The sequence below is a fragment of the Balaenoptera musculus genome, chromosome 3, assembly GCF_009873245.2.
Source record: "Balaenoptera musculus isolate JJ_BM4_2016_0621 chromosome 3, mBalMus1.pri.v3, whole genome shotgun sequence".
Classification (NCBI taxonomy): Eukaryota; Metazoa; Chordata; class Mammalia; order Artiodactyla; family Balaenopteridae; genus Balaenoptera; species Balaenoptera musculus.
In genome coordinates this window covers 148,860,847-148,931,993 of record NC_045787.1, presented here as the reverse complement: position 1 = coordinate 148,931,993, position 71,147 = coordinate 148,860,847, and the positions used below count along the sequence as shown (strand labels likewise).

The 71,147-nt window shown below is 49.2% G+C and overlaps 1 protein-coding gene across 3 annotated transcripts; it reads right to left on the bottom strand.

Moving 5' to 3' along the window:
• Positions 1-17,392: 17,392 nt before the first annotated feature.
• Positions 17,393-64,952, bottom strand: HRH2 (histamine receptor H2). Of its 3 annotated transcripts, XR_005019167.1 has the most exons (4): positions 64,906-64,952; positions 38,935-40,520; positions 32,024-32,164; positions 26,140-26,253 (listed from the first exon to the last, which is right to left on the bottom strand). XR_005019167.1 is itself a non-coding variant. In XM_036845489.1 (3 exons), the coding sequence occupies exons 2-3, from the start codon at positions 40,008-40,010 to the stop codon at positions 19,967-19,969; spliced, it is 1,269 nt and encodes a 422-aa protein (XP_036701384.1). In that variant the 5' UTR covers positions 40,011-40,520; positions 64,906-64,952; the 3' UTR covers positions 17,393-19,966. The 3 variants fall into 3 exon arrangements, 2 of the variants coding, with proteins under 2 accessions (XP_036701384.1, XP_036701385.1); XM_036845489.1 differs by lacking the exons at positions 26,140-26,253; positions 32,024-32,164 and adding an exon at positions 17,393-20,159; XM_036845490.1 differs by lacking the exons at positions 26,140-26,253; positions 32,024-32,164; positions 64,906-64,952 and adding exons at positions 17,393-20,159; positions 64,846-64,874.
• Between the last annotated feature and the right edge of the window lie 6,195 nt (positions 64,953-71,147).

Here is a 71,147-nt window from a genome sequence, read left to right as displayed (position 1 = left end):
TCTGTGGCATGCGTCTGCAAGAAGAAGGCTGGACTCAGACGGTTGCAGGATTCCCAATAAGCCAGTTGCAAAGTCCAGAGAGAGACGAAAAGGGCTCTGTTCACCCCCAAATAAAAGGCCCTGGGCTTTTCCCACTGAAAACAAGAACCAGTTCCTGCGTAATCAAAGGCAAAGGCAAAAGTAAGAACTTGGAAATAAACGATTTGGAAAGTATCTTGTATTTGCTCAGTTCTACAATTAACAAAGTTCTCCCACATCTGTAATCTCATTTGATGCTTCCTCCAAACCTATAAGGAAGGTGTTATTCACATTTTTGAGATGAAGAAACTGAAGCTTCTACAGACATAGAAAATAAAATTATGGTTACCAAAGTGGGGAAGGGGGGAGGGATAAATTAGGAGTTTGGGATTAATAGATACATACTACTATATATAAAATAAATAAACAACAAGGACCTACTAGATAGCACAGGGAATCAATATCTTATAATAACACAATGGAAAAGAATCTGAAAAAGAAAAAAATATATATATATATATATATGTGTGACTGAATCACTTTGCTGTACACCTGAAACTAACACACTGTAAATCAACTATACTGCAATAAAAAAAAAGGAAGCTTAAAGATTAGTGACAGCTAATGAGCAAGGGGGCCAACTCAAGGCCAGCTTCCCATCTCTAGGAGTTTGCTGTTTAATGATTGAGATGTGGAAGGGCTTCTATTTCACTGGGGCCGGTTGAGTGTGCGAGTGTGTGTGAGTGGAGGTGGTAAATGACACTGGAATCCTGGCATCTCTGTAGGCCTTAGCGACCCCATGAATCAGGATTCTGCTGGACAGAGGGGCCATGGCAGGCCGATCTGCTTGCCCAGAAAGATCTTTACCGATGATACCACTGAGGCCCAGAGAAGCCAACGGCCTGTGTGAGGTTGCACAGCACATGGCAGGCAAGCTGCGATGAACACCCTGGACTGTCTGCACCGAGGGCCTCTCTCTCTCTTTCTGCCCTGTCCTCCGTGGGCCTCGCCCCCTCAGCCGGCTCTCAGACACTTGGAGGGGGGAATCTTGCCTGCTCCCCCAGCACCCCAACTTTCCCTGTTCCACACTGCAGGGCTGGGCCCAGGGACAGGAGAGGGAGTTTGGGATTGTGGCGGACTCAGGGGGGCAGACGGGTGGACTTGCCCCTCCTGAGCTCTGTGTGGGGTTGTTCTGGGGCTGCCCAGCAAGATGCATGTGTTCTCCAGGCCAGGCCAGGCCAGGGAGAGGGCATTACTCCAGGGGGTTTGACACACCGGGAGAGACCACCAGAGGTCATTCATCTCGGTGGTGGCAGCCTGGCCGACAGTAGATGAGTTCTCTCCATCTGGGGCCCCCAGAGCTGCTCCGGCATTTGCTCATCTCCATCCTCCAGAGTTCCCTTCATTTTTGTGAGCTGACATCCTCCCAATAGATTCAGTTCCCTCAAGTCAGGGTTTAGGGCTTGCAGCCAAGCACTCCTGATGATGCAGACAGAAACCCTAACGGACAGTGGGAGAGAAAGTATTTCCCAAAGCCTTACCCAGAGCAATGCAGTGCACACTGACTGAGCGCTGACTGTGTGCTAGCTCCTGTGCTGAGCGCTGACTGTGTGCTAGCTCCTGTGCTGAGCACTGGGGGTCTCCTTCTCCTTCGCAGCCCCGAGAGCTCACAGTCCGTGGGCAGGGGAAGAAGACAGTGGAGGGACAGGGCCAGTGTCAGTGCTCTGCGGTGCCTGCCATCTCCAGGGTAATAAACTCCCAACTGTTAATTCAATTGGCACCCCGAAGGGTTTGCTTCTGTTTCCTCTCATTTCCCTTTAAAAAAAATCAATAAACTGTTCATGATGTCCATAATGGAGACTAAATCGGAGCTTTTTATAACCTTGTTATGGGTTGGCATTTTCAACGTTTTGTCCATAAAGCTAAAGTCCGGTTCATGTGCCATCATTTGGGAATCAGACAGTGGACTGAGACTCCTGGTGAATGATGAATTAACCAATCATCAATCTGTGTTTGGCGGTTTACCGTTTCCGGGGACTCCCAAGGACATAGCAACAACCCCGAAGTTTAGAAGACGGAGGCTCAGAGAAGGGAAGGAACTTGCCTGAATTCACACAGCCAGGATGAAAATGGTAGTGCTTGGGTTTGATCCTAGGTCTGCCTGACTCTGCTTTTTTTGTTAAACAGTGCAGATGAGTAGCTGAAACTCAGAGCTGCAGGACGACGGCGCTGGGCGGAAATGCTTTCTTCAGGGAGAAAGAAGCCTTAGGGAACGGCACTCGCAGGTGCTGCTGGATGAACATCTATGTTCCCGCACTGCCCCCTCGTGGCCTCCCCATGCCTGGCCTCCGGGATCTGGGAGTATTGAGCTTGGGAATTTCAGGCTGGTTGCAGCTGTGGGTGGGTTCCAGGAGACCTTCCTGGTGGAGCAGCCCCTGCTTTTGGACAGCTGAATGTATAAGTCTTCTAGAACAGATTAGAGATGTTCATGTATTTACGTATTTGTGGGAAAAGTTTTCATCCATTAAATCATTCAACAGGTCTCCAGAGACACCTGGCTTCCCCAAGCCAAGATGCTGATGGACTTGGCCCAGTCCTTGCCTTCAGGGAGCCCCCAGCCTCGTGGGAGGGTAGAACCCTCTGAGAGACACCCACGATGCAGGGAGATGTGGGCACTGTGAAGTCACACCCAAGAGCATCCTGGGAGCCCTAAACTGGGCAGGAATGGGGAGTGGAGGGAGGGGCCAGGGAAAGGCTGGTCGAAGAAGGTAGCAGGTGGGGTGAGTGTCAGAGGGGAGCTGGGGTCAGACGGGTCCAGAAGAGACAGACAAGTCAGCTGTGATGCAATGGCCCAAAGCTTCAGCGGTCCTCCCTTTCCAGGGAATTCATGTTGCATTCATCATTTTGTGTTCTTTACTTTTAGGAGACCCCTGTCCCCCCAGATTGAGTAAGCTTCAGGAGCTCCACCCAACCTGGAGGAGCCAAGGCGGCAGTGGGGGCAGCAGCAGAGGATAAAGAGGATAAAGTGACAGAGGCAGAGAGCCGCAGGTTGGCCAGCCGGGAAGTGTGGATTCTGTCCTAAGGGCAATGGGGTCCCATTAAAAGGCTGGAACAGGAGAGTGGTCAGGCCACTCCTGAGCCTGAAAGTTTCCTGCAGAACAAGGAGCTCTCCCAGTGCAACCCCCAGACCCAGGCAAGAGGAACCCCTGCCGTGGTCCCCATGCTTTGAAAGACCCTGTCCTGGCCCTCCAGCTGGGCCGCTCCCCATGGGCGAGGAGTCCATGGGCCCTGGAGGATGTGCCACCTGGAGCTCACTGCCAACCCCTCTTCCAGATCGCATCCTGGGGACCTGGGACCTGATTCCAGGATCTGTGCAGGCCTTGCCCCAGCTCCAGCCTCCCAAGGGTGGACCATACCGATGGTATGTGCATGGCTAGGCCCAAGGGTGGCTATTTTGGGGGTGTGGAGGGGTAGTTGGAGGGGGCCTAACGTAGAGCAGCAGGCAGCTGGAGCTGCTGTCAGGTAGGGGAGGCCACCTCTGTGACCTCTCTTCATTGACCTTCATCCTCTCCACAGTGATCTGTGAGCTCCTGCACTGTGCCCTATGCTGGGCTCACCCAGGGCCGGGCCAGGCTGGGCTTCCCCGGTGGGATGTGCTCTGCAGGTCTGGGTGCTGCTGGCAGGAAGTGCTAAGAATGGGTCCTGCAGGTGGGTTGTGGAAGCCAGAGGCCGGGGACTGCACACAAGCAGGAGGGGTATTCCAAGAGGAGCCAAGCTGGGCACAGACTCTAGGCCAGACAGGGGAGACAGAGCCCCAGGGCTGACTGTGCCTAGGGTACAGACCCACGGGGAGGGAAGGGCAAGGGAGAGGGCCAAGACCCAGATGCCAGCACAGAGAACCCTCTGCTCAGATTTGGTGCTTGTGTGTAGCACAGGAGTAGGTCAAGTGGCTTAAGAGCCCAGGGCTGGGGCAGAAACCCATGGGGAGAGGCCACTCTCGGCTGCGGAGCCTTATCTGGGGGTAGCCTATCTCTGGCCATCTGGTCTCTGGGACACAGGCCAGAGCTCCCGCTTCTCCAGGAATGGGATTTCCACGGTGTCTGTAGCCCCCAAGAGGCAGCAGGCATCTCCCCAAAGGTGGGGAGGAGGTGCTTCTCTGGCCCAGCCTGGTAATTAGATCCTTCAATTGCAATTACTTTTGCAATTAGCTCAGCTGGTAATTGGAACTGGAGGTGATAATTTCTGCCCTTCATGGAAGCTCCCTCTGAATTGGGCTTTGCTTATCTGTCCAGGGTACAGGGTGGTGCTCTGGGAGCCCTGGGCTCTGTGGCGGGAGCCATACACACTCAGCCCAGGGCTTTTGGGTTCTGCTGGAGCCCCTGGGGTGGGACATTTTGGGCACAGCAAGGGGGTGCTTTGTTTTCTCCCCTTGAGTGCAGGAGAACACTCTGGCTTAGTGACTTGCTTCTAACCAACAGACTATGACAAAGGTGATGGGTGCCACTTCCATAATAGTTTACAAAACTATCCATGATGGTTTCATGGCTTGCTAGCAGACTCTCTTTCTTGCCTCTGGCTTGCACGCTTTGATGAAGTCAGCTGCCATGTGGGGGAGGCCCACGTGGCAAGGAACTGATCCAAGGTCTGTGAGGAACAGAATGCTATCCACAACCACTGAGTGAACCTAGTCAGGCCTTCAGATGAGACCATAGCCCCTGGGCCGACACACCTTAGTTGCAGCCTCCTGAGACTGTGAAGCAGAAAAGTCAACTCAGCAGGTCCCAGATTCCTGATGTTAGACACTGTGAGAGAATAAATGTGTGCTGTTTTAAGTTGCTAAGTTTGGGGGTAATTTGTTATACAGCAATAGGTAACCAGTACACAGACAAACTATTAAAATTACATACGTTCTATCCTTTGACCTTGACAAAGTATACTTTAAAAACTACCTGGAAGGTCAGGTTCAAATCTAGAATCTTTAGACTCCTTGGAGATCTGTACCAGAACATGGTGGGAGAGACATTGGCATGAGGCCACCCCTCCTCTCTTCCACCTTGGCTCCATCCCCTATATCCCAGGTCTTGTAACATACTCAAGGGTTAAAACCCCCTGCGTCTCACTCTGTAAATAGCCCCCCAGGGCCCAGCCATGCATATAGTGCCTAGTCTGCCCTCTTGAGGTTAGATCTGGCGCAAGGGCTGCACAGGACCTAGAACTGGGCTTTAGCACCATGTGGCTGAGGAAATCCAGGGATCTAATTCCTCCAAGTGTGCTTTACAAGGGAGGAGTGGGTTCCTGTGAACACATCCTCTTGGCCCGACAGACTCATGACCCCGGGAGGTGCAGCTGGAGGGCCAAAGAAGGATTTTCCAAAGCACAGGAACCACAGTGGGGGCCCTCTTGCCTGGCATCCATGGATGATCTTGGGAGAGACCCTCATTCCTACATTCTCAGATGGGTGAGGTACCCCCAGGGATACACCTGAGCAAAAGCCACCCCAGAGAGACAGGAATGAAAGGTAGGATAGAGGTCATGAAAAAATACCAGCCCAGGGTCAGAGCTGGTGCCACACATCTGCTCCCTCCTCCCTGATTCAATATTCATCAGGATCCACTCTGTGCCAAGCTCTTGCCAGGCCCAGGCAACCAAGGATTTGAAGGGCACAGCCCCTGCCTTCTCAGTGAACCAGGGAAGACATAACTCGAAGCAGATACAGTCCTTCTCCCCCAAGCATGCATGCGGGTTCTTGAAAAGCTGTGCCCAGCAGAGGTTTTGGTTCGACAGACCCTCATTCAGTGAGAATTCACTGAGTACCTATTACATGCCGGGAGCTGGGTATTAGGCAGGAAAAGATTTATCAGCACAGGGGTTATTAGAAAACTCACAAATTTGTGGCAGAACTGGCTGGCTGGAGCTGTGACTGCGTCCCGCCCACCAGCTTGATGCACTGCTGCCTGAACCCACCACTTTTTGCACGGAGCTTCTTTTTATTTTATTTTAATTAATTAATTAATTTATTTTAACATCTTTATTGGAGTATAATTGCTTTACAATGGTGTGTTAGTTTCTGCTGTATAACAAAGTGAATCAGCTATATGTATACATATATCCCCATATCCCCTCCCTCTTGAGCCTCCCTCCCACCCTCCCTATCCCACCCCTCTAGGTGGTCACAAAGCACCGAGCTGATCTCCCTGTGCTATGCGGCTGCTTCCCACTAGCTATCTATTTTACATTTGGTAGTGTATATATGTCCATGCCACTCTCTCACTTCGTCCCAGCTTACCCTTCCCCCTCCCCGTATCCTCAAGTCCATTCTCTAGTAGGTCTGTGTCTTTATTCCCGACAGAGCTTCTTTTTAAATCAAAGACTCTTACTGCCTTTGATTGGGAAATTCTAAGTCACATGTCTGCATCCAAGGCAAAGGCAGATGTTTGCATTCTCCATTGGGCAGGAGAAATTCACAACAGAGGATACTACAAAAAAAGGAAGGGGGTGCTCACAGGTTTGGGCAGCCATGATTGATAGCTGCCTGCCAGGGCAAGAAATAGACTAAATAGACGGAAGAACAAGTTTAGCAGGAGCGAACCCAGCAGCCTTAACTCAGCAATGTGCAAAAGTGAAACATTACATTTTCTCCTAATAGCATGTCACTTTTGTTTTTGGAGACCACTGGTTGGAAGGAGGAGGATTGATCTGATCTTGCCAAATAAAGGATTTCAATCCTTTCCAATTCTTTGCAAGTCACATTCTATTTCAGCGTTGGTTAAATATTTAAACAACTCCATGAGTGCTCCTACGGCAGTTGCTGCAGTTTATAACCTTCAGCTCAGCGCTTCCTGCCCTTCTCACTTGTTCGTCACCCTCCCCCGTGTAGCTTCTGCCTCATATTATTCCAGAATATAAAAATAAGACTGCAAAATCAAAACTAATCAATGTTTATATTTAAACATATTCTGCAAGCAGTAATATTATGCCAGCTGGTGAACTGCAATTGAATTCAACACTAATAGAGTCATTTAAGATGGGATCTGAAAACATCTTCATATGTTGATAAGATGTGGAGTAAGTCTCCCAGGTTAGTATATCTTCATCACTCATCAAACTACAGAATTATTTTAAACCTAGAAACCTTTACTACCTTCAGTTGGTGACATGTGAAATAGTTATTTACTTTAAAATTGTGGGACTTATAAAGCAAATATTTACTAGGTACCAAATAGGTGCTGGGTACTGTGTAGACATTGTCTCATTCAATCATGACCTGATCCTTACACTAATGGCCACTCCCATTTTACAGATGGGGAAACTGAGGTACAAATGAGTAAGTGACAAGCCCCAAAGTTTCCTTAGGACTTGAACTGGAGCAGGAATTCAGATCTTAAGGTTTTGAGGCTGAGAGAGGAGTGGGGTTCTTCTTAGTAAAAACCTTGAAACCCAGGGCTTGCGTATTTGCTTTCTCCTCCTATCTTGGGTCAAAATAGAATTTGGCTTTGTCGACAGTGATATGGTGGGCCAGACCACAATTTCAGAACAGTGAGAATGGGAGCCTTAACCTCCACTCCATGGCTGTTAAGAATGATTTTGGTGTGGTTCTTGTGCTTGAAACAGATGGTAATGCTATTTTATAATGTTACTTTCTGTCCATGGCAGATCAAAATCGATACTTCTAGATTATCAAACAATGAAATGAGGATCTTTAAAAAGTTAGTTGATGACCCGACCTTGTGGACGTGAGGACATGAAATCCCTGTTGAGACCTCTTCTTTGCCCCTAAGGGTTACCATGGTTACCAGTGGTGAATGGATTACCCAGAAGACAGCTCAAAACCAGAATATTCTTAGTATTTCTTAGTGCCAGGTCCTCACGGCCTGCAGCAAAGATTCTATGAAACCAAATCAGTTGGCTGGCTGTTGTCACCAGGTAGTAGAAGGAGCCTCCTATTAGAATGCTTTCCCATGAAGTTTGGTGGGTTATGCAGAGGGGGAGTTGGGTTTTGTTGCCAGGATGGACAGCTGACGTGCATCATGACCCCAGCCTAACCCAGAGGCCCTGAAGCATGGCAACTGACAGAGAGAGATGACATAGTGGCCTGGAGATGTAGGAAGTCACAGGAGGGCATAAATTGTGCCCACCCTCTCCCACCAGATCCTGGGGAATCCCAGGTGGGTTTGGCATGAGGACCTGGGTTTCTGTAGCCTAGAATCAATCTCATCTTAGAAATAAGGCAGGTGGGACCAGCTGTCCCTCTAAGAGATTGTCTCCAAGTATATAGCTATTTTTATTTCCATTTTACAGTTGGTGAAACCAGCACGCAGAATATGCCTTCCTCTTTTGTCTTGAGGGATTCCCGACAACAGAAGTTGTGACCACGGACAATATCCCATATTAAAAATAATTTCTATATAATCATGAGTTGAGGTGATCTATGATGATAAGCTATACTTTATATAGATATTTAAAATATTGTATTTTGTAGATTTTTAACTAAGCATTTATTGATTCTTTAATTTACATTTTTCTTTTCATATTTTGGAGGCTCTGAATTTTTTTCAGGTCCCAAATATCTTTGTACATCTTGGAAGTGCTTGTGCTCAGGGTGTCCAGTGGATAGAATGACACTTCCAGCAGCATTAATTCTCACTGGCTTTGGTTAGAAACCTAACATTTTGTTAAAGTATAATTTTTGGAAGATTAAAAACATGACATACAAATGTATAGTCAACATGTGACAGATTAATTTAACCCATTAATGAGGGAACAAGAAGGAAGGTAGAACCAGCTCAAAGAAGTATCTGAGAAGCAGCTATATATCCAGAAAAGAAGAATCTTGAAATTGCTAAATCAGACGCAAAACTGGCTGGTGTCCCACAGAACAATAAACCATAACCTTTGGCCTTATCTTTTCTACTGTACAGAAATCCTTTGCATTTCTCCTGGTCCAAAAGAAAATTATTTGCAACTTAGCACTCTTAAACAAGTTATGTAACTTTGCAGAGTCCGGTCCCTAATCAACAGTAAATAGTAAATCAAACAAAGGGATGTTCCCCTAGAGAATCAAGTAATCCCGGTCAGGCCTGCTATGTACACTCCCATATGACATTCAAAGGACATGTTGTCACCCTTTAGCTTTATTCCCAAGTTTTGAATGAATTTTCTTAACAGTAGAAAAGGGGTTTCCTGAGCAAGTCTTTGCCACAGTCAGGGCTGGACCTAGATGAGGGGGTACCCAGGCAGGTCAATAGTTTGGCACCCCTTCAAATCTATGCCTTTCAATCTCTGTTCCACGTTTATGCAGATGGGTCAGGGGAAAACTGATTTTCCTGTTAGTAAACACTACATACAGAAAGAAAGTCATTTACTCCTTCCTGTTCATCATCCCAGCAAAGTCAGTTCTGAAAGTATTCAGCTAAACATTTCCTTTTTTTTTTTTGTGATCATGGTTCCTTCCTCAGGTTCCTTTGGGGAGTATCTAAATCAAATAACTTAGTGGGAGGTAGAGCAAAGAGTTTTAATTTTAGGTAATACATTTTTTTTTTTATTGGTAAGTAGTGTGATTTTTATTGGTAAGCAGCAGAAATGACTGAGCTTCTAAATTTCAGCAGATATCACTGTGGGCACCAAGTGCTCTCCAACTGCACGTGTATACTGCAAAATGTCCAAAATAGGCGAATCCATAGAGAACAGAAAGGAGATGAGTGCTTGTCAGAACTGGGAGAGTGACTGCCAGTGGGCATGGGATTTCTTTTGGGCTGATGAAAATGTTCTGGAATTAGACAGAGGTGATGGTTGCACAACTTTGTGAATATACTAAAAAGGACTGAATTGTATATTTTAAAAGGGTGGATTTTATAGTATGTGAATTATATCTCAATTAAAAAAATTGAAAACCCAGAGAAGGATCAGCACAGCAAGAGATTTTTTTTTTTTAATTCCAAAAGAGGGTGACATTTACTTTGTTGCAAGTGTAGGGGTCAATGCACATTTTGCCATCTAAGAGAAAAGAATGGTCTGGATTTCAGAGTGAACATATTTGAGGCTTATTTCCATGGTGTTTCAGAGCTCCCTACCCTGCCTGCCTGGCTCAAACCATAGTTCAGCTTGGGCTGAGACTGTCTTTAGTGACCTGTTTCAGTGGAGACAGGCTCCAAGGACTAAGAGGACCCTCTCATCTCCTCTTCCCACGTGTAATATGAGTCTAAACTTTTTCAGACCATTTGAAACACCTGCTTAGATCCACCTGGTGCTTTAGCATTTTATGCTTGTGAGGCCTGCTCTTCAAATTAGAAATTTCATCATGTTGTGTCTAGCATTATGAGGCAGCCATTTTTTGGAGGGTGTAACCATGAAAAAATCCACTTCAGATCATTGTCTCAGTGTATCCATCAATGGTTTTTTTCATCATATCTCTTAAACCTACAAGGTAGATTTTATGAACACTGTGTAACCAAAATGACATCTGAGACCTCCCGATCCCTTGAGATCTGGACAAGGTTGGTTTGATCCCACTCATTCACTACCCTCTAAGAAGTCCACAGTCATCCCCAAGACTCTGGTGACTTCCCAAAGGGCTCAGGCTCTCAGATTCTTACAGTCTCCTCTGTCTCTGGGTACCTACCTCCTCTAGGGTCCCTTCTGTTATGTTCTACATGGATCCAGGTGTGAAACTCCACTCCCTTCCCAGATTCCCCCCAAAAGCCACTCATACGAAATATGCACAAGGACAGTGGACTCTTCTGGAGATCTTTTTGGAGGAGGAGATGTGGAGAAGGGTTTACATCACATTAATGCTCCCAAACATAACATGAACAGTAGGCATTCCCTTTTCCTTGAAGTGTCATTTTGGGAATGTGCATGATTCCCATCTTGGTGGCTCTTGTCTCTTTCCTCTTTTCCCATCCCTCCTCCTCACCATCTGCCACCCCAGACTGTGCCTCAGGAACTCCAAATTCTTCTCCCAAATAAATGTGTTTTCAGATTCATCCAGATGCTAAACAGAAAAAAGGGGACTCAGTTAACAATAAAGGGGCCTTCTCTTAAAAAGGCCATTTAGGTTAGAAACAGCATAAAGGAAAATGTATGCAGCACCACCATTTCACGGATGAGGAAATGAGGGTCAGAAAGGACTGCATCTGTCACTCTCATGGTCCTGTCTGGCTCAGCCCACTAGATCAGATGCACACTGGATCCCAGGGAGAAGGGCTTGAAGTAAACTCAGAATGATCTTCATCCCTAAATCTCTATGAGATATTGGGTACCCAGGGAAGCCCTGACTTGGTCTCACATCCTGGACTGAGCTCCAAGGGTGGTGGGGGATTTCCCCAACTTTGGGGAAGGGGTGGCTTGCCAGGTCTCAGCACTTGGAAGGCTCAGAACTGACAAAGCAAGAATGCACAGCCATTCAGGGTAGGGTGTGTACATCTCATGGCTGGAACCTACGTCCAGATGGGAGCACCAAGGGACAGCATGGCTAGATCAGTCAGTGTTGTGAATGCCAAGCCAAGTAGCCTGGTCTGTATCCACAGGTGATGAAAGCCACACAGGTGCTTAAGCACAAGAGTGCCGAGAATGATTTGCCTTTTAGCGGTAACAATGGTTGACGTTTACTGAGCATGTATTAATATCTAAGTTCTTTTATTGCATTTTTCTAAGCACCTTGCAAGCATGATCTCCAGCAACCCTGGTGTGCAAGGAGGTAAAGTAACTTGTTCACACAACCAGATTTCAAAGCCAGACTGAGACCATGATCTACTCACCCTTTGTGGGTGCAACAAGGTGGCCGGACATGTTAGAGGAGGAGAGAAGGGAGACTGCAAAGCTAGTTGGAACCCAAGAAAGCACAGCTAGGCCTGATCCAGGCTGCTGTTGATGGAGATAGGAGGAGAGAGCACATCGAAGACCCTTTTGGAGGACCGGGAGGCTCTTTGGATCTCTCAAGCACTGCAGAGAAACGTTTTTCAAGACAGAAGCAATTCACGTTCTCTCCATGATTTTTCTCCTCTGCTCTCTCCCCACCCTCACCACCTCACCCAGAGGGAGAAGGGAAGCAGGAAGGGCTGGGAGTGTGGGTGATGGGGACATCCTCAGTGATGTCTGCTCTGAGTGGGAAGCTACATGCCATATCCCTGCTCTTTCCTCCAAGGTTTCCTGCAGAGAAACAGGGCACTTCTCCTGTATCTGAGGCCAAGAACTGGGCCTTCTGGTCAAATGTAGCCTGTGAAAAGTCTTGGTTTTGCCTGTACAGTGTTTTTAAAAATTTTTGCCATCTTTTCAAAGATCTCTCTAAGATCTATCTCAAAGATAGATATGCCTATCTATCTATCTGTCTATCTATCTATCTATCTATCATCTATCTGTCTCTCTATCTTATTTATCTATCTTTCTATTATCTATCCATCTAACTATTCATTCATTTATTCTAACACTTCTGCGATATTTATTATGTGCCCAGCACTTTTCTGAGATCTTTACAAATATTAATTCATTGAAAATTACTAATAGAAATCCAGATTTATGGCTTCTCTTAAAAAATAGAATCAGGCCCCACATCCCCAAAAAGTAACATCACTGTGCATGGAGTTGCTGCAGCCCCTTTCAGCTGGGGTGTTACTCAGAATATATATAATTAGTATGGCAGGGGCATAGACCAACTGCAGGAATGTTGGTCAAAAACCACCAGTGTGCCCTTTTCTGTTGTCTTACACCAGTGAACTTAGGTGGCCCCACTGGGCATCCGAGTCTGGGAACCCCTGGGATGAGTGAGATGTGTCCTGTGACAGAGGCGTGCACCAGGAAGAAAGTGATAAGCTATTCTAAGAAGGGGCAGGGATAGTTTTGAAATGGAGGTGATGCCGAAGCTGAAATTTGAAGTATGGCTAAGGGAAATTCTTCAGGTTGGGAAGGGAACTCTGCAGGGGACATAGTCATAGAGTGAGACTGTGCAAGAGGCTAGGGCCTTGGGCTGGATGGGGAGGGTGGAGCATAGGGAGGGAGGTACGAGATGAGCCTGGACCACTAGGCAGAGCCAGACCAAGATGTGGCCCTGAATGCCCTGCTCAAGTGATGATAATTTGAGGGAGCAGTAGAAATGGTGGTGGTGGAGCACTGAAGGGTTTTCAGCCAGGCAATACCAAGGCCCAGATTTGAGTCTTAAAGATCTTGCTGTAGGCCAGGGTAAAGAACGAGCATAAGGTATGTAGGAGGCTGGAAGCAACTGTAATATTGAGGAGTAGGAGATTTAGGGAGCTCCAGGGAATTTCCAATCACTTGAGAGACCCAGGTTTCCTCCATCCTGAGGATGTCGAGCTCTGGAGTCAGGCAGACTTCAGTTCCCACCCAGGCTCTGCCAGTGTAGTGCATTAGATGGTCATCCAGTAACATTCATCCCTCACTCCACCTCAATTCCATGGGATGGGTAGATATACTCACTCCGTCCTTGACTTGCCCATGAGACTTACTTTGGTTAATGGTATGTTTGCAGGCAAGATGCTCAGGAGTCTGAAATGCACTTGTGTTCTTGGGCTTGCTCTCTTGTGTCCCTGCCATTTTTGTGAGAAGAATATGCCTGGGTCAGCCTGGTGGTCCCAAGAGAAGAAGAGAGACTTATGGGGCAAAGATGAACAACCCCAGCAGAGCCCATCCTTGTTAGCCAGCCTACAGCTTCATGAGTTATATAAATGTTACTGTCATATGCTGAGAGTGTTTGTGGATGTTTGTTACGCAGCACTACCGTGGCTCTTGTGAACTGATACAACCTCTCTCCAGTGGTGTGGCTTTGGCAAGGCTGCCCTCCGCTAAAGAGACCCCAAGGCGGAAGACAAGGCTTGGTAGAGCTCATGGGAAACCTGGGGCAAACCCAAGGGAGTCTCTGAAAATTTCTTCTACCTAAATGACCTGCCTGCACTGACTGGAGGTAGGGCATCTCTAGGAGGAATATTCTAATTTCTCAGAGATGAAAGAAGCCAGAGGGCATGGTAGAAAAGGCACAAGTGGATGGTGGGGCTTTGGGGAGCCAGGCCCCACCTAGTGTTATTGGTGGGAGCTTGAACGAGCTGTGCCTCTCTGGAGGGCTATTCAGCAACACATATGCTCCTTATCCACAGTTACACTTGTAGGTATGCTAAACACACGTGCACAGACAGACGGACACACACACGCACCACCCCCAATAACAACAGAACCCACTTGCAGGTGTACACAAGGAAACATTGTTTTAGATGGTCAGCATATTATTATTTTTTAAATTGAAGTATAGTTGATTTACAATGTTGTGTTAGCTTCAGGTGTACAGCAAAGTGATTCAAATGAACTTACTTACAAAACAGAAACACCACTCACAGACATAGAAAACAAATTTATGGGTTACCAAACGGGAAAGGGTCAGGCAAGGGATAAATTAGGAGTTTGGGATTAACAGATACAAGCTACCATATATAAAGTCGATAAACAACAAGGATCTATTGTATAGCACAGGGAGCTATATTCAATATCTTGTAATAACCTATAATGGAAAAGCATATTATTATTTAAATAGCTAGAAATTAGAAGCAATTCAGATGTCCATGGCTAGGGGAAACAGCTAAATGAACTGTGGGTACCGATACCATGGGACAAAATAAGGAAGGAGCCCTTTATGTGCTAATATGGTTGACCCTTGAAGACAGATTACTGAGTTCAGTTCCTGAGGTGCAGTATAACTTTTATGTTGAAAACCAAGCAAAACTGAACCAAACACCATACAGCAAACTTGTTAGCAGTGGTTGCCTTGGAAATCACTAGAGGAAAAGGATGGGGAGGGATGGTCCAAGGAACTCTGGCTTTCTCTGTAGTGTCACAATTTTGAAAAGAGGCTGTGTCTGATTATTGCTTAATCCTTACAAATTAATTTCATAATATGAATGATTAAAAAAATGTCTGGACTTTGGAGACAAGTAGGTCTGGGCTGGAAACCACATCACTTGGATTTTTAACTTGGGGTGGGCCCTGCCCCTGTTCAGGCCCCAGGCGGTGGGAATGTTAACCTCTGCCTGTGCCCAGTGGAAAAACCGGACCAGTGCCTGTGGAGGGGCTGACGTAACGTCTAGATGCGTGAAAGGGCTGGTAATTGTCAGTTGAAAGTGAAGGACAGGCTTATCCGGGAATAGCACAGCCCAGAGGGCATGTCCCTCTGGGGCTCTGTTTCCTTGGGAATGCTGCCAGGCCCACCGGGCACATGAGAGCCTTCGCAGAGCCCCAGGGGGTGAGGGCTGAGGTCCAGCCAGGCCGGTGCTCTGACTCACACGGTGGCATCTCAGGGTGTGAGAAACACGTTGTTCTGCGTGACCCTGAATGGGGAGGTTGGGATCATGGCGCAATGGCCTCCAAAATCACAAAATTATGAGCCCCGTAGGGCTGCTGGCAAGGCGAAGGGAGCCTTTTCCCAGTCACCCTGTGGGCTGTTGGTGACCATTGAGGGCTCCTGAATTATCACTGGAATGCTTGGAATTCTGGTGGGATTTGGGAATTGAGGTGGGAGAAGTGTGTCCTAGGCTGTCATTCCTTGCTTGAGTGACCTGGAAAGAGCCCCCTAAAATGGACAGTGAAGACGATAAACTCTCCCCCAAAGCTCCAGATGGCGTCTGATCAGCCAAGTGTTGACTGTCAGTGGTTTAGCTGAGATGAGATGCCAAGTGGATTCCCTCCATCCTGGCTCCGAGCATTCCCACCACCTGCCACACTTCTACCCTGCGTTTAAACACAGCCCGATGTGCACCAGGAATGTTTCCTCTTAGAAGTTCATGCTGCTTTGGTCCACATCCTTCCACACTCCACACACACACGCACACACACACACACACCTCCCACACTTTCCACCCCGAGCGACCCCAGCACTGGTCCCCATGTCCCATTCCTTCTCTCATTCCCTGGTAATGCCTGTCTCTCTGGAGGGCATGGAGGGTCTGATTCCTTTGGGTTCCCAGCCTGTAGCCTGAAGTCTGCTGTAGGGTCTGGAGTAGATCCTAATAAGATGCAGCTGTCAACCCACCCCTGCAATGGAGCTGCCTGCACTCACTTTGCCTCTACCCGCTGCCCCCTCAGTGGATTTCCCCAGACTGGACTCTGAAAGATCTTTTTATAGTACAGGCCTCATCATTTTAGTCCCCTCTTGATGACGGCCTTTCAAAGCCTTCCCATTACTCACAGGATGAGACAACGTTCCCTAGTGCAGCTCCCTCTAGAACTTCTCTGCTCCAAGACTCTTGTGGTAGCCCCTTGTACCCACCTGGGCCTACTTCCCCTCCTCCTGTCCCTACTTCCCCTCCTCCTGTCCCTCCCCCCTTGGCCTACTTGGCAACAATGGTTTTGCTTCTCCTCTGCTTCCCACTGCTGGAAGCTGAACCTGTTGGAACAGGATTCTGGAAATTGTGGTTCCCAGGCTTCCAGCCCTGGCTGGGTGCCCTGATATTCACTGCACGCACAGTGATCATTCAGGGGACACTTCCCTATCCTTTTTATACCATCTACATAGAACTGCTTGACATCATCTAATGACTCCATCGGTCTACTACTTTCATCTTCCCCAAGGACCTCTTAACACGCTTTGTCTTCTCTGCCCTGAAATATATCAAAATCCATTTCTGGCAGATCAGCTCCTGTAAGCTTTGATTGTGATGACTCACGATCTCTTCTCTGCCTCCTATGGAAATTCATCAAGGTGTGTCTTGGTGCCTCCTTCTGCAAGGCCCGAAGTTCAGGATTTCACAGCCTCCTACAGCCTCCTCCTTCCACCCCAGGGGACACTGCTCACCGCCGACACTGCAGTTATCAAATGGTGACCTTGACACTGGTCAACTCCCTCCATTTTCCAAACCCTTTCATGGGTGCCTTTGGGAATCATTCCTTGCACAGAATCGACGGATTTTTTCCTTGACCTGGTTTTTTACTTACACTTCACCCACCTACTCGTGACTGTGGAAGACTTCCCCGATTGACAAGTTTTCCATTTTAAAGATGTCTTTTTCTCCCACCTACCAAAAGCATCTCTGGATCTGACAATTTCTGAAATATTCCATTCCACAAACACTTACTGAGTGCCTACCATGTACCTGGCTCACTAGGTGAGCAGGAAGACGATCTGATGTTTATGATCAGCCCATCCCTCATTTCTAACAGGGCATTTCAAGATGAGACCTAATTACCTGAAAACTCTTTCACCTTTTAAGGCAATTTCCCAGTTGGCCTTTACCCCAACATTTTATGATAATTCTTTTTCTAAATCAAGACACACCATATGATGAAGTTTGGGAAGTATTTCCTCACCAGGAAGTTAAAAAATAAAACCGCAAGGCAGCATCTGTTTTGATAGCTTTATTGGAACACGATGGTAACACAAAACATGGATTTGGGGGCCCACCACAGATGGTTCTCCTCTAGGGACCATGTGCCTCACTTCTGCAGCCAGCAGGGGCTCCAGGAGGCCCCCAGGAGGGCAGGGGCAGCTAGAGACAGACCTGCAGTGGCAAGTGGCATGTGAGCACCTTGACCTCAGCCCTGACCAGCTGAGTCTGTGGTCAGCCAGACCAGTCTTATGCTCTGTCTACTTGGCCATGACTTAGAGATTCACCTGTCTCAGACTCTTGGGGAAATTTCCAAGAAGGGGATTCTGGGGTTTCCAGAAGGAATCCAGCCAAGAGACTGAGCATCTCTGGGGGCCACTGGGGCAAATCGTGCCTTCAGGTGTATTGGCAGATAAACTGCTTAAAGCTCCTACTATATAGGCCAAACAGTCTTCTAAGGGCTAGACATACAATGGTCAACAGAAACAGGCAGGACTCATGACCTCCTGAGTAGGGGAGACGGACAGGGGTCAGGGAACCACACAGATGACTGCAAATGACAACCATGCCCATGGCTTCCAAGGACAGTTCTGGGGGTATGGGTGGGAGGACTGACCCAATAGGGAGGATCAAAGAAGACTCCCTCAAGAAGTGATGTTTTGGCTGAGATCCTGTGGCTGAAAGGGCAAGAGGAGCTTTTCAAGTCATGGAAGCAGCTCTGTGTGCGGCCTGGTAGCTGGAAGGAGCAGTGAGATAAATAAACCCAAAGGAGAAGGCCGGTAGGGTTGGGATGAAGAGATGGAAGGGAGTGTGGGGCAAGAGGAGGCTGGAAGGCACGTCGGAGCCCACCACGCGGGGCCTGAGGGCTGTGGGAAAGATGGTTTTCTCTATGGGTTTGCATTTTGCACAGCCCAGTGTGGCTGTGGGTTGGAGGGTGGGCTGGGGGGAGGCCAGTGGGGAATACGGGAAGCTGTTTCAATTGTCCTGATGGAGGGGATGGCAGTGGGACTGAGTGATGACAAGGCAGGTGGAGAGAACCAGGTAAACGGTGGATACAAGTGGGAGCTAGGATACAAGAGGATGGACCATGCGGAGCCAGGAGAAAGTTGATGCCAAGATTGACCTTTGAAGCCAATGGCAGGGCTTCTGTACGAGAAGGGGGACCCTGGGAGAGGAGCAGGTGCAGGGAGATGGTCAAGGTGCAGTTGTGGACATGCTCAGGGTGAGGTTGAAAGCCGGTCAAAGGCTCCCAGAAGGAGCCTGGGCTCCAGGTACACATGTGTGAGTAATCTCCTTAGAGATAAGTCTCCTGGTACCTTCAGAGGGTGGAGACGAGGCCACAGAGGGCGAGAAATCGCAGTGAGAGGAGAAGACTCAGGACTGAGCCTTGGGGAACAGCACATGTGGTGGCTGGGGAGGGAACGGTGGGCTGATAGAGGGACTGAAAAGGCATGGGTGGATGGGGAGGGGGACCACAACAGGGGTTCTTGGAACCAAGGGAAGAGTGGGCTCAGGGAGGGGCAGCGGTCAGCCAGGAGAGCCCAGGAACACCCTTATCTCTCTGGGGCTCCACCTCCTTGGGCCTCTTCAACAACCCTGGAAATAGGAAAGGGGAGCGTAGCCCCTGGGGCAGAGGAGTAAAGAGCTGCTCCAAGGTGTCCGCCGCCACGCCCACGGTCCCGCATCCAGCAGAGAGTGCAGCGGGGCCAACACCCCCGCCTGTCATGTCCTCACCACCCCACCTCTCCCTGTCCCTCCCTGTGGCCCCGCACACTTTCCCCAGCAAGTCTGCTCCATGCCACTCCTTGTTGATGGAAAGCACCAGAGAGGGTCAGAACTGCAGCATGAAGGGACCCCCCCAGGCTCCGGGTCTGAGCCTCGCTAGCAGGAGGGTCTGCTGAGTCAAGGAAATATCGTGGCCTCTCCTGAGAGGCAGTGTAGTGTTGTGTCAAGAGCTTCTACCCATCCTCCCATTGGTCTATTCGTCTGTTTCTTCCTTCCTTCCTTTAACAACTAGTCTCAAGCGCCTCCTATGTGCCAGGCACACTTTCTAGCTGAGTGGCCCCTTACTTCTCTGAGCCTCAGTCTCCATTCCTGTAAAGACAGGTCGACCATCCCTGCCACATGTGACGAGGATGACGTGAGCTCATGCGGCATGAGCTCATGTGTACTCGGCACACAGTAGGTGTTCATTAAAGGCTAACGTCCTTCCTTTCCCTTCCCTCCCTTCATCCCGCAGAACCCACGAGGGAGTGAGAGGCCAATGCTTCATGGCAACAACCCTCTGCCGTGCTCAGAGGGCAGGCGTGTGTTTGCACATACACCTCCGTGTACGCGCCTGTGTGCACATCCCCGAAAGTCCCACCGTCTCTGCCCGTGACTCAGGGCCAGCACCAATGTGAGCTCTGAACCCATGGGATTCAGCAGACCCAGACCCAGGGGAGTCTGAGCGCAGAGCAGTCTGCTCCATCCGAGGCCAGAGGACCCCAGCACCCACCATGTGCCCTGGGAGTCCCCAGACTGAGGCTAGGGTGTGTCCTCGGTGGTTTGGGGGGTGCTGCTGGGTCCTTAGTGGCTCCAGGAGTCAAATTTTGGTGACCAGAAGCAGAATCTTCAGCGTTCTGGGGCTGGGTCTAGACAGCCTCGGAGGGCAGCATCCTCACCGATTCCTGGACCAGTGTCCTTAGCAGCTCCTCAGACAGTGGCTTTCCCGGCTGCTCCTCCAAGGGGCCTCCCACGTGTCTCTGGAGGAATCTAAGCGCCCACAGGCTCTTGCAGCAGCTCAGAAGATTGCTGGAGCACAGGGTGCAGGACATCGCTGGCTTCCTGGGGAGACACAAGCATAGGTTAGGGCTGAGGTGACCACCGAGCAAGGCCAGTAGGGCCAGACCTAGCCTCTGGCCTTTGCTTCTTCTAAGCCGGGAGCGGGGAAGGGTGGGGTGGTATGGGGCGGGGAACCTCCCACGTGCAACAGGGACTTGTTCCCTCAACCCACAATGGGGAGCATTCAGGAGACTTGCTTTCAAACCCCAAATCAGCTTCTAACATGCTGTGTACCCTTCATCAAGTTACTTAACCTCTCTGAACCTTAAGTGGAGGTAAAAATAACCACCTTTCCAATTCTTGAAAGGATTAAGTGTTATAAAATATGTTTAAAAGTATCCCACACATTGCCTGGCTCATGGTAGGAGACCAATGAATGTTTGCTATTTCTGTGTCTGAATAAAATGATTCCTGAACACCTACATCATGTTTTGCATGAGTTGGGGGAAGGCTGGGAGAAGAAGACACAAAGATTTAGTCAGCTTTGCGTTAAAATCAGTTGTGAATGCGTCTGTCTCTCCATAAGAATGTGCGGTCCCTGAAGGCAAGGCGCTTGCCTTTCAAACCCCTACTAAGTGGCCACCGGCACATAGTAGGTCCTCAGTTGTGTCCATTGAGTCAAGCTGATTGAAGGTCACTGAAGGTAAGTTAGCCAAACACTTGGGAGGAAAGTTTTTAACAAAGTATTTGACATACATTTTCAGAAAGATGAAGACTTCCCCCATATCTGGTTATACAAAATTCCTTTGCCCTGGTGCCTGCTAAGATGTAGACAGCTGACCTGCTTTTTCCTTCTGATACTTTCAGTGAGTAAGAATTCCTTCATTGTTTTTATTTCAAGCCTTCTGAGGTCAAGAGAAAAAGCCTCAGTGTGGAGGGCCTGTGTTTTTAGTACTCAGCACGCAGGTGTCCCTTTATAACCTGGAGTGGGGACAGGCTCAGAGCTTTAATCAGGCAATGGGATCTGGCCAAACTTGGGTGGCATTGTTTTGTGTCATTGTTTGTATGATCACAAGTACTTTCTGTTTTCCACAAGCGATACTGCATTTCCATTTATGGTGATGATATAAAGTCTTATAAATATATTTCAGTGAAAACAGCCAGGTGGTGTAGAGATTTAAGTGTATATAATGCAGTTGGGAGAGGATTATGGGCTGCACAGGGAAGGGGATTTGCAAGCAAGTGTGGTTTGAGGAGTGTCCTTGCAAGTCCTGGCCCATCCTGGCTCACGCTTGGCCCCAATGCAGGAGAAGCTAAGCATTGCTTGGTGTCCCTAGACACTCTGCCTGGGGTCTCTGCAGCTCGAGGGCAGGACAAAATCTGGCTTTAGCTCTGTCTAAGGCAATGGATGCCACCTAGTTTCTTGCTTCCCTGCCTAGGCTGGAGCAATAGTTTTCTTCGTCCAGTTTCAGGCTGGAAGCTAGCCCTTGCTTGGTCCTGAGACTCACTGTGGGTCCTCCGGATGTCCCATGAAACTCGTGCCTGGCCTCAGCTCTAGCCATCATCTGTTAAGGTATTCTGGCCGCCAGAGGAATCGAACTCACTCCCTTCCACATGGAGAGAGAGAAAAGCATCATGCTTCCCCTTAGAGACCATCAGAGGGGAGGTGTAGATTTGGATGCCTGCCTTTGTAAAGGCTTTGTGAACAGCGACACAGCCAGCACCCACAGCCAACACCCAAGCTTCCTTCAGTGCATGGTGTGTTCTGGCTTGGCCAGTGCTGGAGGCCTTGCATGGCCCAAGCTCTCTCGTGGGTTTGGCCAGCCCCACCGTCCCCAGAACACCTGCCCTCACCTGGACCTCCAGGTCACACCCCTGCACTTCAGAGGCTCCGGTTCTTCTCCGCGCCAGCAGTGTACATATTTGACCAAGTAGGCAGGTATCTACCCTTGGATTAACATTCCAGATGGAGCCTGAAGTGTGATAAAGTGACTTTCACGTAGATTAGTGAAATTATCAAAGACAAGCTAGCTCGAGGCTAGGAAATTACCTCCCTTCTTCTAAAAGGCTGTAAAATCATTTAAAATAATATTATTATGGAAGTATCACGTGTTCATAGTAAAAAACACAGAACATAGAGACTAACAAAAAGAAGAAAATAAACATCTCAAATAACTCCTCTACTCAGACATATCTTTCTGCTACATGGAGATTGTGTCATTAAATATTTTTAAATGAAATACATCAAAGAGGCTATATAAAAAACACATATGTGTGGCTTAAAATATTAAAGAATATTAAAATGAATACAAGTGTAACCACCTCTCAGGTTAAGAAACAGAATTTACCAGTCCCTGACTTGTTTCAGCAAATATGTATGTCCTCCTGAATAATATACTGTGTTGTTCTGCCGGCATTTTACTTTTATATAAATGGAACCATGTTTTAGGATTCTTTTCTGTAGCTTCCTTTTTTTAGTTGTTGTTTAACATTATACTTTTGAGATTAAACTCTGTCAATGCGTGAACCTGTAGTTCATTTTCACAGTCATAAAGTATTCCATCATGGGAAGATACTCCAATTTATTTATCCATTCACCTGCTGGTGGACATCTGGGTTGTTTCTCATTTTTATCTTCTCCCTTCTCATACTTGTTTTCGAATCTATGCTCTACTGGCCTCATCAAATAAACAGGAGAGTTTCCCTTTTACTCTCCTCTGAAGAGTTTGAGCAGGACTGGAACAATCTGTTCCTTGAGTGTTTGGCAGAACTCCTTGGCAAAACCAAGTACTACTGGTGTTTCATTCACTTTCTTTATTTTTTAATGGTTATAGGACCATTCGGGTTTTCTATTTCTTCCCAAGTCAGCTTTGGCAAGTTCTGTTGCTAGGAATTCGTGCACTGCATCTGAATTTTCCCTTGTTTTGGGCATAAAATCGACCACAAGGTTCTTATCATCTTTCTTAATCTCTGCAAAATCTATAATAATATCTCCCTTTTAGTCTTAATATTGTTTGCTTATGATGTTAATGATTAATTTCTCTTTGTAATTTTGTCAATGTTACTTTGTCAGTTTTACTTTTTGAAGCTGGTTTATTTGGTACATACAAGTTTAGAATTCTTATCCTTCTAGTGAATTGAATCTTTTTTCAAAAGATGGTGACCCTCTTTATCTTTAGTAATACTTTTTGCTTACAGTTCACTTTGTCTGCTGTTAATATAGCTACCCAGATTTCTTTTGGTTAGTATTTGCCTAGTGTATCTTATTTTTCCTTCCTTATACTTTCAACTTTTTTGTTTCCTTGAGTCTATCTCTTGTAAAAATATTTGTTTGGGTTTAAAAAAATCAAGTCTGACAATCTCCATTGTTTTAATTGGCCCAGGTTATTCCATTTACATGTCCTGTGATTACTGATATATTTTGACTAATTTCTTCTATATGATTTTGTGTTCTACATTTGTCCCATCTTTTCTAAAATTTCCGGTCTTTTTTTTTTTTTTTGCTTTGTTTTAAACTGCCTTTTTTCTCCTTCTCTTTCCTCCTTACCATATGGAATTTCCATCCTCTTATTAAAATTTTTTGCCATGCGTATTTAACTTAATAATGTCTAGTGGTATGGAGACCTTCCTCCTTTACTTAGCTTGCCATTCATGCCAAATGTAAGTTGGGATGAGACACTAAGCTGGATTCCCACACTGTGTAGACTTCATTACATTACACACGTCTAGAGATACTTGTATGTTTAATATTCCTGGACTCCTTTATGGCCCATCTTTGCCCTGAGCTCTGACACTTGAGGCTCGGAGATGTTAATGGGGTTCTAGGAGAGCACATAATAGGTTGTCTGCCATTCGGTAAGTGCTTATGGTAAACATCTTATTTTTACCTTCCCATCATCAATCCCCCTTCTCTTGGTAATAACACCTTGATTCTTCTTTGGGATCCAAACTTCCCTACTCTTTGTCCATGTGGGTGAGGTGAGATTTACCTTATTCATTGCATTGGCTCTAGGTCTGGGTACAGAGGTAGAGACAGGACCCCATCCAGCCAATGAAACTTAAGCCTAAAACTTTCTGTTGGAACGGGAGGAAAGGGGCATATTTTCCATTGGGGCTACTAAGATGGTAAGATGTAAGCTTGGAGCTCCTGGTGGCACCATGGGGAGACTCTAACTGAAAATGAAGGCAACACAGGGTGAAACTGAGTTGAAAGCTGGAGAAAGACAAATTTATGATGACATTTGAGCTCCTGAATCCAACTTGAAGCTACTCTTGATTTCTTCAGTTCTATAAGCTAGTTCCCTACCTCCACCAATCCCAACCTCTTTTAATTGGGTTTCTGCTACTGGCAGTTAATAGTGTCCTAGTAGCATTCTTAAATAAATGTTCTCTGAGTATCTTTTCACATGAGGATGCTATAATATGTTCAGCCACCAGGGGTCAGGACCCAGTTTCAATGAGAAGCCTTGCTCAGTCTCGCTCTGAACCTCGGTTTTCTCGTCTGTGAAATATGTTAATAATATCAAGCTCACAGGACAATTGTAAGGACTCAGATAATGACTGTCAGTGACCTTTTCCATTATCATCTACTACTGCTTATAGTACAAATTATCACACAGAACCACCTCATGCACACATTACTCTGCTCTGTCTTGTACTTGCACCTATACACATGTCATCCCCATTGCTTGAAATTCCTTTACCTTCTTTGCTGTGCACTTTGAAGTGTTTCAAGGTTCTGTTCAGGCATCACTTCCTCTGGGAAGGTGTCTCTGAGGTCTCCCAGGATTACTGATTCCCTCCTGGCTCCTACAGCCCCTCCGCTGAGACACTTAACCTCCTTGGGTTAACCATCAGTTTACCTGTCTATCCCCCAGACTAAAGGCAGGTGTTGGATCTTTCATCATCTACCCCACTGTCCAAGTTTATAGCAGGTGTTCAATCGTGTGTGTGAACTAATGAATGAAAAACCCAGCCAATCTCATTTTCGATAGTGATTCTCCCATTTTCTGACTTCCCAAGTTCACAGGTCAGCAGAAGCAGAAGCACTTCCCCTGGCTGTGGGACAGCCCTTACCCCTCTGTGTGGTGTCTCATGCTGGCTTTATTTCTATATCTACCTTCCCACTACTACCAGCCCAGAAGAGCATTGTGAGCCAGGACCTTGGGACAGACAGTGAGGCATGGTGACCATTTCAGCAAATACCTGCTGAGCACCAGCCCTGCGTTGGGATGATTGGGACAAAATGTGAGATTTAGAACCAGGAGTCATGCATTCAGTTTGAGGCTTCCTCACTCCCCTGCTGTCGGGTCTCAGACAGCTCCACCTCCCTATCGAAACCCATCTCCCCATCTGTAAAATGGGCATAATCCCAGGGGAAGTGCTGTAGAAGCCAGGAGAAGTGATGGGAGAGGAGAAATGTTTAGAAATTCCAGAAGATTCTCCCTTTCTCCCTCCTCCTTTGTTTCCCGCGATGGGTATAGCCATTAGCTGCTTTTCCCTGAGGGTCACCAAGAACTGGCACTTGAGGGACTGCGTGTTGAAGGCTGGGCTGATCCCTGAACCCAGACCCTTGCTTATCCCGCACCCAAGCAGCTGGGGGAACTGCCACACCCAGAAGGGCAGTTTCACATATATCCTGCGAACTGGGTCAGTGCAAAGTCCCCTCTCCTTTTTGAGGAAAGAGAAGTGGAGGAACTTAGAAAGGGGACGTGGCCCTCTAGTGTCCTGGGAGCCAGCCACAACCCACCAAGTGTCTGTCCCCTTGCCTTACGCTTTTGCCAAAATCAGGGGTGACCCTCTTCTCCAAGCAGACCTAATTTCTGGTTGTCCTAAAATAAGCTATGAGGTGGAAATTTCAGGATGCCAAGTTACCCAGAGCCCACTCATATGAGTGTTATCTTCAAATAACTTTGTTTTCTACCACAAACCAGTACTACCCAGTATTTGGCCGAAATGACCAAACTTCAGCCCTCCGCTCATGAAAGAAATGATTTTTTTCAGGGCCTTCTCATACTTTTCTGGAAGTAAACACAGAGGGTTTGCCTGCATCAGCGTCAGCTTTGAAGGGTGGAGGGCTGGGGCAGGATGATGGGCGCCCATGGCCAAGTCCATAGATGGAGCTCTCTTTCTATCCTTCAAGCTGGGCAAAGGCTTCCTGCAGGAGTTTTGCAAAAACAGTGTTCATTTTCATGACAAATAAGGTGGGAGAAGCATGCACCCACCACTGGGAGAGCCAAGGCCTCAGGGCATGGGTCTGGCAGTTTCCATGGGGTCCTCTTTAAGGCCCTCAGTCAATAGTCACGTTGAGTGCTTACTGTATGTTTGGGGTGCCTTGGGGGCCCCACCACCCACTTCTTTACAGACGAGGGAACTGGCTCTTCGTGGGATTAAGTGACCTGCCTGACCAAGGTCACACCAGTGCGTGGAGGAACAGGGCTCTGTGCCACGTCTGCTAGGTCCAAAGCCTGTGCTCTGAGCCCTAAGAGCAACCAGATGACAGCCGCTATGCACGGAGCTCCTGCTGCACGCCAGGCCTGGTTCTGGGCGTTTTGTAAATATGAGCTCAACCTCAAGGGGTAGGTACCGTTAGTCCCCCTATTTGATGGAGGAGGAAACTAAGGCACAGAGAGGTTAGGAAACTTGCCCGAGGTCACACAGCCGGTAAGGAGTGTTGGGCATGTTATAGCACGCTGGGCTTGCTGCTTGAAGGAGCAGTGAAGGCGTGGTGCGGCTTACTTCCACTCAACCCTTCCTTTGCCTCCGTGTCACCCACTTTTTGCTGATGAATGAGACGGCAGAATAATAAAACGTTGAGAGTGATCATGGGTCAGGCACTTAACGTTGAACTCTCGCAATATCCATGTGATACATATGATAGAGTTACGATATTCTTATCTCCAACAGATGAGGAAGTCTGAGCCCAAAGAACTTTAGTTCACTTGCACAGCCAATAAGTGGTGGAGGATTGAAAGAGCCCAGCTTGGCCCACCTGCAAAGCTGGAGATTCCCTGCCCCCACCTCCCCTCCCTGTCCAATGCATGTGGACTCTGGGCCATGATCAGATCTCCCCAGTCCCAAGGGAGATCTTGTGTTCACCCTGCCCGGCTGCTCCAACCCTAAGTAACCTCTCTTTGAGACTGGCTGGCTTGCCCAATCCTCTCCCTGAAACTCTGGAATGTTTTTTAAAACCGAAGGAAACCCCCAAAACCCTGCCCACTCACGCCAGTGGCTGCTCACAGAAAAAGAACCCCCAGTGCCCCAGGCAACTCTCAAAGTCATGTCCTATCACTCACTCCATCCCACCCCGCTGAGGCAGGCGAAAGGTCACGCCCATTTCATAGATGGGAAATTGAGGCTCAGAGAGGCTGCCATTTGCCCAAGGTCATCCAGGTGGGTCAGGCGCTGCATCCCGGGCTCAGCTCCTGGCATCACTATGCCAGTTCTTTTGACTGAAGACTTATTTGCTCTGTAGTCTCTGAACGGCTCAGGCCCTGGGCGTGGGCTCACCTCTCTGATGGTTCCTCCTTAGCCCCTTCTTCTCCCTCTTCCCTGCCCCTCTGTCCATCCTTAAATGCCAGAGACCCCTTCTCCTTGCCAGCTATACCTCTGCCCTAGTCAGCCCCCCTCACAGCCCTTCTAGGACCCTCCCCCTGCGTGGCACCCAGGAAGTGATGCCTTCAGAGGTGGCTGGTGGGCCCCCGTACAGCCAGTCTAGAAAACAATTAAGCAAAGTGTAACAAAAGGCCTCAAATATCCCTCTCCTTTCACCAGTAATTCCGGTTCCAGAAATTCAGTTTCTGGGGAAATAATTTGAAAGAAACAGAATATTCTCGGCATGGAGATGTTCATCAGAGGATTGCTTATAAGAGCAAAAATAACGTCGAGACAAGGGCAAAATACAACAATAGGGGAACATTTTAGTCCATCTCGAGGCTCCTCATGGAGGCCCCATGCCTGCCAGTGAACTGCTGTGGACGATACTGTTCTCGGGCCTGTATATCTATTCTCTCCTCGAACGCTTACAACGACCTTTTGAAGCGGGTACTAGCAACATCCCCATTTACAGATGAAGAAATGGAGGCACGGAGAGGTAACGTGCCCAGGGTCAATCAGCTCCCAGGCAGTCTGACTCTACCAGGCTCAGCCATTCCCAGGGCAGTGGTGGTTACTAGTCACCATCACCGGCTAGTTAGGTGTTGAACGTGGGCCAGTGTGTCAGGTGTGTGGTGCGCCGCTGGTGGGGTAGGACAGGATACTAATTTGAGATGTAGTGGGCTTGTCCCCATTGCCAGTGCCGCCCTCCCCCCCACTCCGCCATTCAGGCAGTGACTCAGAACAGAAACAGAAACAATGGTGAGAGAGTTCAAGGGCATTTGGCTTTCAGGAGGCTGTGAGAGCAGTTCCCCACCACCCAGAGAGGAAGCTGGGGCAGGAGGCTGAGTTAGCCGCTAGAGTGTGCCCTGCCCCCAGCCTCTCCTTTGGGGTCAGAATGCTCGTTGGAGGCAAGATGAGGGGGTCACTGGAGGATGAGTGTGAGCGTCTGAAAGTAGAGGGGCTTGTGTCCGACTTCCTAGGACAAGGGGGGTGCGCCTGCAGACATGGCCGTGAGGAGGCTTCACGGAGCTCTGTACCCCAGTTCCTCTGCTCTCACATGGGGTACAAGAGGCCCCTAAAATCTCCCAGACCTACAGTGAGCCCTAGCATGTGGCTGGGCCTTGGGGCCTGCCTGCTGGGGGATTCCTGGGGGCCTGGGGGCCTGTAGCAGAGGCCAAGGCCCTTGGGAGGGTGTGGCTCTTCCTCAGCAACCCAGGGGAGGCCTGGAGCAGGCCAGCTGTGTCCCCAGGGCTCAGGCATGGCATGGGCACCATGGAGGGAGAAGGAAGCCATGGGGGCCAGACAGCCTCCGGGAGCTTAGCTTGCCCTGGAGGGAAGGAGGGGGCAGTGGAGAGACTCTTGTGTTGACTGAGTTCAACTTCCAAAGTCATCATGTTTACAGCTGGAAGTGCCTGAGAGCCCCTGACCTGGAAAATGTACGTTTTTCCACCATCTGTGAAGTGGTGGCCTGTGGGCGTCCAGAGCAGAATGAAGCAAAGAATCTTACACCTGAGCGGACTCAGCGCTCTGCCCTAAGCTTCCGTCCCAGGCCAAGCATTAACGCCCTTGGTCCCTTTCCCAGCCCTGGGAGGGAGGGGCTAGGATGATCAGTCCTACTTTTCAGATGGGGGCAAAGTTTTAGAAAAGGAAGTACCTGCCCATCAGTCGCCTTCCCATCATCTGTGAATCCCCGGTAGCTCCGTCCCCTCCCCGTCCCTCCTTTCCTCCCCCACTTCCAGCCTCCTCTGCCTAGGATGGCACCTCTAACCTCTGCCCTTCAGCTTAGAAAACTCCCGCTTGTCCCTCAGGAGTCAGCTGAGCCATCACCCCTTCCAGGAGGCTTTGCCCGATTCCCGGGCCACCCCGGGGCCCCCTGGGTCCCCACACCTGCCAGGTCCCAGCACTTATCCCACAGCTCATCTCACAGATCCATTAGTCGCCCCCTTTACCCCCCATCCCCCACCCCCTACGGGGAAGGGGCACTAAAGGGCGACTGAGTGAATGAATCAGTAAGACTCAGCAGCCTCTAAAGCAGAGACCCGCTTAGGATCTCCACATGTGGATCCTCTTGTCGCCATGATATTAGGACCACATCTCTCATGAGTGACAGAAAGGGAGTACGGAGCGTGACTTCAGGGCTAGTGTGAGATGGCAACAGGAATGGGGTTTCTCTTTGACTTTCAATTTTAACGTTCCATTTCAATGATGATGAAGTATTCGTAAATATTCTGTGTTTCCCAAGTCAGCGTGGAAAGGGGAAGTTCCTCCAAATCCTCTGGGTGCTGGGGAATGCCCTGCTGCCCGCCCACCCAGAGCGTCCGTCCCTGGGTGACATTGGCATGTGCTCAGTCCTGGAATGAGGAAGCCCTGAGTCTCGTCCACCCGCCCGTGGGTCCCAAAGCCTGTGGCCCTCCCTGCAAGCTGCAGCCTTCTGCATGGTCAGATGTGGACAAGCAGAGCCACGTGCCACTTTGGGGAGCTGGGACAAACTCCCCTGCCCCCCACCTCCCTGCCCAGAGGTGGGCAGCGCGGGAATGGTCCTCACTTCTCAGGGGATCCTCAGGGGCTGTGGACGCCCTAAAATACCCACTGGGTCTCAGGCACACCCCGTCCCTGTCCCCTGACACGACCACAAACAGCTGCTGTAGGTTTAATGAACACAGCATCACCCGAAAACAGAGAGCCCTGTGGCTCACTGCTGTTGCTTTAAGAGCAGTGACATCTGCTAGAAGCCTTAGCTCTCCTTGACAGATGAGGAAACTGGGGCTCAGAGAGGGATGTGATCTTCTAAAGGCCATACAGCCTGTCAGTGGCGGAGGCAGTGAGAAACCCCGGTCCCCTGTCTGCCAGGCTGTGTCTCTCTAGGAGCTCTGTCCTGCACCCAATCTGCATCCCTACCTGCCTGTGACCCCTGCACTCAAGGCTCAGGTTGCGACAAGGACATGTTTTACTGCATTTGCCTCCATACTCAGGGTGACTCATTAGTATGAAAAACAGGTTCCTCCTCGCCCTCGCCAGAAGATTTTTGACACAAACACAGTTGGGGGTTTGGCATAATTTCTCTCTCTTGTTAAGCATTTATATATAATTAGTGTTGGAATGGTCCCCTGAGATGGATCCAAGCCCCCCATTTTCAGAGGAGGGACATGAGCCTCAGGGTCAGGGTTCAAACTGAGCGATTCAGTGGCCACAGCTGAGACACAAGTCCACAGAGCCTGCCATGGACTTTTCAGCTGCTCCTTTACAGAGGGGCCACAGGAGGGAAGGAGTGAAGGAAGGAAGGAAGGAAGGAAGGAAGGAAGAGAGGGAGGGAGGGAGGGAAGGAAGGAGGGGGGAAGGAAGAAATAAAGGGAAAAGAAAGGAAGAAATAAAAATTACCCCTTCCAAGCATCTACCCTGTGTCGGGAGCTTTGCACACATCGGTGCTAAGCCTCATCACAATCCTCACAGGAAGGTATTTTTATCCCCATTTTGCAGATGGGCAAGCTGAGGCTCAGAGAGGGCAAGCCACCTGCCTACAGTCCAGGAGCCAGCAAGTGCTGGGGCTGGAATTGGCACCCTTTTCTTTCCCCTACACCAGCGGTTGGCAGAGGATAGCCTGTGGGCCAAATTCAGCCCACCGCCTATTTTGTTGAAATGGTTGAAAAAAAAAGTGAATAGAAGAATAACATTTTGTGACTGGTGAAAATGATATGGAACTCCAATTTTGGTGCCCATAAATAAAGTTTTATTGGAAGACAGCCACCCCCATTCATTTAAGGATCGTCGGGGGCTGCTTTTGTGCCATACCACCAGGGTTGAGTAGTGGTGACGGAGAACATAGGCGCCGCAAAGCTAACTTATTTACTATCTGGCCCTTTGCAGAAGAGGCTGGCAGAGCCCTGCCCTCCACCCTGCCGTCTCCCAGGGGTCTGGAAGGTCTGCAGGGCCTCCCTGTAGTTGCGCAGGCTGTTCTCTGCACAAGAGCATCGGGGCTGAAATCCAGACCTCTTTCTGCTTGCCAGGCTGTGTGGCCTGGGGCTGGGTCCCCTGGAGAAAGGGCTTTCTCTTAATTTGTTCACCTAGAGTGTTCACCTTTTTCTCATGGGTACGAAGCTACTAGCAGCGGCCCCGAAGGCATGCTTCCCCTTCCCTCCCCTTCGCAGCCCCTGGGAAGGCAGCTCCATAGCAGTCCTGTCAGATCTGCGGCACAAGGAGCCAGAAGGGAAGGTGGGGAGAGCGCAGGGGTCTGTGCAAAGCCAGGGAGGGAGGGCGGATGGCGGGGCACAGACGGGGCCTCCAGCTCGCTTCAAAGGCACAATCACCAGGGAGGTAAAGGAGGGGTTCTCTACCTTTCAAGTGACTCCTGGCGGGGGCCACCATTTATTCTCCTTGACTTTTGAGGTTGTAAAAGGCTTCCCACCTCCTCTCCCTCTGCTCTTCCCCTGACTTCCTCTCCAGGGCTGGGAAGGGGGTCTCACTCCCCAAACTCTCTGAAGAGACAGAAGATGAAAAGGGTTAATACCTTGCTGCAGTCCGCTGCTCTGCCCGCAGCTGTGTAGAAGTGCGGGCCCCGCAGGCCTGAGAACGGCCTTTCCGAGCCCACCCAGGCGGGAGGTAGGGACGGGGGCCACCTGCGGGTCCAGGATGCAGTCTCCCGCCCCCCTCCCCAAGGGCCTACCAACCGCCGAGAGCTGCCATAAAGCCCGAGCGCCTGGTGAAGGAAAAACGGGACCATGGACACAGAAGGGAATGGGGGAAGGGAGGGAAAGAAAACACAAAACAGAACGGAAAAAGGAAAGGAAGGAAGAACAGACAGAAAATAACGAAAGAACCTCAACAGCATTATGCTAAGTGACACAGCCAGGCACAAAAGCACACAGATTATCTGAAATGTCCAGAATAGGCACATCTATAGAGATAGAAAGTAGATTTGTGGTTGTCTGGGGAATGCAGGGATCGGGAGGTTGATAGTTGAAGGCTTCTTTGGGGTGATGAAAATGTTCTAAAATTGATTGTGGTGGTGGCTGCACAGTTCTGTGAACAGACCAAAAACCGGTGAACTGTACACTTCAGTGAATCATACAGCATGTGAAGTATATCTCGATAAAACTGTTATTAAAAAGAAAGATAGAAAACGACAGAAAAGAGACAAAATGAAAAGAAAGAAAAAGAGAAAGAGATGGATGGCAAAGAAGGAAAATTCATGTCTGTTAAGTCTGTTAAAGCACCTGCCACCTGCCAGGAACTGTGCTAAGTGCCTGTATCCTTGACTCCATTATATTCTCACAATTCTGCGAAGTAGGTCTGATAATTATCATAGTTTTACAGGTAAGGAAACTTCAGCTCAGACTGTCAACGTCTTGTCTAACATCACCCAACCCCTAACTAGTGGGGGACCAAGGCTCATACCGGGCTCCCTAACTTCCACACGGAGGCAGGAAGACACCCCAGTAGCCTTGTGGTGTGACCGCCAGGCACAGAGGGCAGAGGTGACAAAGCAGCAGCCAGCAGGATACCAGTGTGCAGGGGGCGGCCAGGCCCCTTAGCTGGGGGTAGGGCGGGGGCTGGGAGGTTGGCGGGGAGAAGGGAGGGGGACCAGCTGCTCTGGGCGCCTCTACAAAGAGTGCTCAGAAAGGCCCCTTAAGAGATGCTGGAATCAATGTGCCAAAAAGTTAGACTATTTCAGGACCCAAATGATACAAATAAACAAGTCTGGGCTCTTGAAGCGGTAAATTATGCAAAACTTCCTTTCTGAGCAAAGTACCTTCTTAAGAAGTGTGTGTACATCAGTCATGTAAACTTTTTACTGCTAAGGGAATTGCAGCCTCCTCTGCCAGACCAGACTGGACTTTGAGCAGAAGATAAAGCCACCTCCGCCCTCCCCCAGCCCCCAAACTCTGGCCAAATGGGGACATGGCGTGGAGACGCAATGGACCGCATCCAGCTTGTCCGAGCTCTGGATTCCCATCCCTACTCCGGGATCCCTTCACCTCTCCTGGGAGGCAGGGTGAGGGGTGTGACTCTTTCCACCCGCAGACTCTATGATTTAGAGCAGCTGGTGGATTCCTCTGTGAGGCCCGCTGCTGACACCACTACTTGGAGGGAGGCCCACGGTGATGTCAAAGTTAGAAAAGGGAACCAGGAATTTCTGAGTTCCCACTGTGTTCCTGGAACTTAGCATTTCGAGACTTGGTTCCCTGATCTCTAAAGTGACTGGTGGTATTAGTCACTTCTCAGGGCTCTTGGGGATCTAGAATGAGATATTCATGCATTCATTCATTCACTTATTCATTCAACAAATATTACTGGGCATCCTGTGCCAGGCACCGTGCTAGGTGTTAGACAGGAACCAACAGAGACGTGAGCCTGCCCTCAGGGAGCTTGTGGTCTTGGGGAGCAGACACAGAACAGATAGGATGTCCCAAGAGGGGTAAGAAGACTGTCTTGGGCTGAGAGGAGGGTGCGTGGGATGGGAATAGGCATGGCCTGGGGACAGGACCGAGGGGCCCAGAGGAGGAGTTAGGGCAGCGGAAAGAGTCGGGCAGGGCAGGGCCTTGTTGGTCAGGATAAGAACTCTGTATCAGAGTCCAAGAGCACCAGAAGGGCAGAGCAGAGGCCCATTCCCAGCTGGAGGAAATGCTCTCTCACTGGCAGCAGAAGGAGGGCGGGCCCTGTGGAGGCCTGTGAGGCCTGTGAGGGGAGAGAGCTGGCAGCAGGGGGGCACCTGTGGCTCCTGGCCTCCCTTTGCGCCTCTTCTTCCTGAGCTCTGACTCCAAACTCCAGCCCCCTGGGAGGGTGACAGCCGCAAGCACAGGGCCTCTGCAGAGAGGAGGAAGTGCCCGCCCGCCCCGGAGAGAGACGGCTGGCGCTCAGGAGTCTTATCTCCCTGCCTGGGGAGATTATGCAGGGCAAGGGAGTGTATGGGGAAAGACCCAAGGGCCCTGGGCAGGGGTCCAGAGATACAGGGTCTACTCCCTGCCCCTCCCCAGCTTGCTCTGGGCCTCAGGTCACTTGCCTCCCTGGGCCTTAGTTGCCCCATCTGCTGTCTATGGGAGTAGCACTCAGAGACTGGGCTAAATTCAAGTCCATTCAGCACTTCCTCATGGAAAGAGCCTGGCTTTGGGGTCAGACGGGCTTGGGCTGGAATCCTAGCTCTGCCATGGATGGATGAGGCTGTGTGGCCCGACGTCAGCTACTTTGCTCCCAGAAGTCTGCTGCTGGCTGGGGGCCCACATTTTGAGAACCACTGCCCTAGAATAACATCCCTCTGGGAGGAGGGTCTCTGCTTGGCTCACTGCTACACCCCCAACAGTGCTGGCGTGTAGCAAATTCTTGGTGAGTGCTTGTGAATGAATGAACTCTGAGTGGTTTGTTTCGGTGGGGGCAGAAGGGGGCTGGAGGGTGGGTGTGGGCCTGGGGATGGTGTCAGGAGGCGGTCAGGGACCAAAGCATGAAGGGTCTCTAATGCTAAGCCAGGGAGCTGGGACTTGTGGTAGCTGAACATGGACCCCAGACGTCTACATCCTCATTGCTGGAACCTGAGAAAGTTATCTTATATGGCAAAAAGGACTTTGCAGATGTGATTAAGTTAAGGACTTTGGGATGGGGAGGTTATCCGGGATTATCCCAGTGGGCCCTAAATGTAATCACAAGTGCCCTTATTAAAAGAAGGAGGCAGAGGGAGATTTGGCTACCGAAGAGGGGAAGGAGATGTGACCACGGAGGCGAGAGGTCAGAGTGATGTGAGGAAGGGGCCACAAGCCAAGGAGAGCGGGTGGCCCCCAGAAGCTGGAAAAGGCAAGGAAACGGATTCTCCTCTGAAGCCTCCAGAAGGAACCAGCCCTACCAACATCTTGCTCTCAGTCTCTTGATCTCCCAAACTGTAAGAAAAGAAATCCGTCTCGTTTCCAGTCACCGAGTTCACCGTCATTTGTTACAGCAGCCCTACCTTGGAAACGAAAGCAGGCCTGTATTCAGTAGAAGCAGTGGAGCAGAAGGGGTGAGGTTGGGGACCCGGGACCAGAGAAGGGCAGAGGTGATGAGGGGTGGGGTAAGGGTGGACAATGGGATCAGGAAGGGACAGACAGAGCATCCTGCTGGGGAGGTGGCTGCTGGTTGGCCTTGGGGCAGGGAGGACCAGCCAGCTCAGTCACTGTCTCCTGGAGTCTCCCCTTGGGTGACTGTGCCACACACACCCCCCCCGACCCCCCCTGCAACCTCCGCCATCACCAACCAAGGGCAGACACCTGGCCCCTCGGCAGGGATAAGGGCTCTCTGTCAGGTCAATGCTGGGTTTTGTTCCCAGATGGGGAGCAGGAAGGACACACTATCGGTCATCAGGGAAGCTGGGCGCCAACCTTATGGAGGGCCACACAAGTCCCCAGTCGCCCTGGCAGCCTCTACTGGAAAATCAAACTCTGGCTGTTCCTGGCTTCCTGGATCCCCATCCCCCCAACCATAGGATGAGGCCCTCCAACTGGTTCCCCATCCTCCTCTGCTGGACCCCTCTGCTCCGCGACTGCTGTGTGTGACCCAGGCAGGCACGGCCTCTCAGCTGGCCTTGGTGGCCAGGGTGGCTGTGATGGTCAGAAGAGGAGGTGGACGCTCCCTGCCCCAGCGTGCCCGGCACCCAGAAGACAGGTGGTAATGGGGCTGCCGTTTCCGTTTTTGCTCAGCTCTTGGCTTTGGCTGCATCACTAGCTTGTGTCCCTTGAACAATTTACTTAAGTTCTCTGAGCCTCAGTTTCCCCATCTGTAAAGTGGAAACTAAACAAGCATCAACTGCACAGGGTTGTGTGGAGAATGAAATGAGGCCCCGGGTCTAAAGGGTCCAGCACCACCCTGGAGGAACGGGTCTTTCCCCTCCGCATTTGAGGCTCAGCTCAGAGGTCTGCTCCCGGGGACGGGCTCTTTGGGCCAGGCGCTGCCTCCTTTGGCTGCCCTGTGCACTGTGTTTCAAGCCTGGGCACGTGCTGCTCTGAACCGCGGCCAGTCTGTTCCTCAACCAGACAGGTGGTGAAGGTGGTGGCATGAGATGGGGGGCTGGCTTTATTTCCCTTTGCACCCTAGCACCTGGTACAAGGGTGGGGATAAGATGCCGTCACAGAAAGATTAATACCTAGAAATAGTGGCAAACCTAAAACTGGTACCTAGTGGGTGTTCAGTGAGGGCTGGCCATTGCTGGTGAGTGCCTGCTGAGTGTCTCCCTAAGGACTGGGGGTAGAGGCAGCCTATTAACCCGGGTCCCACAGGTAAGAGCAGTAGGAAGTGGGATGGCAACGAGAATGAACAGTGCCAACGGCCTTCTCTAGAGTCCACACCCTGTGCTTTGTCCTTTGTTTGTTTTGTGAACTAAATCTGCTTTGTATCAGAGGCTGCTTCCTGAATGAGGCAGTGTGGAAGGACAGGGTCATCTTATCTATCAAGGCCAGACGTGGAAGCCTCCCCATCTGCATTTGGGAGAGATGCCTTTGGGTGGCTTGGAGGATGGATTTGAGAGGGAGAGTCTGGAGGCAGGGAGGCCTGGAGGAGGCTGGTTGCAGGAGCAATGAAGCTTATTCCAGAAGGATAGCAGTGGACAGGTGGAGGGCCCAGGACCCAAGTCTATGGGGGGACACTCCACACCTGGCTCCTGCAAGGACCAGAGGGACACAAGGCCGAGGGGTCCAGTTGGGCAGTTTCACCCCCACAATGCTCCACAGGGACCAGCACCCAGAGCGGGTGAGTGTGCAGAGTCCATCCAAGCTTTTCTCAAGTCTGACGCTCAAAGGTCGAGAGACGACAAGTATCCTACCGGGGGTCCTAGAGCCTGTTGGCGCCCCTTAGCACATGTGTGCTTCAGGTGGCTCTGGGAGGTGACCAGGGCAGGCTGCTTGAAGACAGACCCCACATTCTATGAGATGAGGAAACTGAGGCGCAAGAGGGGCAGAGGCTCGCTCAAGCCACAGAGCTGAGACCGAGGCTGTACAGTTGACTTGCCATACCCGTCCATCAAAACAGATGCCAAAATGTCACTTCTACATCCCTGGCGCTCAGCACTCTTCCTGGCATGTGATAGGAAGTTGACAAATGTTTGTGAATGAATGAATAAATGAATGAATGAATGAATGGATGGATGGATGAGTCAGTCACACAGACCAGCATTCTGGGGGGCAAAGGCATGGTCTGTGGGAAGACAAAGGAAAGTGACATTTATTGAGCATTTGTATGTGTCAGATGTTCTACCAGCATCCTTTCATTTATTCCTTTCAACAGCTAGCTAGAGCTTGCTCAGACCTATAAACCTTCTCTCCATGTGTGAGCTTCCTCAGGCCACTCAAGTCTTTGGTGAGGTACCCCTTAATACCTTGCATGGGCTTTGTCAACAGTGAGTTGATCTCAATGTCATTCTGATCCTGTTTATCTTTTCAGCCTGGGTACCTCTCGGGGGTGGAGTCCTGGGGCATCCTCTCTCTTGCATCTCCTGCATCCCAGACATCCAATGGTCTACAAGACTATTTTTTAATAGCCTCCTAGATTTTGCTCTGTTCTCTTCTCTCTCATGGACCAGTACCACATCCCCCTTCACTGCTGTTCCCATCTCATTCTTCTGGTCCATGTCTTAGGGGACAACCAGAGCCCTCTTTCCAAAGTACAGAGATGCTTGGGTTATACCCATCCTTGCTTCTAATCCTTCCATCTTCCCCTAAGACCTACAGTACAATGTCCAAGCCTGGCTTTCAAGGCTTTGCCTTCCCAACTTGGCCAGTCCTCTTTCTCCTCCCACTTGCGCACCCCGAAAGTAAGAGCTGATGCATAAAAGGTGCTCAGTGATGGTGGGCTGAGTGGGGTCTCTGATTTAACCCCCAGGCAGCAGCATTATTACATGGCCATTTGAGGGCTGTCCTGGCAGATTTAGGTGAACACTTATGACCATTAACTAAGTGGCCGAGTTGGACCTCAAACTTAGGACTCCTGATTGTAAGGACAGGGTAGCTAGAAAAAAGGTCCACCAGTTCTGAGTCAGGGGAGCTCTATCCAGATCCCAGCTGTGTGGCCCTGGCCAAGTTCTCTGAGATTTGACTTGCTCCTTTTAAAAATGGAGGTAAAAAGTTCTCCCTCAGGGGGTGTTTGGGAGGATGGAATAACACGAGGTTTGCAAGGTGCTCATGAAGAATTCCCAGCACATAACATCCAAAGCAGCACCTCGTGAACAGCTGTTACCACGAGTGGGACCCCGTCCCTGTGCCCCGTCCCACACACAAACTGCCAGGGCAGTTACCTGTCTGTGGCTCCCTGGGGGGCCGTGACCTCTGTCCCACTCCACACCTGGAGCCTCAGGGGCCTCTCTTCCTGCCACCTGGGTCCTTGGCTTGGAATCCTCATCAGCTGAGAGCTGTTGGACTTCAGAGAAGCTCTTTGGGTGTCGTGGTCGGTGGGGCTGCAGCAGAAGAGCTGCTGGTATGCCGTGCGGAAGTCTCTATTCAGTGCAGCGTACAGGATGGGGTTCAGGGCTGAGTTGGCATAGCCCAGCCACAGAACCACGGCTTCGAAGGTCTCGTTGATGGCATTATCCCCTTTTAGCCCACGGTAAACAAACACGGTGAAGTAGGGGAACCAGCAGATGATGAAGGCCCCCATCACGGCTGCCAGGGTCACTGTGGCTTTGTGTTCCCTGATGGTGGCAGTCCTCCAGGAGCCGACGTTATGGATCCTCTTGGCCTGGTCCCACGCGATCTTGAAGATGCGGTAGTAGGTGATGCACATGACCAGCAGAGGCAGGTAGAAGGTGACCAGCCCGTCCACCAGGCCATACACCAAGTTGACCTGGACTTTGCACTTTGGGATGGTGTGATTGGCACTGCTGGTCTCAGTCCTGCTGTTCCATCCCAGGTGGATACACAGGAAGGATAGGGTGACGGAGATGACCCAAATTAAGACCAGGGAGATGGTGACACGGACAGGGGTGACCAGCATGGGGTAGCGCAGGGGATCTGTGACGGCGCAGTACCGGTCGAGGCTGATCATGAAGAGGTTGAGGATGGAGGCCGTGCAGAGCATGACATCTAGGCTGGTATAGATATTGCAGAAGACCTTGCCAAAGTTCCACCTGCAGGACAGCTGGTGGAAGGCCGAAAAGGGCAGCACCAGGAGGCCGAGGAGCAGGTCAGTGATAGCCAAGGACACGATGAAGCAGTTGGTCAGACTGCGGAGCCGGCGGTTCAAGCCCACCACCAGGCAGACGACTACATTGCCGGCGATGGTGATGAGGATGAGGAGGGTGAGGACCACGCTGACGGTGATCTTCAATGCAGCAGGGTCCAGACAAAAGGAAGAGGTCGTGCCATTGGACGCCATCCTGGGACCCTACGGCTCCTTCCCCTGCCTCCGGCCCCTGGTTGCTTCTCTTCCAGCTCCCCAAAGGGTCAATTATGTCAACCACTGGACTCCAAGCTGCCCAACAGAGCCAAGAGAAGTGTCCAAATGTGGAGAGGCTGCAATGACCGATCCAGTGTTGTTTTTCTAGAAATAAATAAAGCTGTCTCTTAGGAGGTGTTGGGCATGAGTATGAAGGAAGATGAGGGAAAGCTAGTCCTTGAAGCGAGGTTCCTGGTTCAAACCCCAGTCCTCAAATGACCCCTTGGCAGAGCCGGCTTCCTCCTGGGACTGAACAGATCTCCACTCTCCAGGTTTTGCATAGAGACGGACGCACCGGGGCATGAATCTGGAGGTGGCTTTGGTTTTATTTGGGAGGCATCATGTGGAGACATGGCTGAAGCCTTCTCCATAGCGGGCGGCTGCTCCCATCCACGTGACGGGGGTCTAGCACTGTTGCCTCTCCCTCTGGGGTCCACTGGAGAGCGTGAGCTAGAAATGCAAAGATTGAGTGTTGAGCATGTTGAAACCAGACTGAGAGTGTGACCTGATTCAAGACCTTGACCTCCCTTCGAGACACCAGGACGCATGGGACCAGTCTGGCACCACTCCTTAGAAGGGACAGAACCAAAAACATACATAGCGGGAGGAGGATGGGAGACAGGAAGCAAGGGGCTGGACCACCAAGTCATCATGTGAGATACACTTGGAGGGGCTAGGGTTGTTTATACTAAACAAAGAAAGGTCTAGACACAGACTCTAAGCTCCATGAAAACAGGGGCTGCATCTGCTTGTTCACTGCTAGTTCCCAGTGCCTGGCGCCACCGGTAGGCATTAAGCCTATGATGAATAAATGATAAAATGAATGAAAAAATAAGCAAATGTAATACATTTACTCTGATAAAGCGCCGAACACAGTGTTCCACACTCTCGTTTTACAAAATGTCACCATACTCTAAATGCGGAGCCAAAAAACTTTTTCAGGAAAGGGCCAGGTAGCGAATATTTTCTGTTTGCATTCTTCAAGGTCTCTGCTGCAATTACTCAACTCCTGTTTAGTGTGAAAGCACCTCCACAGACAATGTGCAGATGAGTGATCATGGCTGTGCTCCAAGAAGACTTTACTACGGACACTGAAATTTGAATTTTACATCATTTTCTCGTGTTGCAAAATACTCTTCTTCTTTTGATTTCTTTTCTCAAACTCTTTAAAACAATTTCCAAGCTAAAAATGTAAGTGCTATTCTTAGATCATGGGCTGCACAAAACCAGGAAGAGGACCAGATCTAGCTCGCTGTTGTAGTCTGCCAACTGCAGTCCCTCTCCACACCCGCTCTTAACATCTCTCTAAACCTCACTTTCCAGGTCAGCTGGTACAGAACTCACTCAGTCTTTCTAATGGCTGCATAACAGTCCCCAGGTTGGCTGGCTGTGGTTTATTTATCATCACTCTATTACAAGTATCTCAGTTGTTTCTAGTTCCTTCCTTCCTCCTTCCTTCTTACCTCCTGTCTCACGGCAAACATCACTTCAACAGAATGGCTGCATGTGCAATGCTTCTTGGTTAAATCTCAGGTTAAATTCCTTCCTACTGGTGATATTCTATGATTCCAATCGATGCAAAACAAGCAAAGGCCCCGTTTGATTCCTGGACCCTTTACCTCAAGCTGATCCTGGTTTTCCAGAGAGCAGACAGCAGGCAATCTCCTGGGATCCGGGAGTGTGCAGAAAATCAAGCTGACAGCGGAACCCCTCTCAGAAACAAGCTCATTACCATCTCACATAAATTAAGCCTCTCCTAGGCTCTTGCCTGGAGCGGTTTTGCAACCTGAATACGAGAGACATCATTTAGTCATAACCACTGTGTTGGTGCAGGGATCACGGCTCCTGGTCACCTTCTGCCGCTCTAGCAGGCTGGGCTAGAGTGGTGGTTCCTTTTTTCTTGGAGTTTCAGATACGAACCACCCCTGTCATGTTTCTATCTTACAGCCTAAGTCCCAGAAGTTTCCAGTGACCTTTGTGAAGGCAGGAGCTTTTGCCAATCCGTGGGTAGAATGATGGCCCTAGAGGGTCAAGGCACCCTAAGATCACCGTCATCATGATCACCGTCATTGTCACTATCACAGTTAATATAAAAAACGCTTTCTTGAACTTTCCTTTCAAATGTTAAAAGCAATGACATGCTTATTGAAGTAAACCAAGGGTCCTGAGGTATACAGGAAGGGCCAACTATTTGGGCCATCACATACCCAAGCCCTCACGCCAGGGAGGTGACCGTTGCTCACCATTTGGTGTGATGGAGACCATACATTCTTCCTCTGAAGCTCTGCATGTACCAGACACATGTAGGACACTGTTTTATACACACTGTACACATTACACTGCTACTTCTTTTCCTCGTTTCTTTTAAAATGCCTATTATATAACGGACACCCCTCTGGATCACTTAGATCTAACTCATTCTTTTGGGAACCTAGGCTGTGGCAATACAACCACCACCATGAGAAGAGCCATGAAGAAGGACGTCTGCATCAGCAGGTGTGCAAGTGGCAAACAATGGGAGGCAACCTGAGTGTCCATCAGCAGGGGAATGGTTCAACCAAGGATGGCACATCTGTACTGTAGAGGAGTCCTGGGCAAGGTGATATCATACATATTAAATGAAATATCATCTCATCCTCACAATGACCCCCAAGTGAGGGGAATCACTGTCTCTATTTAACAGTTGAGGAGAGCAAGGCTTGGAGAGGCCAAGTGACATCTCACCCTTAGTAAGTGTCCAGAGAGCCTGGATTCAAACTCGGCTCACACCCTTCCAGCCTGCCTTCATGCCCGTTCTTGCACCAGACTTCAACTTGTCCTTCTAAGTGGATCTCACCAAACAGCCCTGTAATTGTCTCCCTGACTCTGCCGTTCAGGCAACCAGGACTTTGCCCAAATGCAGCACGTCTCTTCCCTCCTGCCTTTGCCTTTGCTGTCTCCTTCACCTGGAGTCCCGCTCTTCCCTGTCTTCAGTGAGCTACTCCCTTTTCAAGGCCTGGCTCAAACACGTTTCCCCCCCCCCCCCCACCCCATCTGAAAGTACAGCATTCTTTCGAAACCTTTAGAAAGCTGAAATGGCGTAAAGCAAAGAAGTTATCTTAGGACACATCTCGTCAATGGATGCACAAAATAAATCGAGATAGAGCACAGATGCTCAGACACAGTTCACAGCTACGGTGACTTGTTGCTGAGATGCTGAATGTGGTTCCTGGGGAAGGAGCTCTGGGGGGGCCACCCTATGCTCGGGGTGCAGACTGCCTCTATAATGGCTTACCGTAAGACAAACCTGAACCCTATTTTTGCTTTTCACATTTTTTCGTAAAAGCAAAAATCCTCCTTGGGTTTCTTTCAGTTAGCAAAAACAGGTACTAATGTAGGTCTTTGGTAAAAGAGAAGTGGGGTAAAGTGAACTTTCAAAAAGCAGGGGCAGGGGCTCCCCTGGTGGCGCAGTGGTTGAGAGTCTACCCGCCAATGCGAGGGACACGGGTTCGAGCCCTGGTCTGGGAGGATCCCACATGCCGCGGAGCAACTGGGCCCGTGAGCCACAATTACTGAGCCTGCGCGTCTGGAGCCTGTGCTCCGCAACAAGAGAGGCCGCGATAATGAGAGGCCCGCGCACCGCGATGAAGAGGGGCCCCCACTTGCCGCAACTAGAGAAAGCCCTCGCACAGAAACGAAGACCCAACACAGCCATAAATAAATAAATAAATTAAAAAAAAGAAAAAAAGCAGGGGCACCCTGAACCCATCCTGAACGCCTGCAGGCAGGGGCACCCTCTCCTGCACTTTGTACTGAGTTATACTGCTGGCACCTTGCATTGTTAATATGGCTCTGCGTCTGTCCGCAAGCAGGTCCTGGATCTGGACCACCTCTCTCCACCTTCCATCCACCTATCCATCTGTCCTGTCCATCCATCCCTCCAGCAAACATTTCTTGTTGTCTAAGGGAGAGGTCGGTCCAGGGTACACAGAGTGTGTGTGTATGTATATATGTGTGTGTGTGAAAACGATATGGGATTCATTAAAACCGGCTTCAGCCACTTCCTCTCCCCATCTCGCAGGTTGACCACAGATGCTGCAGTTGAATGTGTCACACTGCTTCCTCTCACATCATCTCATCTTTGTCTTAAGGGCCTCTGAAAAGGCACTTTCTGGAGAATTTGCTCGTGGGTTGCTGTGCCCCTCACTGCTCCCTGGGGAGGCTTCTGACCTTCACCTACAGTCATCACCTAGCAAATGTGGCCGTAACAAAAGGCAGGGCCCCGCTCAGTCTGATTCATCTCATCAAGTGCCTCTGGGAGGCCACGGTGGCCAATTAGCCCTGAAGAGCAGCCACAGCTGAGTATGTTAAATGCACTCAATGTGCTCATAGGTGTGTATTAAACCCACCGTGCTGGGCTCTGCCTGGGGAAGTCTGCTTTGATCACTTCCCATTACCAGCCTTGGTTGTCTCTAAGTATAGGTAGATCTTTGATGTGACATTTAAGGTTCTTCGTGACCTGGTTCTGCCTTCTCTCTTTAGCCTTAGCTCCTGCTGCCGAGTGCCCTTTAGTTGGACAACACTTTGAGAAACAGCTCTGGTGGCATTTAATTCCTCCTGGTTTTGAAAGTCCTAGGCCCATTCTGACTCTGTGCCTTTGCATATGCTATTCCCACTGCCTGGAGTGCCCTTCCTCCCTTCCATGCCTGGGGAACTCTCACTCTTCCTTCAAGACTTGGCTTCCGCGTCACCTCCTCCAGGATGTCTTCCAGAGGTACCTGCTCCATCCCGTCTCACTTTTACCTCCCACTTATACCCACCTCTGGCAGAGGCTTGTGATTTCTGGGGTGCACAGGAAGGAGGGGTTCTTTAACGCCAGTGGGTAGAATTCTGAGTTTCCAGGGCCCTAGGAAAATTCTCCTCTGAGTGTGGTCCTTGGCGATTCCCCATCAGAATGTGTCTTCCTAGGAATGAGTTGTGGTGGGTGGAATCCAGAACATCATTACCCTCCTCAATCCTCCCCTGTGGCAGCAAAGAAAATGGGGGCTTGAAGGGTTGACGGTCACCCCACCAGCAGAGGTATAGCCCAGAGGCCAACCGGGTCTGCCTGATGCCCCAACTCCCCTCTCACTGCTCCTCACCCACAAAATCCCAGAAGAGATGCCACTGGTGGTATGTTCTGTTTGCCAACAGAGGGGCGAGGTCATCTAGAAGATTAACTAGTCTGGGGGCTGGAGTCTCCTCCCATCAGATTTTATCAAACCGAGTCCAACACTTTTCTCTTTTCATTAGGAAGTAAAATGAAGCTCCCCTTTTCTGTTACTCCAGACACAGCCACTGGGGAAGTAGCCAGCAATTTGGGGGAATCAGTTAAGGCTCCTTTGGGTTTCTCACTTGACCTTGAAGATGAATCTGATTTTCCAGGCAATCATTTACAACTGTTTTCTTTAAACGATATTCAGCAGGCAAACACTGTGTGCCAGGCACCTTCTGGGGGAGCGGGTGGGCAAGTCTGCGGAGTAGGTCGTTTGATCCTTATTCTGCAAAAACTGACACTCAGAGAAGTGAAGGGAGCCCCAGGGGCTGAAAGGCAAGGACTTTGACATTGGACAGATCTGGGTTTTAATCCCAGTGGTGTCATTTAATAACTTTGTGACCTCAGGCACAAGACTGCAACTTCTCCGAGCCTTAGTTTTCTCATTTGTAAAATGGGGATAATAATATGTCCTTCTTCACTTGGTGAATGTGAAAATGCAGAGAGTAAAGGTCTGTAAAACACTTAGTACCTGGCGTATGGCAGGTTACATTATACATAATAATAGCATAAGATTATTATTTCATAATAATAAATATTTTTTATTATTGTCTTAAAGCGGCACAACCAGGAAATAGCATTCACGTATGCTCCACATATTTATGGAGTGCTTTGCAGGGGCAGACACTGTGCTGGGTGCTGGGGTACAGCGGTGAGCACAGCAGACACATCTTGGAGCTTCTACGACAGCTTGGCGTGGGGCAAACGTGAAGTAACTCACGGCAGAGCTGCTGATTTAACTGCAGTGTGTTGACAGTTATATAAAGGGGCAGCATAGGGAGACACAGGAATATGTAGTGTGGAGACCTGACTTGGTCTGGGGGATATGTGAGTTGAGATCTGTACAGACAGGAAAAAGGTTAACTCAGTGAAAATGGGGAACAAGCAGATTCCACAGAGAACAGCCCCTATAAAAACTTGGAGGCAGAGAGATGGTGGATTTTAACCACAGAACCATGGGAAGCCTCGGGGGTTGGGGGGGGAGTGTGAGCGGAGGGTGACGTGACTGGAAGGCAGAAGACGGCTCCGCGTCCGGCTGTCCTGCGGGGACATCAGGCGCTGGGGGAGCGGCACCGGGGGCAGGCGCAGCTGGGCCCTGCTGGCCGCTCCCAGTTACCACCACAGGTAATGAGCTGCTGGTGTCGCTGGGCCCCTGGCAGGCAGTTCCTCAGCTTTATGAGCCGTAATGTCTCAGAACGCTCCCCCTGTCATTGGCCGTCTTGAACGTCCTGGGTACCCGGTGCCGAGGGCATCAGCGAGTGGCGGCAGCATCAGACCCTCGGGAGCTCTGCCCCTGGCAGGAGTCCCAAAGGGGCCTGAGCGGCGGGAGTTACGTCAGCGGGGTGACTTTCATTCTTTAAGGAGGGAAGACGAGCCTTCCAAGCCCCACAGTGGCCGCCGCACATGGGGTGCTGACCCACGTGACTGAGGCCCAGCCACTGGCTGCAGCTCCACTTCCGAAAGGCTGACAGCGCTTTGGGGCTGCCTCTTACCTTCACACAGGAGCCCGAGGCAAGATGCGGGCCCAGGGCCGGGAGACTAACCTAAAGGACGAGGGGGGTCCCAGCCCCCGGCGGTGCAGACACAGCCTAGCGGTGAGTAGCAGGGGCCGTGATGGGGGCAACAAGAGGCTGTGCGAACTGGGAGGAATGAGGATTGACGCTGTGGGTGGTGGCCGGTGACAGCCGTGTGCATGTGTGTGTGTGTGTGTGCACACATATGTGTGCAGAAAGCAACGTTTTATCGGGCCTGGAAAACCCCATGAATATTAAAAACAGACTACTGGGGCTTCCCTGGTGGCGCAGTGGTTGAGAATCTGCCTGCCAATGCAGGGGACGCGGGTTCGAGCCCTGGTCTGGGAGGATCCCACATGCCGCGGAGCAACTGGGCCCGTGAGCCACAACTACTGAGCCTGAGCGTCTGGAGCCTGTGCTCCGCAACAAGAGAGGCCGCGATAGTGAGAGGCCCGCGCACCGCGATGAAGAGTGGCCCCCGCTCGCCGCAACCAGAGAAAGCCCTCGCACAGAAACGAAGACCCAACACAGCCAAAAATAAATAAATAAATAAATTTAAAAAAAAACAAAAAAACAAAAACAGACTACTGACCCAGCAGTTGCACTTCTAGGAATTTGTCATGTGACCTGGAAATGGTGTAAAAGTGCCTGTGGTGACAGTATGCAGTGCAGTCATCAAAAGGACTGTTGCACTGGTTTGTTGTATTTTTTAGATTCCACGTATAAGTGATATCATACAGTATTTGTCTTTCTCTGTCTGACTTATTTCAAATAGCATAATACCCTCCAAGTCCATCCATGTTGCTGCAAATGGCAATATTTTGTTCTTTGCTATGGCTGAGTACTATTCCATTGTATACATATACCACATATTCTTTATCCATTCACCTGTTGATGGACACAGGTTGCTTCCATACCTTGGCTATTGTAAATAGAGCTGCTATGAACATTGGGGTGCATGTGTCTTTTCAAATTAGTGTTTTTGTTGTTTTCAGATATATACCCAAGAGTGAAATTGCTGGGTCATATGGTAGTTCTTTTTACAGTTTTTTGAGAAACCTCCATACTGTTTTCCACAAAAAGAAGCAGACTCAGATATAGAGAACAAACTAGTGGTTACCAGTAGGGAGAGGGAAGGGGAGAGGGGGTGATATAGGGGTAGGGGATTAAGAGGTACAAACTATTATGTACAAAATAAGCTACAAGGATATATTGTACAACACAGGGAATATAGCCAATATTTTATAATAACTATAAATGGAGTTTAATCAAAAAATTGTGAATTACTATATTGTATACCTGTAACTTACATCATATTGTACATCAACGATACGTCAATAAAAAATAAATAAAAATTAAAATTAAAAAACAGGACTGTCGCAGGCTTTCGGGCTGACGTGGGATGGGTTCCACATGTGTGGAGTGTGACATGCGAAAGGGGGAACGTGTGTGTGCGACTCATGCATTGACACACAGACTGGCCCAGGAAAGGCACATGTGAAAAGGGACTGACTGCTTCCAGGGAGGGATATGGGGGCTGGGCAAAGAGTGGGGGGAAGACTTCTTTCACCATATGTCCTTTGGGACCTTTTGAATCTTCTTACCTGGGGTAGATGTCACCGATTGCCAAACTAACATCCAGGCCACATGGTTTGGCGGGTGGAGAAGGGAAGAGGGAGGGCACACGGGGTAGAGGGAACAACAGCAAAGGAAAGGCAGCTGTGTGCTCAGGTGATGCTTAGGAACGGGACCTGGTTGATCAGGGCTCCAGGCCAGGGCTGGCGCTCGGTCTGCTCAGTCAGGAGCCCCTTAACAGTAAGTCCACCGCTCCAAGCTCATCACCCTCAGGGACCTCTCGCCCCGCAGTCACCGCGCAGGCCTTGGGCTGGTCAGGCCAGGCCCCTCCAATGCTTCCCCTGTTGTTTGCATAAAGATGCCAGTGCCTGCCAAGCCCTGGCCCTGCATGGTCTGGCCTCTGCCAACCTCTCCAGCTGATTCTCAGGGTGGGGGTGGAAATGTAGCTGTGGATGGCGTGCTAAGGAGTTTGGATTCAGTTTTGAAGGCAATAGGCAGCCCTGAAGGTTCAATCAACAGGCCCGAGGTTGCCCAAGGAACTGGTAGCATCTGGGACCCCAGATCTCTGGATCCCAGTCAGCCATCAGTCAATGAGGCCTCTCTCACTCATTAGCATCTGTAGGATGCTTACTTCACAACACTCCTGGGGCTCTCTGGTCTCTGAACACCCTCTCACTTATGCTTTATTGCAACATCCTGTGGCAAGAGATCTTTTCCTCTTTTTACAAATGCAGAAACCCAGGCTCAGAAAAGTTAAGTTGCCCAAAGTCTCAACATCACCAAGTGGAAAAGTCAGGATTTGAACCCCAGTCTGTCTGACTCCAGAATCCCTGTTCTCAGTTGTTACTATTTCACTTTTCCTATAGAGAAAGAAACTACCCTTAGGGCTTTTCAAAGAGACAGCACGAGTCCCCTGGCATATGCAGCAGAAAATACTTCCACCTTTGCAATACCATTCCAGGGTGTCTTTGATCTTTGTGGTTGCAGATTTCTAACTCTTTCCCCACAGTGGGCTGGACGTTTGGTAAAAGCCTCTTAAGGCAGTAACAGATTTCTGGTTGAGGCTGCTCTTTAGAGAGAAAGGCTCTGGGCTCCTGGTGGTCTGAGTTTTGGTCCCACTCTTTCATTTCTTCTGAGCCACGAGGGGCCAGAAGCCAGGATTGTTTTCACTTCTGTTCTCAAGCTCATCTTGTCCCAAGCACTGCAGCCCCCCGGGGGGTCCCCTCTGCACAGCCTGAGAGATGAACGGACCCAAATATTGTCTGGAATTTGGGGCAGGTTCTGTAACCATGGCTGAAGAGCCCCACCCACCCCTTCGAGGTGTGTACCAGCCCAGAAAGGGATGATGGCATCAAAGTGGACATTTTCTTATGATGAATGTTATCACTCGAGCATCACGGTGAGGGGGAAGGTGACCTGGACCAGAGGCCAGGACACTGACCTTTTCCATTTACTGAGCACCCACAGATAATTTCATATCTTTGTGAGGCAGAGATTATTATTATTCCCATTTGACAGATGGTGAAACTCAGGTTCAGAGAGGTTAAGTCACTTGTCCAAGGGCACACAGCTGGTAAAGAGGCAGGCAGGGCTTTGACTGACTCCATAGTCTCTGAGTGTCCAAGCCAAACACCCCTCCAAGACATGCATCTAATCCAGTTCATTCACTGACTATTTGTGTGACCAGTTCTTTTTGTGGTGTTTTCTTTTCAGTGAAAGACCCCAGGCCATTTACCTGGCTTCTGCCAATGGCTGATGTGGGAACCTGAAGCCACATCTGGTGACAACAAATTCCCTTGGTCACTGCTTGTTTAAGAGAGTCTTTATTTCTCCTTCATATTTTTTTTTCAATTTAGGTGAAAGGCACATAATGTAAAATCAAAGTGTACAATTCAGTAGCATTCAGTCCATTCACAATGTTGTGTAACTACCGTCTCTATTTGGTTTTAAAACATTTTCATCACCCCAAAAGGAAATGTCATGGCCATTAAGCAATCACTCCCTCTCCCTGGTCCCTGGCAACCACCAACCTGCTTTCTGGCTCCATAGATTTGACTATTCTGGACATTGTGGGCACAAAGTGCATGTAACTTGGGACTGAGGGAGGATCCCTGAGTCTCTTATCTAGCCTCTGCCTCCCCTTCATCCACCTAGGGGATCAGGCTACATATTCAAGCATCATCCTGGACTCCTGTCTTTCCTTCATCCCCAGCATCCAACCCATCAGCAAGCCCAGTGGATCCTGCCTCTGAAATACCTACATCTTGGATACAGCTACTTTCCTTGGTTGCTGCCATCCTGGTCCTAGTCCAAGCCAGCACCATCTCTTGCCTGGACTTTTGCTCCCGACAAACATCCTGCAACTCCCTTCAGCCCCCAGCACCACCCTCTTGCTTCTGTCACACCCACACTGTCCCTTTACACACTCCCATTGGCTCACAAGGCCCCATGGGATCTGTGCCCCACCTCTCTGACCTCCTACCTTACCCTCAGGGCTCAGTGGCTACCTGGCCACAGTGCCCCTGCCCCAGTGCCTTGGACATGCTGCACTCTCCTCCTTGGGGCTCTGCCTGTGATCTGCTGCCGATGTGGACGTTGGCACCTTGGAGAAAATATCAGTTCTGTGGAGGGGGTCCTCCTCGACCCGCAAAGCAGCTCCCTTGACCTTCCATCACATCCCTGCCATTTGGCTTTCTGCAGAGCACAATTTTTCTTGGCTTTTTTTCTTGCTTCCCTATTTGTTCACTATATCTCTCTCCCAAGTGGAATGTAGGCATCGTGAGGACCAGGATCAATTTTTTGTTCCTGGACAGGCACTTAATGGGGGCTCTTAATTTATTAAATAAATTAATATTTATTGGATTGACTGATGCATACTGAAAACAACCATCATAATATAATATCCTATTTATGGGGCGCTTGGAAAGTGTAGGCAATGTTCCAAGTATTTTATATTATCCAGTTTAATCTCTCTGCAACAACCCTCTTACATGGACACCATTACTTATCTCCATTTTATAGACGAGGAAATTGAGGTTTATGGTGTTTTGTAACTTGGCCAAAGCCCACGGTCAGCAGTGGGCTGGCAGGTGTGGGAAAGACCTGGGGTGGACTTTTCAGGGCAGGGGTTGGACAGGGTCAAATGAAAATCCTACCTTGGTTCTTCTGGGGGAGGTGAGACCCTGGATCGCCAATGTTTGCAGGGGGGGTCTGAATCTCTGCCACCCAGGGGCAAAACTCCCCAGGGGGGAGGGGAGGGGTGGAGAGGGCACTGGGCTGGGAATTTGGACCCTGAGTTTGAGTCCCTGTTATGACTCTGACTTGCCATGTTACCTCCCACTAGTTTAGTGCCCCCAGTTTCCTCAGCAAAAATGTGGGGAGATGGGCTTAGAATGTTTCAAAGGTTTCCTCCAGCAACTTGATGTGTGTGTGTGTCTGGAGGGGGTGGGAGGGAAGGAATCAGGAGCCCCCAAAATAATAAAATAGGAGGGCTCTGGGTAGAAACAAAACTCAGTGGTCATATGGTGTTCAGGAACCCCTTCTATAGCATCCCAGAGAGGCAGTCATCCCTGATTGCCTTGCATACTTCCAACGATGGGGGACTTACTATCTCACAAGTTATTTGCCAATCAGTCATGGCCATTTAAAAACCTTATAGAGCCCTATGTATTCTTTTTCCTGGAGGCATACCCCATACTGCATAATAAATGCATTGTAACATCCATAGAACACATTCCATAGAAAATAGGATTCATATTTAGCTGTTTAGTATAATGAGCTGCCACTGACTAGCTGTCATAAGTTTCCAATTAAACAATTACTCCTTGAAATTTTGTGGGGTCTTTTTTGTATTTTAGATCTGGTATTTGTGTGTGTGTGTGTGTGTGAGTTTGCAGACATTTTTGTAGGCTCCTGAAAAGCTCTGAAGCCCCAGAGAACAAATCTAAGTCCCTTCCTCCGGGCAGCCCCGCAGAGCTCCTGAGTTGCCGCTTCTCTATGGATACAAAAGCCCTCAGGCCCTCCAACTGGACACATCACTGCCATTGTCACTGCCAGTATTGCCTTCACCAAAATCACTACCATTATCACCACCACCACCTTCATCACCACCAGCGGCGGCAGCAGAGCTGGGCACCAGAACCGCCCCTGCCAACATCATAGCTTCCTTTCTCTCTGTTCTTCTTTCCCCCAAACTCACTCCAGAAAGGTGTTGCCCTTCCAGCAGGGTACAGCTTGCTCTTACAAGGCGAAAGTCCTGAAGCTGGCTGGGTCACCTTAAAGATATCCACAGCAAACAGCTAACGCTTGCCAGGAACATTCACACACACTGGTTATCTTATGTAATCTTCTTTGCCCTCCCCCACTTTCCATGGTCCCTCCACATGCTCATTACCTCATCCTGAGTCCTGCCGGAGAGCTCTGTGGAGCCGCCAGGGCAGAGTCACTATTACTCCACTTGGCAAAGATGCCACAGAGAGGCCGAATGCCTGGGCCGAGGCCACACAGCTGGTCAGAGGTGGGAAGAGCCCTCTCGGTTTCCAATTGCCAACAGCGTACCCTGTCCTAAGCCTCCTGTGTTTCCCAAACCTCATGCGTTCAGGTACCAACTCCATGATTTTTGCCAAACCCACAAAATACCAGTTCTATTTTGTACTTAACATTTTTCTTTAAAGTGACAGAATTAATTGCAAAAGGAACTGTTTTATCATTACAGTAACCACCAGGATCACTTTCCCTCAAATAGATTACCCTGAAAATAAAGGCAGTGGAAACACAGACGATGCTGTTAAATTCCGTGTAGCTACTGCTGCCTGAAAAGCCAGCCTAACCGTCTCCTAATTAGAAAGGCTGTGCTATAAGGTATTAAAGACAGATTAGCACCTAACTGATAACTTTCTTTGACACAAAGAGGAAAGCCTAAAGGAGAATCAAAAGCAAAACCCACTCACTGTATGATTGGATGGTTGTGGTTATCTGTGCCACTGACCACCCAAGTCCACTTCAGGACCCCCAGGACTGCCTGCCCCACATTTAAGGGAGTATTTTGCTCATGCCAGGAAGCTAACACCATGTAGTGGAAAGGAACCCGGAACCAGTCGGAGGCTCAGTTTTCCCACCTGTAAATGGGCATAAAACCACAGCACATGATGCTGGGAAGATGAAATGTGAAGGTAAGGGGATGGTGCTAGAGGCGTGATGCCTCCTCGGTAAACGTCCCTCCCCTCCCCATGGCCATTCTCTCGTCTTCTTGTCCTCCTCTCCCGTGACAGAAGGCACCCAAGTAAACACGTCTTCATCTGGAAGAGTCTGAGTACAAGGGCGGCTCCTGGAGTCTGAGTTTGGGGCAGAAGGCTTCTCCTCCCAGCGCACCCCTCACCCCACCCCCATCTCAGCCTCCAGGACCCTGATGAAAATCAGGTCTTTTCCAGCAGCTGCTGTGGGTTCAAATCCCAGCTCTGCTGCTTGCCAGGGAGGCACTGTTAGCTGGGTGGCTCTGATTTGAGCCTCAGTTTTTCTTCCTGAGAAGTGGGGATAATAATCCCAACTACACAAGGGTGCCGAGAGGCTTGTGGGGGTTAAGAGCAAGGTGCTCCTAGGACCAGCTACCTGGGTCCAATTCTGGCCGCACTGCTTCTCTCTGTGACCGTAGGGAACAACGGCTTGCATTCTTCCCACCTCAGGTTCCTCACCTGGCAGAATGGAAATAACAATAATCCTCACATTATCTGACTGTTGTGAGGAGTAACTGGGCAAATGTGTGTGAAGCCCCAGCGCTTACCAAGCCCTCAGCAGGTGTGAACGCTCTACGGATGCACAAGCACTCAGCACAATGCTGGGCCCAGAGCCCGCCTTCCTGCAGCTGCCCACTGGCCTCCTGGTCCCTTCTTCCAGGACTTCACCCACATCCCCTCCCTCAGCTATGCTCTCCCAGCCCCCCAGCCACCAGCCCTGGGGGACCAACTCATGGCTACTCAGCTTCTGCTCTAGATGCCAGGCTTTCTGAAGGTGCTCACTCAACACAACTCCAAAGACATACAGAACTGTAGGTTTCACTATTATTTACGATAGGTGAATACTGCAAATGCCTTTTACACGGTCAAAACTAGAAGAACAGTTGAGTAAATGATGCCGTAATGGAATTACTAGAGCTGTTGCTATCACATTTTGGAAACTATGAAATAAGGGAAAATGCTTATATTTAAGTAATAAAACAGCAGGATTCAGATTGTATATAGAGGGTGACTAACTACGCCTACCCTGTTAACCTGCAGGGGAGAAACACAACAAATAAAATTTATGTGTAGAAGGGTAGGCTGAGTGGTAATAGTGGTTTTCTTTGGATGGTAGTACAATGATTTGTCACTGTTTTCTTCTACATCTCCTTATTCAAAATCTTCTACACTAAGAATGAATTCTACAGGGACTAAAAATCAACATGAAGATGCAAAATTGTGTATAATATGCTCCCCTTGTGTCAAAGGTGAGAATACATATGTACATAGACATGTGTTTATATATGAAATGTATATGTTTTTGGATAAAGAAAATCTGAAAAGATACATCACAACAAAATAACAAAATTGACCCCCTCTTTTGGGCAGGGCAGACAGGGCCAGGGTGGAGGGGGGCCTTTGTATATTGTACACCACACGCCTTTGTATGTTGCACTTCTGAACCGTATCAGTGTTTTATTTAATCAAAAAGTGAAAAGAAAAAGCCCTAACTATCTAATAAACCTTTCGAAAAAGGCAGTATTTCCCCAAATGGGGACAAGGTGCTACTTAAACAAAGGAATCTGTGCTGGGAATGAATCAGGGGCAAATCAAGTCAGCTGGGGCCTTACTGTGGCCTTGACTGAGCTCACGGGCATGTGCTGTGGCTGACAGGGGCTATGGATTGCAGGGCTTCCAGAAAGTCAAATAAGGTCCTAGAACCCGCTCTCCACCGCCCCCCCCCCCCACCCAGCCCTATTTTTACCGTGGAGGCTCCCCTGAGAATGAGGCTCCTAGGACCCGTTTAGGGAATGCAGGGCAAGGGAAAGGCACGGGGGAAGAGAAAGTTAGGAGGCTGGTTCTGCCTCCCAGATCCAAAGGCCTCCTGACCCAGGCAGGCTGTGTGTGAACTGTCTGCACCCTCTGTGGGACTGTGTGCGTGCGGGCATGGTGACCCAGAGAGCGGATGCGTGCCTGGGCCAGAGGGGTGGCCACTGTGGTCACTATGGGCCCGGTGCCCCCCAATCACCACATTCTGCAAGAGAAGCTGGAAATCTGGCTTTTACGTGAATTCTTCTGGCTTTAAAATAAAATATCCAAACTTTTCAATGAAACCTCACTTTTAAATGTTGGCTCTTTTTTTTAAAAAAATATCTTAGAGTTCCCTGTGCATGTCCTCCACCAGCTACCGTCTATGATCTTGGCACGCCCCCGGTATTCTCGGAGGGCAAGGTCAGCCCCCAGGATTTCCCTGCTTCTCTAACCACCCTCCCACCTTTCATTATGCCTTTGAGAATTCTGCCCTAGACCAAATTCATTGGTCAGTTGTTCGGGGGGAGTCTGCCTTCTTCCTGGTTGAAGATCGGGCTGACATTTACCCATCTCTGCCCTGGAAGTCTGGTAAGGAGTCCAGGAGAGGGGTGACTAACCCTAGCGATGGGCTTTCTCGGGGGTAGTGAGCGCTCTGCGTCTGGAAGTGATGGTTTAATAGTGCTGTAGCCGGGACTTCTGCTCCGGCATCTAACAGCCTCCCGATGCCAGAGCCTCTGCCCCTTCTGCCCTCCCCCGCCTCAGTTTCCCCTCCCCTCCTATCATGCCCTCTGTGCTCCAGTCAACCAGAAAGCCTCACCCTTTCCTTAACTCTCGACATTCTCACACCTCCGTGCCTTTGTACATCCTGACCCCTGGGTCTGGATCACCCTCTCCCGAGGCCTCTATCCTGTCTCTCAGCCACCTGGAAAATGCCACACTCCTACGCCAGCTCCCGCAGCTCCCGTGCCTCCTTCGTCATAGCTGGGACCCTGGGAGGCTGGCATCAGCTCTTCCCGTGTCGTTCATTATTTAGACTCTCTCACCTCCTTCACGTGCTTTTACCTCCCAAACAGCTTTTGAATCTGTTGTCTTCTCTCCAGCTGCAGCATTTCAGCCTTCATCCCTGCTCACCTGGACAAGAGCAAGGGCATCCCGATTAGGTGCCTGGCCTCCCGCTCTCTCCTCAGCCCCACCTGCCTCCGTGCTGTCTGGAGAAAGGGCATTTTCAAAAGTGCAACCTAATCGCCTCTATCCTCGGCCTAAAGTCTCTGCGTGACTCCTGCAGCCTACAGGGGCAAAGTCCAAACTCCTCAGCTTGGCATTGCAGGCTTTTCATGATCAGGGCCCTGGCAAATCGAATCCTCCGTTACCTCCTTCCACTGTCCCTGGTGCCTCAGGCAAAACCTAATTGTCCTGAATGTCCTGAGCACACCTGGAAGTTTCGCAGCTATGGCTCTGCACACCTCTTTCTCCACCTTTAATACCCGACACTCTCTGTCTACCTGCTGCACTCCATTTCACCCGCACACCCAGCTCTGCAAATCCTCCCCTGATTCCCCCAGGGCAGTGGGTAATGGAGTCTCTGAGGTTTGCTCATGGCTTCAGGGCTGCATGTGTCCCACTGTGGGTTACACGTCTGCCTTCCCCACTACACCGGAATCTTTTGGCAGGTGTCCCATTCATCCATCCCTGTGTCTTCGGCACACTGCCCAAGACTAGGGCACAAGCAGACCCCCGGGACCGAATGGCTCTAGTGCTCAGAGAGGGTTTGGAAGTTAGAAGATTATTCTCATGGGAAAAGTGGGTGACTCCAGAGCTGAAAGTGGCCAAGGTGGAGACCTTGTTGGAGCTGTTGACAATTCTTCCTGCCGTTCCTGGAGGCTGGGCACCAGGTCCAGGCTGCCACATGCTCCTAGAGACTGTCCCCACGGGGCTGGCGATAATCAGCCACGCCACCTGCTCCGTTCCGATCCGTGACCAACTTGGCTCCAGCCATCTCTCTCTCACTGCCACGGCGCCAAGCCTGCGCCCTCCTGGCAGCACTGTCACGGGGAAGCCGGCATCAAAGAAGGGCAGAGCTGAGAAGGCCCTATGAGATCAGCCAATACGGCCCCCTCTGGTTTTCAGATGGGGCAGCTGGGACCCAGAGAGGGACAGCCGCTTGCCCAGGGTCACACAGGAGGCCAGTTCCCCTGGATCTTATCAGATAGTAAAAATAATGATCAAAAGAAACCTTGAGATGTGCTAGAAAGGGCCTAGGGGTGGAGGGAACCCCTTGAGACTGAGAGAAGAGTGAAGCCCTTTCTGAGGCTGACCCCAGAGCTGCTATGCAAATGATGACCTGGGCAGAGGAAACGACCAGCGTTTCAACCAACCGTGCAAAGGTCTTGCATGGGGACCAGCTTGCTGCTTTGAGGCCAGCGTGGCCAGAGCAGCGTGAGTGAGGGGAGGTGCAGTAGAAGGTGGGGACAAGGCCCAGTCCTGTAGGGCTTGTACACCTTAATGGGGTTTGCATTTCGGTCTAAGTAAGGGAAGGATGCAACCAAGTTTCAAAAGATGATTCTGATCTGAATAGACAGTGCTGCAAACAAGATACACAAATGGCCAATAAGCACCCGAAAAGATGTTCAGATTCATTAGCCATCCAGGGAATGCAAATCAAAACCACAGTGATATCGCTTCACACCCACTAGGATGGCTAGAATCCAAAAGTCAGATCGTAAACATTGGTGAGGGTGTGGAGAAGCTGGAAACCTCAGACACTGCTGGTGGGAATGTAAAATGGTAACACTGCTTTGGAAAACACTCTGACGGTTCCTCAAAGGATTAAACATAGCGTTATCATATGACCTAATAATTCTACTTTTAGGTATATACCCCAAAGAAATGAAAATTTATGTCCTGACAAAACCTGTACACAAATGTTCAGAGCAACATTATTCATAATAGCCAAAAAAGTGGAAACAACCCAAATAGCCATCAACCGATGAATGGATAAACAAAATGCTGTATATCTATACAATGGAGTATTATTCTGGCCATAAAAAAACAATGAAGTACTGACACACGCTACAACATGGATGAACCTTGAGGACATTATGCTAAGCGAAATAAGCCAGACACAAAAGGCCACACACTGTATGATTCCCTTGGTATGAAATGTCCAGAATAGGCACATCTACAAAGAGAGAAAGTAGATCAGTGGTTGGGTGGGAGCGGGGGTGGGTAGGGAGTGACAGCCAATGTTTACAAAGTTTCTTTTTGGGGTGATGAAAATGTTCTGGAATTAGATAGCAGTAATGGTTGTACAGTTCTGTGAATATACCCAAAGCAACTGACTTGTATAATTTAAGGGGGTGAATTTTATGGCATGTGATTTATATCTCTATACAGCTTTTATGTTTTAAAAAAAGAGACCACTCTGGTGGGTGGTGGGGGCAGAGTGGCAGCAGGGAGGCCAGACAGCCAGCAATGCAATCACAGGCTCAAAGGAGGCACTCAGTAAATATGCATGGAGGCTGATCCCTGCTCAGGAAGGCCCTTCTCTTCTGAGCCAGGGTTCCTCAACTCAGCATTGTTGACATTTTGGACAGGTTAATTCTTTGTTATGGGGGCATTGTGGGATGTTTAGCAGCACACCTGCCCTCTACTCACTAGATGTCAGCACACCCCCCCACCCCAGTTGTAACAATCAAAAATATCTCCAGACATCGACAAATGTCCCTGGGGACCAAACTGTGCCCCGTTGAGAACCACTGTTCTAACCTCTCTTACTCACCTGGTGGATTCCTGCTTAGCTTTCCAGAAGCATTTCAGATATCATCTTGTCTGGGGAGCCTTCACCCTTCGTCCTCTGAGGTCCCACAGTTTCCTAAACAACCCCACCTGCATGAAAGCCCTGGGGACACTGTTTACACACCACTCTTCCCCACACCCGTGTAGGGAGGGCACCTTATGTACCTTTGGGTCCCCAGCATCCAGCACAAGGCCTGGCACTTTGGAGGTCACTGCTGTGCCATTTGTTTTCTTTTTTAAAAAAAAATTTAACTTAATTATTTTTTTCTTTTTTTTGGCCATGCCATGCAGCTTGTGGGATCTTTTTTTTTTTTTTTGACATTTAAAATAATTTTTTTAATTGAAGTTTAGTTGATTTACAATGTTGTGTTAATTTCTACTGTACAGCAAAGTGATTCAGTTATACATACACATACATTCTTTTTCATATTCTTTTCCATTATGATTTATCACAAGATATTGAATATAGTTCCCTGTGCTATACGGTAGGACCTTGTTGTTTATCCATTCTATATACAATAGTTTGCATCTACTCACCCCAAACTCCCACTCCATCCTCTCCCCACCCACCCAGCAACCACAAGTCTGTTCCCTATGTCTGTGAGTCTGTTTCTTTTTCGTAGGTACATTCATTTGTGACATATTTTAGATTCCACATATAAGTGATATCATGTGGTATTTGTCTTTCTCTGTCTGCCTTACTTCACTTAGTATGATAATCTCTAGTTGCATCCATGTTGCTGCAAATGGCATTATTTTGTTCTTTTTTATGGCTGGTAATATTCCATTGTATATATGTACCACATCTTCTTTATCCATTCATCTGTCGATGGACATTTAGGTTGGCTAATTATAAATAGTGCAATGAACATTGGGGTGAATGTATCTTTTCAAATTATAGTTTCCTCCAGATATATGCCCAGAAACGGGATTGCAGGATCATATGGCAACTTTATTTTTAGTTTTTTGAGGAACCTCCCTACTGTTCTCCATAGTGGCTGTATCAATTTACATTCCCACCAACAGTGTAGGAGGGTTCCCTTTTCTCCACACCCTCTCCAGCATTTGTTATTTGTGGACTTTTTAATGATGGCCATTCTGAGCCAGCAAGGTGTTGAGCATCTTTTCATGTGCCTATTGGCCATCTGTATGTCTTCTTTGTAGAAATGTCTATTTAGGTCTTCTGCCCATTTTTTGACTGGATTTTTTAAAAAAATACATTTATTATTTATTTTTGGCTGCGTTGGGTCTTCGTTGCTGCACGTGGGCTTTCTCTAGTTGCGGCGAGCGGGGGCTACTCTTCGTTGCGGTGCGTGGGCTTCTCATTGTGGTGGCTTCTCTTGTTGCAGAGTACGGGCTCTAGGCGTGCAGGCTTCAGTAGTTGTGGCTCGCGGGCTCTAGAGCGCAGGCTCAGTAGTTGTGGTGCACGGGCTTAGTTGCTCCATGGCATGTGGGATGTTCCCAGACCGGATCAAACCCACGTCCCCTGCATTGGCAGGCGGATTCTTAACCACTGAGCCACCAGGGAAGTCCAGGTTGTTTTTTTGTTATTGAGTTGTATGAGCTGTTTGTATATTTTGGAAATTAAGTCCTTGTCGGTTGCATCATTTGCAAATATTTTCTCCCAGTCTGTAAGTTTGGACATATTTTTAAGATAAAGCCAATGGTATTTGATGATGGATTGCATGTGATATATGAGAAAAAGAGAACTTTTAAGGATGGCTCCAGGAACCATACTCAACATCTCGTAACAACCCACAATGGAAAAGAATCCGAAAAAGAACACATGTACATATAGGTATCTGAATCACTTTGCTGCACACCCGAAACCAACACAACACTGAAAATCAACGATACTTCAACTTAAAAAATTGATTTAAAATTTTTTAAAATAAATAAAATAAAAAAGAAAAGGATGGTTCCAGGATTTTCAGTCTGGGCAACCAAAAGGATGGAATTGCCAATGAATTGAGATGAATAAGAGAGCAGGTTGGTCAGACTTTGGGGAAGGACAGGAGTTCCATTTCTGACATGCTAAGTATCAGTCAGAGTTCTTCAGAGAAGAGAAACAGAACCATTAGGATATATATATATATATATAAAATATATGTTATTTATATATATAATATATATTTTTTCATGGCTGAGTAGTATTCCACTGTATGTATGTACCACATCTTCTTTATCCATTCATCTGTTGATGGACATTTAGGTTGCTTCCATGTCTTGGCTATTGTAAATAGTGCCGTTATGAACATTGGTGTTGATGCTACCATCTTTATTTATTTATTATTTTAGTTCCATGACCAGGGATCGAACCCGGGCCCCCACAGTGAAAGTGCCGAGTCCTAACCACTGGACCACCGAGGAATTCCCTGAGCCATTTCTTTACCTATAAAGTGCAGAGATGCATTGCTTCCCCCAGGGTTTCTGTGATAGGTACTAAAATGTCAGCCAATGGAGTCTGTTGACACTTCCGGACTCTGGCTAGGAGTGTAGACTCTGAATTTAGATGGCCTGGGCTTGAATCCTGTGTGACACTAGGCAAGTGGCTGAAGGTATCTGACTCTTGGTTTCTTCTCTGTAAAATGGGGTATTGATAGTGCCTGCCTCATAGGGTTATCACGAGCACACAGTAAGAACATAACCAATGCCAGATATTAGTGGTATTAAAATTTTAGTATTCCTTCTTCCTTCTAAGGTGCCTGCCAGACCTCAACACAGAGGTGTCCTTATTACTGACAAGCATCCATGCGCCAGCCCTGTCCTGGGTGCTGACCAGGAGGAGGTGGGAGAGGGTGGGGTATATTGTCACTAGAAGCCAGACAATTCTATGTCTGCTAATTATTATAGTATAAAATACTATATTTGCATAAAATCTGGAAAGTTCAAAAATTATAAAGAAAGAATAAATCTCCCACTGGCAAACACTGTTAACACCATTTGACTTATCTCCTTCCAGTCTTTTTTACGTGCTTGTCACCAATTTGTGACTATGCCATATATACGCATATGCATAAGCATAAACATGTCCCCATCCATTAAGAACTGTCCACTTTTCATAGAGGAGAGACTGGTGGTGGCCAAGGGGGAGAGGGTTGGGGGAGGGATGGAGTGGGAGTTTGGGGTTAGCAGATGTAAGCTGTTATATATAGAATGGAAGAGCAACAGGGTCCTATTGTATAGCACAGAGAACTACATTCAATAGCCTATGATAAACCATAATGGAAAAGAATATTTTAAAAAAGAATGTATATATATATATATATATATATATATGTATATGTATAACTGAATCACTTTGCTGTACAGCAGAAATTAACACAACATTGTAAATCAACTATAATTTAAAAAAAAAGAATTTAGGCTTTTAGTCTGAGATGGGTGACCATTCAAGTTTGTTTTTTATTTTAATATTGTGGTAAAATAGACATAACATAAAATTTATCATTAAAAAAAAAGAACTGTCCATTTTTAGTAGCCACATGGCTGTCCCATAGTTTACTTAATTGATCTCCTACTGTCAGACATTTAGGTGCTCTCTGATTGTTGATGAATATCTTTCCAATTGAAAGAGCCTTTGTCCATATTTCCATCCTTTTGTTTGGATGTCTTCCTCTTCTCTTAAAACATTTTTGGCAAAGGAACCTCTCCAGCCTGCTGGGACACCCATTTTCCCATAGCAAGGAGTCCATTTTCCCATCACCAGAGACTTTCTCCCTAAGCTGAGCTAAATCCTTGGGATTGGGACGTAATCCTGTTTCCCTTTCTCTGGGGGCCTTAGTGGAGATGGACAACAGCTGGCCTTCTTTTCTCGTTGGACACATCAGCTGGTAGGGTCAGTTGCATTAGTCATCAGGGGAGGATGCAGAAATTGTTCTTGCAGCCCAGAGAAGTCTAGCCTGAGGTTAATGGAGGTGAGGTGAACTGGGACAAGGTGGTAGAGGAAGGAAGAGAAGTTGGTGGGCTGGAATGAGTCAGCCTGGCGTCTGCTTCCTATGTGGTGTTGAGTCGTGACCTTCCTTGCTTCCAGACCCCTAGAGAAATCACCTGGCAAAGGCACCCCCCACCCCACCGCCAGCCTTCAGACTCACTTTCTCCAGTGATTATGTAGCAGCTCTTCCTATTACATGTTTAACAAGAAACCAGCCAACAAGAAACCAGCTAACCAGGTGCCAGGAACACCATTCACAGACATATTTTGGGGGTGGTTTGGTCCTATGAGAAGCACTCTACAGTCAGGCAGAACTGGGGCCAATCCCAGGTCAGGCACATCCCACCAGTGTGACCCTGTGGAAATCACAGACCCTGTGAGCCTTGATTTTCTTATCTGTAAATTGGGGTTTAATGGCGCTGGCTTCCATGATTATTGTGATGATTACAGCCAATACCGTATACATAATGCTTTGAGTACCAGGTCTTCACGGGGCAGGTGCAAGAGAAGTGTTCTTTTCTCATTCTATTCAATCTCCTCATATCTCAAGCTAGAGATGTCAATAAATCTAATTTACTAATTGCCTTTCATAACCTCCAGCAACAGGAATCTCATGAATAGAGAGGAATTCATAACTTTCTATTACAAATAAGGAAACTGAGGCTCGGGGAGATACAGCCAGGAGTCTTTACTGGACATGAGCTGTCATCTCAAAGATTTCATGTCTAAAACAACCACCAGGATGTATGTCTGGGTCGGGGAGTGGGACCCCTGACACCCCCGCCCCCCATTCTCTGGGTCCTGCTTCACGCCCAGCTGGACCACTAACCATCTCTGGCAAAGGAGACCAGAGAGGACCTGGCACGTACAAATGAGTTCCCAGGAGGCAACCAGCACCAGGACTCTGGCCACGCGAGTTAGGATATGACAGCTGCCACTGGGGAATGCCACAACCCGCAGGTACTTTCCTACCCCCACCTCTTTATGCTCACAACCACCTCAAAGGCAGCGGTTAGCACGGCCCTTTTCGTGGGGGAGGAAACTGAGGCTCCCACGCTCAAGGTCAGCTGTACTACTCAAGCGGCACAACTGGATTTCCAAGCCTTTAAGCCGAGGCCACTTGCCTGGCTCATCCTGGAAGCTCCCGCTCCCGGGCATCGGGCATCCGGGGGGACGAAGGCTGCCTGAGGAGCTAGGAGCCTCCTCCCCGCCCACCCCCTGCCCTCTGCCTGCTTTCCTTAAGCAGAAAGTCGTGCCCTGTGCCCACAGACACATGGTCCTGAGAAACCGCCAGCGCCCAGACCCGGGAACAAAACAGGGGCTATTTCGGCGAAAGTGGATTTTCCAAATCCACCCCCAAGGGGGTTTGAGCGGACCTCCACCCGACCCCGCGCCCAGAGCACTGCCGCAGACCGACCGGGGTTGCATCCCGCGCTCGCAAGGCGTCCCAGGGCGCCACCCCCCGCCCCCGCCCCCGCCCCCGCGAGTCACAGAGGGTAACTGAAGCTCGCCAGCGCAGCGACGTTCCCAAGGTCAGGCACAGTCAGCGCGCGGAGGGGCCGGGGTTCGAACCCGGGGTCAGAGTCAAGACGGCGGCGGGGAACCGGGAGCAGCCGCCCGAGGCGGCTCCTCTACTCACCAGCACCCGCCAGGGGACCCCACCCCGAGCTCAGGCCCCGCGGGGAGGCGGCGGCGCTACCTGGAGCTGCTGCCGCTGCGGTGGCTCCGCTCCGGCTCGCCTCCGTCCGGCGCCCGCGCCGGCTGCGCTCCGGCCGGGGATGGAGCTGGCGGTGCGCCCCGCCCGCGCCCTGCGCCTCGCACCCACTTCCTCGTCTCCGCCTCCAACTCGCTCCTCCTGGCTTCCAAGCGCTCCTTCCCTTCCTTCCCTCTCCAAGTCTCTTTCTCTCCCCCTCTCTCTCCTCTCTTTCTCCCACTCCGTGCGCGCGGCGCGCACACACTCACATTCTCTCTTCCTTGGCTTTTCTCCCTCTCCACACGCTCTCCCACATTCTCTCTTTTCCTTTCTCCTGGACCTTCTTTCCTTCTCTCTCTGGCTCTGACACTTTCCCTTTCGTCTTTCTTTCTGTCAGGCGGCCCCCTCTTTCTCTCGCTTTTCTCCCCCCACCCACTCCCCGCACTCCCCCCACTGCCTGGCCTGGGAGCCAGCTTCCAGCCGTGCAGTAACCGGCTGAGTGCAAGGGGACTTCCCTCTGCGGCCCAGCGCTGGCTTCTGCCCATAGCTGGAGGGCCTGCCCTGGGAGGGCTAGACCCACGGGATCAGGTGGCACCCCTTCCCTTGGGTGCCCGGCTCCTAGCCGCCTGGAATCAAGCTAGAAGAGGGAGAAAGAACTAGTTTCAAGGGAAAAGTCTGGATAATTCTGGGATCCGAAGTCTGGAAAGACAGAGGGCCCGAGGCTTAAGGCACAGAGAAATCAGTTCTAGGGGTTATTAATTTAAAAAAAGAAAAAAAAAAATCAGTGGAGCTTCAGAAACCCCCAGAGTGGATTTGCTCTAGTTGAAGGGATAGATGGAGAGAGAGAAGAGGTAGGGAGGAGGGTCTTGGGAAAAGGGGCTCTTGGGGTAGGGAAAATGATACCCACCTTCCAGATGAAAACATGGAGGCTCAATGGGAGAAACTCTCTCTTAAATATCAAGATGTCCAGGCTGTTGTGCTAACCACGCAGACCTCGGTGGAGCGGAGCCTGGGTGGGCAGGATGGCGAGGGTTGTGCCAGGCCTGGCTTGCTAACCCAGAGTAAGCGAGGCAGGTTGTCAGATGGGCTGCCCCATATGATACCTGGAGGGGAGTTCCAGCAGAAGCTTGACAAAGGAGAGGGAAAGGGAGCTGGTTCTGCTGAGTGTAAGTTTCAGGCACGTGCTACTGATGATTGACACGCCATCCTAAGTCATTCTGTCCCTGTGGGCCCACCCTGTGCTATGTGTGTGCTGAGATGCAGAGACTAAGGTCACAGTTCCCTGGACCTCTGAGGCCACAGCTTCTGGGAGGCTGTTGAAGGCTGTGCATGCAGGTCACCAGCATCTTGGAATGACAGCAAGAGCCTCCAAGCTGGTCTCGCAGCCTCTGCTCTTGTTCACCAGCAATTCACAAAGCAATATAGGTCATCTCAAAAAAGTATAAACCAGATCACGCCTCTCTACTCCCCTGATGAAAACCCTTCCGGGACTTCTGGTTGTAGTTAGAATTAAATCCAAGCTTCTTCTCACCATCAACATGATCTGGCCACGGCCCACCTCTCTGAGCTCATGTCTCACCATTCTCCTCCTCCCTCTGTGTGCCTCAGCGGCAGTTGGTTCCTCCTCGTGTCCAGAACAGGCCAAGCTGGACCACACGACAGGCCATCTGCCCTGGCTGTTCCCTCTGCCGGGAATGCTCTTCCCCACATCTTCCCACGGCTGCCCAAATATCAGAGAGGCCACGAAGCCTGATCATCTTACCTAAAGCAGTCACCTCCACGTCACTGGGTTTTTCCTATCATCCCTTTTTTATTGTAATGAAAACACGTATCACCGTCTAAAATTATTTTTTTTATTCATTTGTTTATGTGCTTATTGCCTGCTTTAACGCACCAGAATGGAACGAGTGAAGGAGCAAGAACCTTGTTTGTGTTATTCCTTGTGTCTCCTCAGAGCCTGGAGCAGTCATAAATGATCAAAAAGTGTTGGTCAAACGAGTGAATGAATAGATGCTATAATGAAGAGGTTTAGAAAAAGGAAAAGTTGGTTGACCCTGCCAGAGGAAACAAAAATTGTCTTCAGAGAGGAGTGGTTTTCGAGGCAGAGCTTAAAAGGAAAACAACATTTCACAGTGGAAGGGCCACAGAGGCAGAGGAAACAGCATGGAGACCCGCAAAAGGCATCAAACAGCCTGGGGCATTCATGGAGTGCAGACTGGCAGGCCGGCAGAAATCAGACCATGGGACACTTATAAGGACACAGGTAGGACTTTGGAGTAATGGGAGGCTATGGCAGGTTATTGCACTGGGTGGCTGGAAGGGCCGGGATGTGCATCCTGGAGAAGAGACGGCTCCAATGACCTTCGTCTCTCTGCTCTGTGGGCAGAGGGAGCTGATGAGACAGAAGCACTTGGACCAACAGTAGGAATAGAATGAGACAGATTTTGGCTCTGTGAAAGATATTTTTTTTAAAGGATCTGAAGAGGAAAATGGGCTCCATGTGGATGAGATTATTGTCCACCCGTATTCAGCGTCCCTCCCAGGAGAGGAGGAAATGTCTGTGACCTGATTGGCCAATGATGTATTGGTGGATGTGATTTGTGTCACTTCTGTGCAGAGGCTCTGGGCCAGTGAGTCCTTGTCATTTCCCTTTCCTGTGTGTCACGAGACTGGCTCTGTTCAGGAGATATGCCAGGAAGAGGTTGCTCCCTTACTTTGGGTCCCAGAGTGAAGTCTCAGAAGCCCAGCCAGCCCCTGGTGGACACGTAATGTGAGTGAGAGATAAATTTGATTCAGGCCATGTAGATTTGCAGAGTCACAGGTAATCATGGTCCCTTGGTCTTCCTTGCTGAGTCAGAGCTTCAGTCAAGCTGGTTCCAGCACTTACTATCTGTGACAGATTTTCAAAGATGGCCACAACATGGCCCTGGCTCCTTTGCAATGTGACAGCACCTCCCACTGAGAGTGGAGTCTATGTCCTTTCCCCTAGTTTGGGCCTGCCTTTGATGGCTAGAACCCAGAGCAAGTAATGCTGTGCTGTTTCTGAGGCTAGGCCTTAAGAGGCCTTGATGCTTCGGATTTTACTCTCTTGGGATAATGCCCTGAGGCCACCAGGCTGTGAAGACATCTGAAGGACCACATGGAGGAAGAGGGTCAGCTGTCCCCACTCTTATAGCCATATGGGTGAACTCAGGCAAGCCCAGCAGAAGACCCACTCAGCCAACCCACAGAACTGAGGGAAATGACATATTCTTGTTGTTTTACACCAGTAAGCTCTGGGGTGGTTTATTACAAAGCAATGAATAACTAGATAAGGGGCCTTGGGAATCAGTTTGCATCTCTAAGCCCACTTAGGAAATAGGCTTTTTAAAAAAAAAAAAATTAAAAAACATTCAATTTTATTAGTTAACATGTGTCAATTTCATACATAGTCTAAATAAAACCTTTCAAAATCTGCTGTAGGATCCTTAATCAAAATACAGATTACAAGCATTCAGAAACATTCTTGTTCTTCTGATATAATGGTCTGAGAATTACAGTTTTCATGGTTTACAAAACTGAGGCTAATCATTTAGAAAACATGGATGGACATTAACTTTATGACCTTTTACTGAAGGGTTACCTATACGTTTCTTGGATATCTGTAAAAATGTCTTTATTTCAACCATGTCAACTCACCATTAAATAAGCATAACAGTAACTTCTGCTTCAAAGGGTTTGGATGAGGCTCACATGAAAAAAGAAATGAATATTAAATTCATTCATTCTTTCAACACAGGATACTGGACCTACAATGTGTCAGGCACTGAGTTAACTCTGGGATACAGTGATGAACAAGATAGACAAAGATCTGACATGCTAGAAGGCATAAAAAGACAATGAACAAGCCGGATAATTTTAGCTAAAGAGAATCGCTATGAGAAAAGCAAAGCAGGGTAGTGTAGTTGAGCGTTACTGGGGGCGGTACTTTGTTTAAGACAGTTGGAGAAAGTTTTTCTGAGCTTGTGACATTTGAGCCGAGCCAGGATTATGAAGATAAGGGGGAGAAGTGTCCCGTGTAGAGGGAGCAGTAGGTGCAAATGCCCCAAGGTAGGGACACGCTTGGCCTCAGCAAGGAACACGAAGAAGTTCATCATGGCTGAGTGTAGGAGAGGGAGGGACCATGGCTGGAAATGGTATTGGTGCAAGGTCATGATGAGGCATGTGGACTTCATCCTAAATGAAATTGAGTCACTGGAGGGTTTTAATAGAGAACTGACACCCTTCATACACTGTAAAGTGAGGCAATCCATGGTTGGCCACCCAACAGATTGGGATGACATTTGCAAACTCTTCCAGCTCTGAAAGTTTCCAGTTCTGTACTAAAAATCTGAAGCCCTTTGGAAGCTAAGCACTTTGATCATAGAAGACATCATCATTATTACTGGTAGGCTGCTTACCATGCAAGAGGGCTTTGGGATCTGATGACCTCAAATTCCTCCTTGCTCTGAATAGGTAAGAACCATCTATCAAAGGAAGCTGGAAGAACCTTCTCATTCTGAGGAAACCCAAATCACTATTTGACCAAAATAGAAAAAAAAAAAAAGAGAGAGAGAGATTACTCATCTTTGGATGAGTAATCTCTGCTGAGTCTGACAGCTTAAAATTGAAAAAAAAAAAAAAGTTTGTGACAATTAACATAACGAATGACATGGTATAGTGATAATATTTACTGAAGTGGTCTGCAGAAAATTCCAATGAAACCCACTGGTTTTGTCATCAGTTATTTCTTGTCTCCGTTCTGCGCTCTGAGGTGACTCTGGGTTTGTGGTAGGGCACCTTAGACTGTGGTTGGTATGCGTGGGGTGCATTTCCTGGCCATGATGTGCTCTGAGTCTTGAGAGAAGCATCAGAAAGGTCTCAGGGCTGGAGTCCCCAGACAGATGCAGCAGCTTCCCACCCTACTGGGGCTACTCCAAGGAGCCCAACTTGGCTATTTTCCCAGTGACTTTAAGATTGCATGATGCCCCAGTTCTGGCTCACAAGATAGAAGGTAACACAATTTGTTGAGCAGCTACCATCTTCTGTATACTATGCTGTGTTCTTTGTATAACACATCATCTCAAATAATTCTCACCACAGCCCTGTGAGGTAAATACTATTATTTCCCCCAGGTTGCAGATGAGGAAACTGAGGCTCAGAAAATCAGAGTTTTCTCCAAGGTCCTGCAGTTAGCTGGGGGATTCACTTGACTACCTCCAAAGCCCCTGCTTTTAAATAGTCTGCTCTCTCAGCCCACTCCACTAGAAAATACACTGTTCCATGGAAATCCAAAGGAGGAGATGATGCATTCATCCTGGGTCTCTAACCAGCCAGCCCACCCTGTGGATTTTGGACTTGTCAGCCTCCTTAATGGCATGAGCCAATTCCTTAAAATAATTCTCTTTCTCTCTCTATCCCCATTCTATTGGTTCTGTTCTCTGAAGAACCCTGACTAATGCACAGAATAGGAGCTATTAGCCATGTCTTAAAGCAAGGATGGGAGACAATATTTAGAGCAGCTGGAGGATGTGTTGGTGGACACAGGCAGCCCAGAACTGAGGACTCCTGGAATAAAGGAAAAGCCAGGTCTGGGAATCGTGCTAGGCTGATCCTCTGGGAGCCTGGCTGGGTCATTAATCAGAGTCCTGGGAGGCAAGGGGTTTGGAGGTGAGACTGGGGCCCAGCTTAAGAAGTCTTAGGCAGCTTGTCCCTGGTCCAGGCAGGGGCAGAGAGCAGAGAGCTGTTGTCTATCACACTGATTTCCACCCCTGCTTTGTCCTTGCTTTACCTACCTTAAAGGCTGGAAGGTCCAAGACTTGCTTTGCCAGCCTCCATTATAGATAGAGACTATCATGTGACCCAGTTTGGCCAATGAGACAAAGGGGAAATCTTCGGAGTAGGGGTGGGAAATTTCCCACCTGTAACAGGAAAGAGGGATGGAAGGCACACCTTCTCCTGCTGCCCTTCCTGCTTGTTCTGCTACTTCCTTCTTTGGATCGTGCAGCTGAGGCAGCCATGTTGTGACCGTGAGGGAAAAACCATGGAAGAAATGGACTCAGAACCCACACGCTGTAGGGCTCCTGCACCAGCCCCGGAAACACCGACCTGCCAACTTTTTCCCTTGTGGAGTAATGAAACACCCACTGTGATTCAGGGTTTTTACAGTTTACAGCTGAACACATCTTGCTTCAAGGAGGAAATATACACATGTGCAGAAAATGTGATCC

Excerpts from the sequence above, each read along its gene's own strand:
- HRH2 (XM_036845489.1), bottom strand. The coding sequence starts at position 40,010 with ATGGCGTCCAATGGCACGACCTCTTCCTTTTGTCTGGACCCTGCTGCA. Across the intron at positions 20,160-38,934 it reads CCCCAGGGAGCCACAGACAG|GAAGCCAGCGATGTCCTGCA; the intron begins GTAACTGCCCTG and ends GTGTCTCCCCAG.